Raw genomic sequence first — 72089 nt, 5'->3', positions numbered from 1 at the left:
TCAACTATGATAACCCATACTATGATCTGTAGGCTACAAAAGAATAGTATGAGTACTTAACACATAGTACTAATACTCTAAATGTCAAGAGCTCACTCTAAGTCTCTAAACCATGGCTACTCATCCTGATACACACATCAACGATGAGAACCCATACTATGATCTGTAGGCTACAAAAGAATAGTATGAGTACCTAACACATAGTACTCAATAGAAAACTACCGACTATGCTCCAAAGATAAAGCAAATATATATAACATATAAATAGAATAGAAAACTGCACCTAAATTACTAGCCACCATATAAAATAGCCAATGAGATAATAAGGATAACCTATCCTATTCATGTCTAAGAGACTATCATATTAAGGCTAATAAAGTAGTAAGAATACACTATTTTATTGCATCAATACTTAGGAATATCAATATTATACCGTATATCACTGGACAATGTGCAAGTAAGAGCAGAAAGAAGATATATATGAGTATACAAGGTTGAGGAACAAGTAAATAATTAGAGTATATAAAGGAAAGAAGGGACATATGATAATACCATAGCTACATATAGCAAAGTATGCATATATATATAAAAGTACATAACCAAGGTTTACTCAAAGTACAACCTAAGCCATCAGACTATCTATTTAAGACCCTATAATCATCGTAGGAGCTAGTGCTAGAATACTCAAGGTTCTAATCCATATATCAAGTCATCAGACGGTCATGCATAATAATGTAATGATAAGATAAAAGAAGTTTGAATCATACCTCAAGTCTCGATACCAAATCAATGGCCAATCTATCATAAACTTGCCATAACAATTATCATAACAATGATAATAACAATGTTAATAACAATGCAAATAAGCAGCTAGTCCGGACAAGAAAATACCTAGCTGAGCCTATCAAGTATGCCCACTGCCCTAGGATCAGAAGGTTCAATCATCTTACAATACACCATAAGGCATAGTTCTCACCCATACTTATACACCCCCCAATAAAAGCTAATATATATAGGCACATACTGGTGATAGGCAATGCATATGCAAGGATGAATGCAATAGAATCTATAATACCATAACCAACGAGTATAGTTAATACCATGATACCATCATCATAACTATCACATTTATAACTATCATTATCATAACAATCACTATCATAATCATCCTCTTGCCTTGTTGAGTATATAAATATATAAATACCATACATAGGTTTAGACAGACTCAAACCAATAGATGTACACATAGGAACATTAATATAATTATCATCTAGCCTTTACGAGTACCAACACATTATCTAAACCATACTATAGCCTTGCCGAGTATCAGTGCATCATCATAATATCTTCCGGCCTTGTCGGGTATCATCATAACATTCTCTGGCCTTTCTAGGTCTCACCACATCATCATATTATCCAAATCAATGTCAATAATAAAGAGCAAGCCCAATAAGGACTAAAGTAAATAATCATGAAAAGGGAAACAAAGTAGAGTATATTTCCATAATTCATCGTTCATAATAAATGTCACATTACTAATAAGCATATATATACATATACATAACATGAATATTGTAACTCTTATCAGGTTTACCCAAAATTTATTTCATCAATATAAAATCTTTCTCCATTCCATATCGAAGAGATATGTATTTAGATATATAGTAGGTGCACAAACTTAAGTTGTGGCTTAAATGGTGTAAATCCGTAAGTTTGTTGCTCGGAGTGAACTTTGAGACTAAATCATTATAAATGGTAGAAAGGATCAGAATATCTCACGATTGGAGTAAATAGTAGTATCGAATCATAGACCAAAACTTATCTCGATCAAGTCTTTAAAACATCATTATTAACATCTTTTACATATAAGTTATTCATTAAAACAGGCATTCATTATTATTAAGAAATCCATTTAAGGTAGAAAGTGGGATTTAACCCTTAGTTAGTGAAAATAATAATATGATTATAATCTAATTAGAATTGTATCAATCATGAATGCAACGATCATGAATAAACCAAATATATGCATGCCATCACCAGTATTTATACAAAGGAACCATAAACATTAACAAATCAATAAACCACAATCACATCCTTTACAAGTATAAACACTTCCTATGTGGTCAACTCATATCCTAACACGACCTTGGACCCAATAATGTGTCCGAAATAATTATAACATCATAATCACAAGTTTTGTCCCATAAATATATTCGGAACCCATATTGATAGTCATATTTATATGTCATCTCGTATTCATAAGCCATAGCGCATTTATGAGGCATAACATCTCTATAAACCGTACGACATATCTATATTCATCTCAAATATAGGAGGCATCTCGTATCAAGGAGGCATACTATATCAATATGGCCTATTTCATAACCACGAGGCATATCATATCTATAAGGCATATCATATCTGTAGGTTATGTATGTCATAACTCTGAGGAGATATCATCTCTATATGCCAAATATCATGTCCAAGAGGAATATTGTCTCTAAAGTCCAAATATCATATCTAAGAGGAAATAACATCTCTAAAGGCCCAATATCATATCTATAAGGAATATCTTTCCCATAAGACATTAATCATAATTTGGGGAAATTCATCATAATTTACCAATACATGAAATAAACTTGTTCTAAAGGCTCAATAGTCTCAACTGTTCGTAACATCCACAACTAAATCCACAAGGGCTAACACCAGTCTAAACCTAACATGGGCGGACGAACCCACTCCTAATCCTCAATTTTCATATTTAGGAAATTGATACACCAAACTAGGATAAGGTATCTTGTTCAACTTCTAGATGTCAAGTAAGGCATAACCAATCCTAAGATAGGAACTTTGCCTAGAAACATGGGCATTTAAGTCAACTCCACCTAAATTATGGTTTCAAGATAATCACAATAGCCTAAATAAGGTTAAATATACTAACCATACTTCTAATAACTAAACCACATCCTAAACCTAGCATCATATCAAATCCATTATATGAATTAACTCATTTTACTTATGGGTCAAAACCCTTATCTAATCCCCAAACTTCAATATTCAACACTAAGTCATTCTACCCATAATCAAACTTAACATTCATATTCTCAAGTAATAAATAACAAGCATCATCTTACAAAGAAGAGTAGTATACCCCAAAGCTGAGCCGAAAATCCTTAAATCATTCACCAAATATGTATCTTAACTTCACAATCCCAAAATTCCATCAAACTATCAAATTCATAATCTATATCAATACGATAATAACGATAACCATATTGTAACATTATGCTTTGAGTCCAAAAACAAAACCAACAAACACCAAGTGGGTCTTTCCTATAAAAATCATGTTTTTGAGGTCAAATCAATGTTCGAACATGATCAAGGAATCATAACCCTCAAGATACGGATGAAAACCAAGCTAATTTAGGGATAAAATTAAGCCCTCAAGCTATTTGAGATTTTGAGTCAAGAACCAAGAAATTCATCAAGAAAGGGATGAAATTTTACCTTAATTCCAAATATATTTGTTATAATAGATGTTAGTCAAGCTCCCGAGTCACCCACAAGTCTCAATTTTGAGTTATCATACTAATTAGGGCTTTTTCTTTTAAGAGAGTGCATGGAAATTAGCAATTTCGTGATCTAGGAGCCCTATTTATAGTCCCTTCAGGTATCCAAGTGTTGCTGTCGCACAACTAAGGGTTGTAGTAGCACTACTTGAGTGTAGGAAAAGGTAGGGCGATCGTCATTCTCTTTTTTGTGATTGCAACATCCTCTTCGACACCAGATATTAGTTGAAAATTTAAAATTTTCTAATTTTTTGGTAAGGCCTTAAAATTCATTTAGAATCCAATTTATGCAAATGAATTATGTATCTGTATTATTTTAATTGGGCGTTCCATACGTGATGGTAAAGTTGGATTGTCCATTCAAGGTCTTTTTGATCAAATGAGTGTCCCATACCTATAATTTTAATTTTCCAACTTTCCAATCAATAGTTCAAAATGAGATTGGGTGCATTGAGACCCAAACCAAAGGTATGCCTAGCCTAAAATCAATATTCTACAGCTTTTAGTGCAGTCAAAATTTGTATCCTAGATTGTTTTACTAATGTTTTTTTCTCGGTGGACATACATGGAAATTGGCTCTAAAAACCAAATAAACTGCACGGTAATTGAACTGTCAGTCCCAGCCAATCATAAATGACTTTGGATGGCTATGGGAAAGCCCTAATAAAGAAAATAAGCAGAAATATGAAAAATAACCTAAAGGGTCATTACAATTTATCCCCAAATAAGAACTTAGGACACTGTTAGCATGATGTATCAAAGAATATTAAAGAACCTAATTAATGAAATCAAATAGATTTAAATATAGATTCATACCTCAAGAAACCTAATCTAGAGGTAGAAATAAGAAGGGATAACTATTTTTTGTGTCCTCCTCCAATTCCCAAGTAGCTTCCTCCATTCTTTAGTTCTTCCATAGCACCTTCACTGAAGCTATCTCCTTGGTCCTCAATATCCAAATGTATCTATCAAGAATTTTGATAGGAACTTCTTTATGATAGAGAATCCTTCACTCTAATACCTTCTGCAGGCACCACCAAGAAGGGTCACCCACATATTTCTTGACCATGGACACATTAAACACAGGATGAACTAATACTAAGCTCGCTGGTAAGTTAATTCGTAAGCAACAATCCCAAATATGTTTAGAATTTGATATGGACCAATATAGAAAGGACTAACCTTTCTTTTTTTTCCAAAATCCTCATAACTCCCTTTATAGGAAAGACTTTAAGGAACACCTAATCCCAAATCTCAAATTCTAGCTCTCTCCATCGCACAATCACATAAGATTAGTCCCAAACACACTTGTCTCACCTACCTCATACCATCTAATCAGAGACCTTCACCATCTACCAAAAAGGGCCTAAAAAGGGGTCATTTAAATGTTAGATATATCTATATTTTCTAAGTGTGAGTTTTGGTTGAATGTTGTGACTTTTTTGGGCATGTGGTATATTTTGAGGGGATCAAGAAATATCCACAAAAAGTTGAGGCGGTTATGATGTGGACTAGACCTATGACTCTAACCTACTTTCAGAGCTTCTTGGGCTTGGCTGGGTACTATAGGAGGTTTGTAAAGAGTTTCTCATTTATTTCTTATCTATTGGCAAAGTTGACTCAAAAAAAGGTTAAGTTCTTATGATTTAATTCTTGTGAGGGTAGTTTTGAGAAGTTAAAGGATATGTTGACTTCTACATCAGTTTTGACCCTACCCGAGAGTACTAATGTTTTATTGTGTTTTGTGATACATCCCGTGTAGGACTTGGTTGTGTTTTGATACAACATGGTAAGGTTGTGGCTTATGCTTCTAGGTAGCTTATGGTACATGAGAGAAATTATCTAACTTATAATCTAGAGTTGAGGATGGTGGGCTTCTCCTTGAAAATTTGGCACCATTATCTGTATAGGTGCATGTAGACATTTATTTCAATCATAAGAGTTTGTAGTACTTGTTCACTCAAAAGGAACTAAAATTTTGGTAGAGGCGGTAGCTCAAACTACTTAAGGATTACAAAAAGAGTCTTCACTACCAACCAGGTAAAGCTAATATTTTTGTTGATGCTCTTAGTAGGTTATCTATGAGGATCTTATCCCATGTTAATGAGGAAAAAATAGGGTTGGTGAAAGATATTCATAGACTGGCTAACTTAGGTGTTCATTTTTGTACTACGAGGATGGGGGAGGGATTATTCAAGAGGTAATCAAATAATCTCTTAGTGTTGAGGTAAAGGGGAAGAAGGCCTTGGATCCTATACTTGTGCAAATTAAGGAGGATACGGGTCAGCAAAAGGTTATGGCTTTTAAGATTGAGGGAGATGTCATCTTGAGGTATTCAGGTAAGTTTTGTGTTCCTAATGTTGATGGACTACGAGAAAAGATTTTGACCGAGGCTCACGAGTCTAGATATGCAATTCATATGGGTTCGAATAAGACATACCATGACTTGAAGGAGATCTATTGATAGAATAATATAAAAATAGATATGGTGAATTTTATGGCTAGTTGTATGGTCAGTCAACAAGTCAAGGTAAAACACATAAGGTTTGGTGATATGTCTCAAGATATAGAGTTTCCCATATGGAAGTGGGAGATGACCAATATGGATTTCATTATGGGTTTTTCGCAGTATTACAATTAGTATGGTCCTGTTTGGGTCATTGGGAATAAAATGACTATCTACTCCTTTCTTGCCTGTAAGGACTAACTACATGGGAGAGGATTATGCCAAGTTTTTTATTTAGGAGATTGTTAAGTTTCATAGAGCACATATGTCCATTTCAGACCAAGGTAAGCAGCTTAATTCTCACTTTTGGCATTTGTACTAGAAAGGTTTAGGGATAAAGGTGGACCTTAGCACCACTTTTCACCCCTAAATGAATGGACAAGCGAAGAAAACTATTCAAACTTTGAAGGATATACTAAGAGGCCATGTGATTAATTTCAGGAAAGTTAGGTTGACCACTTGTATCTCATTGAATTTGTGTACAATAATAGTTATCATTCAAGTATTTAGATAGCCCCTTTTGAGGCACTATATTGTAGGAGGTGTAGGTCTCTTATTGGGTAGTTTTAGGTTTATGAGACTAGGTTGTTTGGTCCCGACTTGGTTTACCAATCCATGGAGAAGATGAAGGTGATTATGCAAAGGTTTAAGACTTCTCAAAGTCACCAAAAGTCTTATGAGAATGTGAGAAAAAGGGAGTTAGGGTTTGAGGTTTATGATTTGATGTTTTTGAAGGTCTCTCATATGAAGGGAGTGATGAGGTTTGGAAAGAAGGGGAAGCTAAATCCCTATTATGTTGGTCTGTATCAAATTGTGAGGATAATTGGGAATGTTTCTTATTAATTGGTGTTACCCACGAGTATGACATTTATTCATCATGTGTTCCATGTATCGATGTTGAAGAAGTGTGTGGGTGATCCTTCTTTGATTATTCCTGTGAAGGATGTTGGTATTTCAGATTCATTTTATATGAAAAAGTCCTGATTAAAATATTTGACAAGTAAATCTGTTAATTAATAACTAAGGATATGGCTTTAGTAAAGGAGCTTTGGAGAAATCAAAAGGTGGAAGAAGCTACATAGGAAGCTAAAGATGATATCAAGGCTAAATATTTGTTCTTGTTCCCCTAGTTGGATTAATATGTTTAAGGTATGCGCTCTTTGATCCTAACCGCATTTTGAATTTGTTCTTAGTTTTGATTGTATTATATCTTGTATTCACGCTAGGGTGCCCCAAAATTATCATTTAGGGATGAATGATCCTAAGGGGGGATAATGTAATACCCCCAGTTTTGGACTCTAAAATTTTTAAAGTAATTCTAACACTACCTAGGCAATAACTCAAGTGATCATGAGTCATTATAACTCATCATGAGTCATTAAGTGACACTCGTTGTCTCATCAGTGAACTTTTCCAAAGTGATTTTTTGGATCATGACTATACCTCTTGAGTTATTAGGTAAGGTCACGAGTCACGGTGAGGTATTGTAACGCCCCGAAAATCGAGTCCCGAGATGCCACACGGTGCTTAGGGTCACAAGTGATCCCAAGCTAACCCTTTCATAGGTATAACTCAAAAGCAGCTGATTTAAAACATAATTCTGAGAGAATGAAGCTGAAAATATCTCAATACAGAATCTGTTCAATACAATATTAGAATTACAAGATGATAATTCTACTAACACATGTACATATACAAGAAGGAGACTGAACACATCAACCACTACTACTGTCTATGGAGCCTCTACTAGTATTGCCTGTACATAAACGGGTCATGACTCCCAACCATCCCACTCAATATGGCTGACAGAAGAAGATACAGTGTCTCTGAACTGAAACAACCAACACAAGATCTTGAACTATAAGGACTTCTTTACCTGCTGACCAGATGCTGCAACTGAATAGAATAGTAGATAGGGGTCAGCACAAAGAGAATGTACTGAGTATATGGGGGTGCATGCAACACTTTAAATAACATCATCAATTTTATGAAAACATGCATACAAACAATGATGACTCACTTGTCTTGAGTTATATCAAATCATACTCTTCATACTTTCATAATAAATAGTTCAAATGGTAAAATCTCATAATCCATGTAAATCATCAAAAATCATAAATTATGATAAATCATCATAAATTATCATCTCATCAAAATTCATCATAGGTAATCATAATTCATCATAATACCTCAACTCTTTGACTCAAATCTTGGAGTGACTCGGTAATTCAAGAAACATGACTTTTATGGACAGGGGAGTTTCCTATAACCGACAATCCCACGTGAGCTACGTGGAATACCAACGTTTGAAACCCCCGTTGGTGGGAGCATCATACTCTTTGCCAGGGAGTACGACCTTAAAACTGCAATAATCACAATCGGGATCTCTAGCCAATAATATCATCATCAAACAACCCTACGGTGGCACATAGGTTTGGGGAAAGACAAAATTTCCCTCTCGGTGCTAAGTACTACTCCCCGACAAGCTCAGAACGCATTAGGAAATCCACCATCATCATTACAAGGGTCTATCATAAAGACCAAAACAAATATCTCAATTTATAATTCACTAGCAATTTGTGGATTCCTAACCCCAACTTCGACTTAAAATATTTCAATCTTTTTCAATATTAACAAGGTATCAATGAATTGAACCATAACCGACTCGACATTTGAATAAGGATATGAAGACTCAATACGTAATATTTTCAATAATTCAACTCATCAAAATCATCCAGAAAAAAAATACCAAAATTCATCTCAACATCTATATCAAAATCAATCTTTCTCATAGTCAAAATTATCTCGACTCTGCGAGTTCAAGGTCAATGTACTCAAATGATTATTCTTTCAATTCACAATTAAATCATGACAACGGCTTTTGAAAAGTACTTGAGACCTTCAATTCATAGTAAGAATACATATCCCGTAGTACAACTCAAATCACGACTTTTATCTCAAAAACCTTTAGAAATATCAATTCATTGTAGTATTTTGCAATTCATAGCATAAATTCTCAATTTAAGAAGTAGAGTAATGAAGTAATTATGTATATCCATATTGGAAAAAAATTCAAAGTCTTATAAATCCTTCATAAAGTAATTTGAGTGTATACCCATTTTCGAATATCATGAAATTTCAATAATAGAACTCAAGCTTTTTAAATGTCAAAATGTAACAATTTATCAAGTCATGACAACATCATTATTTTTGAGAAAATATCAAGACTCATGGTAACATCTTAAACGTTATATCTCAATATGCTCAATGATTCAATTTTGTCATAAAGAAGCTTTAAGCTTATCATAAATCTCAAAATCATTCCAAAATACCATTTCAACATATATCTCGAAATCATTCAAAATAAAAATATGAAATTTATAATTATAGATATCAAGACATCTCATGTATCAAATATATATTCAATAATTCAATCGTCATTAGGAAGCATAAAGCTTGACACATATCTCAAAATATTATTCCAAAATACCATCTCAACATACGTCCCAAAATCATTCAAAATACCACCTCATGGTAAAAGTGTGTAATTCGTAATGATAATTATTAAATCATATCATGAAAACATTGAGATAATCATATAAATCAAAGTTTATTCATTCAACCATCATAATCTCATAATCAAATTATTTAGACATAATCTCACTTGCAAAATCATGTAAAACCATAATAAAATTAAAGCTTTGGGCACAAGAACGGAAGATTGCTCTTGTTCAAAACCCCACATACCTTGAAATTGACTTCTTGATTATGGAATCCTGTTCGGACAAATAATGGGTGCTCCTCGAAGGTCTTGAAATGAGGAGTTCATTTATCGGATTAATTTTGCATTTCTACGGTGAAATTGAAAGATATTTGAAGGTGAAATTTGGCTAGGGTTTCATTATCCCAAATGTTTCATGGAGAAAATGAATTTTGAAGGTTCAACTATGGATTAAATGGACTTTTCGTCCAAAAGGGGGTGTGAAATAACCAAATTGCCCTTAAAAAAACAAATAATGTCAAATCTGTCCTTTGGTGGACTGTTTTGATAGTTTGAAGTAGATCAACCATAACATTTTACTCCGATATCTAAATTGGATAAAACCAATTTCATTAGAAAGAGGGCGTTCATATCTTTCTGTTGATATATAGTATCTCACCCAAATCATTGTCTACGAGGAGTTATGATCATTTGAAGTTGACCCAAAAATTCACTTTTGATAGGCTGAAATAGATCGACCATAACTTTTTGCTTCGATAGAAAAATTGGATGAAACCAATTTCATCGGAAAGAGGACTCGTAGAGCCTTCCGTTGATATATAGTAGATTACCCAGATTATTATTTACAATGATTTATGATCATTTAAAGTTGGAGCAAAATTATGCCAGGCCTCAGTACTTTTTCCTGCACGTTTTACTATTCACAGTTCGATCGGAATGGTCGTGACTCATCGCTCAAGTGTCTGTTTTAGATGATCTACATATCGTTGGAAAGCTTATTCAATAATCTATGAAATGGTAGGTCAACATCTTAGAAATACTACACAAAAAATTTATGGATCGCTCTAAAGCGTAGAACTCAATATGTTTCTCACGAAATCTTTACGAAGAAAATTTTCTGGGGTATTACAGTTATTCATGACCAAAATAGTAAAATGGTCCAAAGTCTCTACTCAGGATATGATTCTAGGAAATAACTCATGACCAGTCACCACGAATCATTATCTGACCCATAATGGCTATGTGCAATTTTCCTACACATTTTCATTAAGGATATTTTGTTCTTTTGTTTTATTTACACTTTATCCTCAACCTTAAAATGTATAAGGGTTTCTTTTAACATCAATTGTCAAATCATAAACATCATTCTCTCCTCTTAAACTTCCAAGCAAGAGAAATTAGAGTTTTCAAGGGAATAATCATCCAAGCTCCAAACTCTAGGTGTTTCGTCAAATTTCTTTAGTGTTCAGGCATGTCACTCCTCCCTAACTTTATTGTTATATAAATGCATATGTTTAATCATTGTTTATGTGAATTTAATTGAGGGTTTGTATTTGGGTTGAGGATTTTTGATTGTTTACTATTGGAACTGCCTTCCCCATGTTTTGAATATGATATTCATGCTTTAAATTATGGTTTTTAAATTGAATGGGTGTATGGTTATGGGAAATTGAAATGAGGAACATGGGTTTCACCAAATGTTGGATTTTGTCTTGAGAATAGTGATATCCTCAACCCACCTTCATGAAATTTGGTTTTAAATGTGTCAATTACATGGTTTAATCAATTTTTGGAACTATTTCATTATATAAATAAACAAATAAATTAAAATAGATTTGAAAGGCCTTGGTGGCCATGGTTTGATTTTAAAATTGAACTTGGGAGTCAATTGGTTTTATTTTATCGGAATGGAATAATTGGACTTAGATTACAAGCATAATGGGTATGAAGATACCAACGCTAAATGCCTTAATAAATGACTCTTGGGTAATGGATGATTTTATGTGTAAATATTTTCATTTGGACTTAAAATATGTTGTGTAGCTTTCCATGAAGGTGGAGGTCCTGAAGGGGCCAATACTGGAAACAATATTTGCCAGTATGGGGGTCTTTATGACTGTGTGCATATTTCACACATTATATATTTTTGGGATGGTTGGAGCCTTGGTGTCTCTATCCATCCCTCAGATTTCCTCGGGTCGTGCGGCTAACATGCGCTAGGTCCCTTTCAGTGGGAGATGAATCTATATTTCCTATGGGTACCCTTAGGATGGATAGAGCTGCATAGTCTAGGCTAATGGTTTTAAAATCTCATGTTCATGACCCTTTACCCTACCCCAACATCTTATATATGTATACATGACAATATGCATGTGGTTTTAACTTATTTTAGACATGTCATTACTTTATCCCTCTCCTTAAGTTATATGCCAGTGCTTATCTCACTAACTATCCCTGGACGGTGCATCATTTTATGATGTAGGGTTTTAGGGTTCTTTGTTTACTTATGTACAGTCTTAGATTGAGTGGATATAGGCTGAGTTGATGTGAAGTGGTAAGACTTTATCATTCAGAATGCTTTACAATTTCATTAGGTTTCTTTTCATATTTTAGGAATTAAAGAGTTTCATTATCATGATCAGTGGCATGTCCTGACCTAATTTGGTATTCTGGTTAAGTGGCTTTTATGGACTAGGTGTGGCTTGGTTATTTATTTTGGATTCTTAGAACCTACTGTTGGTTTATATATTATTCTTATTGTTTGGTTCTTAAGCTATTATTTTATCATGCTCAAGTGGTTAGGCTAGGGGGTGTTCTCCAACCTACGGTAGGCTTGAGATACCTATCACGGCTAGGCCTTGGTTTGGGTTATGATATGTTGTGCCCAAGAGCACACGCAAGTGTACATGGTCTCACAAAGTAATATAGTGTCCATATAAAAAGCCGAGTATCGATCAGATGGGGACTTGTGTTAACAACTATCTAAATTTAGTTCACTATAAAGATTAACAAGTGCTTAAGTAACCAAAGAGTTTGCAAATTTAAAACTAAATGTAACCATAAAAAATCCAAAAAATGTGAAGGTTCTTGGACAATCAATGGGGAAATCCTAGGGTTAAGGCTCTATGAACAATCATATTATGCTATAGAACTTCATTGGTTAGGTTAATTATCTTTGTTGTTGATTCACAGGGTTGATTTTATGATCATGGTATTTCGATCCTCTAATCACCTATCTAACTATAATCATGGTCTTTCGATCCTCTAATTACTTATCTAACTTAACCCCACAACTACATCGTTGAGCGGGGATGCGAGTTCGAAAACTAAGTTCAATGCATTCATATATCATCCCTTAAGTGAACCAAATATGGAACTTAGTTATATTTATTCCCTAAATGCAAATTATAACTTCATTCAATTAGAATATTACAATCATATTCTATCTATCCCACGTTCTATCCTCTTGTACCTCCTCTCGGATTCATAAGATGATTATGTATATATTCTATGGGTCGCCAATCCTTAAAATAATTATAACAAGGATAAACAAACAACTAAACTGAATCAATTCATAACAATAATACTCATTTTTTTGTCTAACCTTGATGTGTAAGCTAATGCTAACACATTTGAGGCTTTTAACTAAGAATAATTGCAAAGTCTTAAGCAACTTTTGTCATTTTTGATTATTTTATGTTTTATTTTACAGTAGAAGCTAATATTTTAGAGAACCAACAAGAATGGAAGCAAAGAAGTTGAAAGCTGAAGAAATTCGAAGAGAAGTATGGCTGACGACATTTCTGATAGGTCGTCAGCCTCAGACAGAGAATGGACCTGAGTTAAGAATTGAGACAACATTTTGTGATAAGCCGTCAAGGAGCTGATGGGTCATCAGATTTGTCATCAGCCTATGGCAAAACATGAGGGCTGAGGTAGAGACTTGACGATATTTGTGATAAGTCGTCAAGAAGTTGATAGGACGTCACCGTTTGTCATCAGCCTAAGGCAGCAAGTATCAAAATCAAAGAGGAAGTTGACGACATTTGTGATAAGTCATCAGCCTCCTGATAGGTTATCAAGAATGGCGTCATCTAATCCGAGAAACTTTTGATGTTTGGCTTCCTAATTCACTCGAACTTAGGAAACCTTCCTATTCATACTGATTTTATTATATGTTGATCAATCTTGTTACAGCATTAATCATTAGACAGGAGCTTAACCTTCCCAAATCCTTGTTGATAAGTCGCGACCTTTAATTTATTTCTCTATTCGAGCAAACCAACATAAGGCGGGATCTATTGCTTGCAATTCAATAGAAATCAATCATTACAAAGGAATTATCAAGATGTTCCCACAATCACTCAAACCCTAACCAACTACTAAATCAATGAAAGAATAATCTAGATCCCACAACCCTAGTTGCGGGTTTTAATTGCTCATAAGATACAGAGAGATAAAAATGATTGAATTCATAATTTAAAGCAATTAAACTTACAAAAAATGAAATACAAAGTTGATTCTCCTCCAAGTACAATAAGAATTTCCCATGACTAAATCAAAGAGTTGAAAATTGAATTACAAGCTTAGAGACTAAAAGGAAGTAAAATAACCTTTGAAATGAGTTCCTGATAATTTCAAATGATGAATGAACCCTAAAAGCTACTATTTATAGCTGTAACTTAAGAAAAAGTCAAAATTAAAAATTTAGATTTTCGCCCCTTAGGTGACGACATTTGTGACAGCTTATCACAAATCTGACGACATTTGTGATGACATTTGTGACGACATTTATAATGACTTCTCATAAATCTAATAACTTATCATAAAATATCTTCAGACCTTCTGCCCATGTGTGATGATATTTCTGATGACTTATCACAAATCTGACGACTTATTACAAAATATCATCAGAAATGCTTCACCTTTCTTTTTCTCTACCTATATGTGACGACATATTCTGGTAGCTTATCACAGATCTGATAGTTTATCAGACCAAGTCATCAGATGAAATCTTCAGAACTTAATTTCTTGCATCTTTCACCAAAAATCATCCTTCTTCACGTAGCTTTCATGAGTTTTCATCCATCTTGACTTTCCTACAAAATCGTATGAAATATAATCAAAAACAATAGTAGTCACTTATGAACTTATAATATTTCGAGTTAAAAGTCCTAAATATGCTAACAGAATGCTAGCACATCAATCTGATTGCCCTAGTAGAGTTTCGTTGGTCTCTAGGGATTTTTCTCCTACTGGTAACACTCCTACTTGGTCAACTTCAGAAGATATTACTAATATTGAGTTCTGTTATTTCATTCATCTGTTGACCAAGTTGATGACATCTCAGTCATGTCATTCAGGTCTTGTTGGTGCTGTTGTGAGTTTTTTTGAGTCTACCAGAGTTAGCTTGTTTATGGAGCTGAATCCTACAACCTTTATTGGTTCTAAGATTGAGAAGGATCCTCAAGGATTCATAGATGAGATGGAGAAGATTCTTCGTGTGATACATGCTTCTAACTCTAAGAGTATGGAGTTCGTTGCATACTAGATTAAGGATGTGGTGTATCAGTTATTTGAGGAGTAGGAGCAATGTAGGGGTGAGGATATAGAGTTGGCATTATGGGAGGATTTCTTTGGTGCTTTTCTTGATTGCTTCTTTCCTTAGGAGTTGAGGGAGGCGAAGGCTGAGGAGTTCATAAATTTAAAGCAAGACAATATATCTGTGAACGAGTGTTACTTAAAGTTTCATTAGCTATCCTGTTATGCTTGAGACTTATTATTGGAGTGTAAGGCCGCCTTTTTGAATTATGTTATGGATATCTCTAGTCTTATGGTATGTATGCAGTGAGTGGAAAATGAAAAGAAGAAACAAGACAAAATAAGGTAGAGTCAAAGTAAAAGAGTCAATCTTCTAAGCAGGGTGGTGGCCAGCAAAGTAGTGGCAAGGATGGCAGGAAATGGTCTAAGAAAAGGTGGGAGAATTCTGGTTCTTATTCTATGGCTAGTGCTCTTTATCCTAAGTTGTCTAGTTATCATCTTTTTAAGAGCAACAGTGTATTTAAGGCATAGGGTGCCCAGTCCCAGGACAGTAAGGCCCAGTCAGCTTCATCCCATCCTCCTTGTAGGTTCTGTGGATAGTTGTATTATGGCTTTTGTGATGAGGGAAGGGAATAAGTATTTCAGATGTGGCCATCTTGGCTACTTTTAGAGGAACTGTCCTTCAGGTGATGTTGCTACGGGGGCAAATAAGGTCTTTTTTTTCTTCTTCAGCTCTTGCACCAAAGGGTGATACTTCTGGCTTCGACACTGGTTAGAGCCATCTATATGCTCTTACCACCCACAAACATTTAGAGGAATCTCTTGATGTTGTTAATGGTACGCTAAAATTCTTTTCTTGTGATTTATATTGTCTACTTAGTACTCGATCTACCCTCTCTTATGTGACCCCTTATGTGGATATTTATTTTGGTTTTGGTCCATAGAGTATTTCGGACCCCTTTTCTATGTCCACCCCAATTGGTGACTCTATTATGGCTAGAAAAGTCTATAGGGGTTGTGTGGTATATCTTTATGGTATAGAGACGTTAGTGGATCTAATAGAGTTGGACATGTTAGATTTTGATATGATTTTGGGGATGGATTGGTTGCACTCGTTCCATGCATCTCTTGATTGTCAAACCGAAGGGTTAATTTCCAATTTCCGAATGTACCCATGATTGAGTAGGAAGATAGTTCCCTAGTGCCCAAGGGAAGGTTTATATCTTATCTTAGAGCCCAAAAATTAATTTCCAAGGGGTGACTCTGCTCTTTAGTACATGTTAAGGATTCTAGATATGAAGGTCCTTCATTGCAATTGGTCCCTGTGGTCTGTGAGTTTCCTAAGGTGTTTCCTGATGATCTTCCTAGTTTTTCTCCTGATAGGGAAATTAATTTGGGGATTGATCTTCTTTTGGACACTCCTCCTATCTCCATCCCTCTTTTACAGTATGGCCTCAGTCAAGTTGAAAGAACCTAAAGAGAAGATGAAAGCTCTTCTAGATAAGGGTTTTATCCCCCCCAGTATTTCTCCCTAGGGTGCTCTGATTCTCTTTGTCTGTAAGAAGGATGGGTCCCTTCGGATGTTTATAGATTACCGCTAATTAAATAGTGTGATTGTGAAGAATAAATATCCGCTTTCAAGGATTGATGACCTCTTTGACTAGCTTTAGGGTGCTAAGTACTTTTCTAAGATTGATCATCGATCGGGTTACCATCAGGTAAAGATTAGAGAGGTAGATATCCCTAATACTGCCTTCCGAACCCGATATGGTCATTTTGAGTTTTTGGTGATGTCCTTTGGTTTGACTATGGCCCCAGTGACATTTATAGATTTTATAAACCGAGTATTCCGTCAATTTTTAGATTTGTTCATAATTGTGTTTATTGATGATATTTTGGTGTATTCCAAGAATGAGGTGGATCATGCCGATCACCTTCTCATAGTATTGTAGACCCTTAAAGATCAGTAATTGTATACCAAGTTCTCGAAGTGTGACCTGTCTGAGTGATATTATTTCTAGTGAAGGGATAATGGTGGATCCACAAAAAGTTGCGGTGGTTAAGAAGTCGCCTAGACCCACACTCCAACTGATATTCGGAGATTTTTGGGTTTATCTAGTTATTATAGAAGGTTTGTGGAAAGTTTTTCTTTTATTGCTTCCTGTTACACCCAAGCGAACACGCAAGTGTACGTGATCTCACCAAGTAGTAAAGTCTCCCTTTAGGATCCAAGTATCGATCCCATAGGGACTTGTTTTAACAACTATCAAATTCAAGTTCAACTATTGATATTAAAGTGGTGCAAACGTTATCCAAGGAGTTTTAGAGTTATAAACTGAAATTAAAGTAAACAATGCAATAAATTAAAAGTCTTGGACAATCAATAGAGAGAAATCCAGGGTTAAGGCTCTGCGAACAATCCTACTACGCTATTAAACTTCATTGGTTAGATTACTTATCTTGGTTGTTGATATACGGGGTTAATATTATGATCATGGTCTCTCGAGTCTCTAATCTTCTAACTTAGACCCACAACTACATCGTTGAGATTTGATGTGAGAACTAAGCTAAACGTATTTATATTTCATCCCATAATGAACCAAATAGGTCACTTAGGTCTATCTCTATCCTAAATATCAATTATAACTTCATTTAGTAGAAGATTATGATCTTATTCTATTTACCCCCACATTCTATCCTCTTATTCCTCCTCTCGGGATCACAAGACGAAAATAGATGTATTATAAGGTTAGATACTTCTTAAAATAGTTATAAAAAGGATAAATAAACAACCAACTATGACAATCAATCAAAACCAAATCATTTCAAATCAATAGTAATCATGTTCTTGGCCTTGACCTCAGAAAGGGGGCTTTTAGCCGCTCATGGACATAACCGTAATCACAAAGGTAGAAATCATGTTAAAAGCCATAAAAACTAAAGTAAAGAAATTAAAACCCTAATTGAAGTGTTTTCCATCCTTCCTCTAAGTTTCAAAGTCCTCCAAGGTGTTTTGCATTATGTTTAAGTGTACTATTTATAGGAGGACAAAACTGTTTAAATTGACCTAGGGTCCACGTCGTAGAGCTCAGAGCGGGAAATAGGGTGTACAAAGCTCCCTAATAATAGAGAAACACTGTTTTGGGTCCCTGAGGAATCTCCCTATGTGTGGAACGTTCCCTATAGCATTATCTAAGCCCCGCAACGTGCCATGGACTTTCAAGAGGTCTGTTTTTCGACAAATCTTGTCCCATGCTTTTGTCCATCCATTCCAATCCTTGTAGAGTTGTTTCCACTTGATTTCAAGATTATCTATCATCCATATATCATAATAATCAACTAATAAAGCATCCTATAGCATCAAAAACCATGGATTAGACCTCAAAACAACACACAATCCAAGACGATGAATGAGAAACTTAAGCTAAGAATGCTAGTTTTGTCCTTTTGATCTTTCACTTAGTTTGGACTCTTGGATTATTTAAATTGAACGTCAAAACACTATAAAAAAATTATTCATATAATTACATAATAATACCATTAGGAACTCATCACACACACACACTAAAAATTATCGAAATCAACTAGAACAACACCTAGCTCAAGCTAGTAACATTAGTTTTCTCGTTTTCACTCTAAGTGTCTAATTTAAGTACAAACCTATTTTTAAAACACCTTAGACATTGTAATCAATTAATTAAACACATATATTCTCAATTATATCATTATTGACTCATTAAGCACTCAAATTATTCTCAAAATAAGACTAAATAAGTCTGGATAACAATAATGAGGTGCATAAATAAACCTTAGATCATTGCCCCATTGACTAAGCTGACTCAGAAGAACTTAAAGTTCTTGTGGTCGGATGCTTGTGAGGTTAGTTTCGAGATGATTAAAGAAAAGTTAACGTTGGCTTTGATTTAGACTCTACTCGAGGGTACCAATGGTGTTTTTGTTTACTGTAATGTATTTCGTGTGGGACTGGGTTATGTTTTGATGCAGTACGGTTAGTTAATTGCATATGCTTCTAGGCAGTTGAAGGTGCATGAGAAGAATTATCTAACTCATGATTAGGAATTATTGGTTGTGGTCTCTGCTTTGAAGATTTGGCATCACTATTTGTATAGAGTTCATGTTGATATCTTCTCATACCATAAGAGTTTGCAGTATGTATTCACCCAAAAGGATTTAACTCTTAGACAGAATAGACGGCTTGAGTTGCTCTAGGACTATGATATGAGTCTTCATTATCATCTAGGTAAGGCTAACATGGTTGCAGATGCTCTTAGCAGGTTATCCATGGGGAGTCTGTCTTATGTTGACAAGGAGAAGTGAGTTTTGGTAAAGGATATTCACCATTTGGCTAATATTGCAGTCCATCTCTTGGACTCTGAGTATGGTGGTATTTTTATGCAAGAGGTGGTGAAATCATCTTTTAGTGCTGAGATGAAAGAGAAACAGGTCTTGGACCCTATTTTGATGTAGATTAAGGATGATGTAGGTCACTAGAAGGTGATACCTTTTGAGATTAGTAGTGATGGTATCTTGAGGTACCATAGTAGATTATGTGTTCCCAATATTAATGAGCTATGAGAGAGGATCTTGGTTAAGCTCATGAGTTAAGATACACTATCCACCTAGTTCGATGAAGAAGTACCATGATTTTAAGGAGTTCTATTGATGGAATAACATGAAGAGGGTTATGGATAATTTTGTGGCTAAGTGCATGGTGTGTCAACAAGTAAAGGTTGAGAACTTGAGGGTTGGTGGTTTATATCATGAGATTAAACTTCCCATATGGAAATGGTAAGTGATTAATATAAATTTTGCTACTACCCTTCAACGGTGTCTCCATTGGTTTGATTCAATTTAGGTCATTGTGGATAAGATGACAATGTCCACGCATTTCCTACCTGTGAAGACTAACTATTCGGCAAAGAATTACGCTAAGTTCTTCATTCAGGAGATTATGAGGTTTCATGGTGCTCCAGTTTTCATAATATTTGATCGAGGTACTCAGTTCTCATCTCACTTTTGGCATTCCTTACAGAGAGGTTTGGGGACTAAAGTGAACCTTAGCACCACCTTTCACCCTTAAATGGATGGACAAGCGGAGAGGATAATATAGACTTTGGAGGATGTGTTAAGGTCTTATGTGATCAATTTTGGTGGTATTTGGGTTGACCATTTGCCTCTCATAGAGTTTGCTTATAAAATAGCTATCACTCTAGTATTGGGATGGCTTCATTTGAGGCTTTGTATAATAGGAGGTATAGGTATTCTATTGGGTGGTTTGAGGTTGGTGAGAATAATTTGTACAATTCTAACTCAGCTAACCAAGCTATGGAGAAGGTGAAGGTGATACGGGATAGGCTTAGGGCTGCCTAAAGTCACCAAAAGCGCTATGCAGACGTAAGGAGAAGGGACTTGGAGTTTGATATGAATAATTTGCTGTTCCTGAAGTTGTCTCCAATGAAGGGAGTGATGCAATTTAGAAAGAAAGGAAAACTCAATCCTCATTATGTGGGCCCATATCGTGAGTGGGTAATGTGACTTATGATTTGGAATTGCCTTCGAGTTTAGGCTCCATTCATCCGGTCTTTCATGTTTTGATGTGGAAGGAATGTGTGGGCAATCCTTCCATGGTTGTTCTTATGGAGAGTATTGGTGTCTCAAATTCCTTATCATATGAGGTGGTCTCGATTTAGATTTTGGACCAGCAAGTCCGTAAGTTGTGAGCAAAGGACGTGGCTTCAGTAAAGGTTCTATGGAGGAACCAAAAGCATGAAAAAGCTACTTGGGAATCCGAAAAGGAGGTGAAGTCCAAATACCCATTCTTGTTTCCCGCATCAGATAATCGTACTTGAGGTATGCATATTCCTTAACATCTTTGTTTTCTTTCTTTGTTAAAGGTAAGTGTGGTTGCGTTCGGAGCCAAATCGTGCTAATAAATTCCTTATCTCTTCATTCGGGGATGAATGATCCAATAAGGGAAGAATATAACACCTCAAATTTTGGTCCTCGGAATATTTAACTTTTATCCCCACTACTCAGATTACGACTCTTCATACGATTCATAGGGAGTCTTGACGGGTCTTATGGACCCAATCATCGCCTGGCTAGCATGTTGGCTTGAAGTTTCTTCTATGACTACGACTAGGGGTTATGAGTCGTAATGACTCAAAATGAGTTGTATGGTGGTTTCTATAGCCAAACCATTATGATCCCCAATTGTTTCTACTTTGACAATGACTAGACCATACGAGTCATATGGTACAACTCAAAGCCAAGTAAGTATTGGTGATCATGGACACTGTCCAAACTATGAGTGCGACCTTACAAGTCATAAGGTGACCCTACGAGTCATAAGGTCACTCGCGGCGACTTTCCAGTCAATTTTCTATCTTTTTATTAAGGGCATTTTGGTCAATTTCTCCTTTTCCCTTACCTAGTCCCCACGTTCGTAAAGCATTCAAGGGGTTTTTTTCTCATTCATAACACAATAAAAAATACTCTCAAACTATCTAAACTCCCCAAGGTCTAGATACTTAGGATTTTCAAAAAGTTGGTTATCTAAGGGCTCAAGGGTTGATTTCTCTCTGTAAATCTTTGTATTTCAAGCATGTTGATCTTCCCCAATTCTTTATTAACAAAAAGTATGTGTTCTAAGTAGTTTAAATTGTATGGATTTGAATGTGAGTGTTGTTATGACTGAGGGTTTTGACATGGTTGATTCTTTAATTGTTTTCCCATGATTTATTATGCATTGTTTATACTTTATTAATGGTTTTGAACTTGTAGGGTGCATGGGTATGGTGAATAAACTAAGTAGCCATGGTTTCCCCCAAATTGGTGTTTGAAATTTGGAATTGGTTTTGAAAAATTGTGTTCCCTTAACCCACTTGTGTGAATGACTTTGTAATTGTGAAATTGTCACTTGGTTTGACTTACTCACCTGTGTCATTGCATTGCATAAATGGTTAAACAATAAACATGAATTTTGAAATCCTTGTTAGCTATGATTTGATTTAATGAAGAAAGGGGTTTGAGGTATTCCCCCAAGATAATGTGATTGTTATGACATAGATATAAGCTTTCAAGTGTTAGGGTATGACGATACCCATGGTGTGCCTTAATGGTTGATTCCTTGGTTAATAAATGGGTGTGTGAAACTTGCTTTAAATTGTGCTTAATGGGGGTTATGTAGCGAAGCCGTGAAGGTGTGGGTCTTGGATGACTTGTACTGGAAACTCATGTTTGCCGACATGAGGTTTGTTCTTGATGACCGTATGCATGGGTCACACTTGATATATATATTTGGGATGGCTAGTTGCCTTAATGGCTTTAGATTTATCTTGGTTTTTCTCCAGTTCATGCAGCTAACATGTGTCGGGGTCCTTTCAGGAGGGGGAGATGAACTTATATAGCCCGTGGGTGACCTTTATAATGGTTAAGCTACATAGTCGAGGATAATATTTTAATTGATGCTAAACGTTGTTCCCTATCCCGGCATATTAATTATGTATGAATATGATGGTATTCACATGGTTTTAAATTAGATTTGACTTGACATTATTTTATCCTCTATCCCTGAATTACATGCTAGTGCTCAACCCAGTAACTGCCTCTGAACGTTGTATCCCCACACAATACAGGCGTCGGATATACTTCTACTTTTTCCTGCACAGTGTTAGATGGATCGACTCACTTCATCGATCATTGGTAGTGAAATGGTAAGCTTCCATTCTCCAAAAAACTTGGTCATTTCATCGGTTTCCTTTCATAAACTAGAATTGAAGAGTTCACATTAACATAATCATTGTCATTATTATTGCCATTGTCATTGTCATTATTAGGGTCCAGGACATATCCCGACTTGGATTGGTTTTCTGTTTTGTTAGAGGATTTTTGGATATTGTTGTGGTTGGGTATTATTGGGGGACATTTCATATACTTTGAGTTTTTATTTACTCTATCTTGTTATATGTTCGAAATTCAGCCGTTGTAGTTGTGTTATGTTTCTGTTTCCGTAGGCTAAAGGGGTGACCTCTGATCCTCGGTGGACTTGAGATACCCGTCACTACCAGGCCCTAGTTCTGATCATAAGACTTAGACACAAGATTCAATTACTCATAACAACAAAATAAAAATCTAAACCTATAAAAAAAAATAATAATCTAAAGGTATAAAAGAGATTACATGCTATCAACAATGTAGAAACAAAACCATTTAATCTTTGTGGACTTAACTCCTAAAACAACAATTCAACAAATCATGATAACCAATCCTAAGTACAATAACAAGAATAATAGAAAATTTAAACACCATTCCCACAATAATAAAATAGAACCGATGAAAATAGAAAGCAAGGAAAAAAAGATGGGGAATTACCTTTTTCGGAGAAACTAATCGGGACGACGAATCGATGACAACTTTACCACTCTCCTCGACTTAAAAACAATTAGAAAAATAAACTCGAGCTAGAATTTTCACAACTCTAAGGCTGGGACTGAAGTCCAAAATGCTACCAACTAAAGAGAATTTTTAGCCCCTTTTGGTTCAGAAAAAACAAAAACTTTCAATAGTGATAGAGAGGTTTGTATAGAAACCTAAAAATCTCAATTCTTGATAAATTGGCGATGTGAGATAAAGAATTTCAAGGTTATTTTAGGACTTCACCTGAGGAATAAAATTTTGAGAGACGAAAATCGTACTACTCTATACGAATTTGAATTTCAAATTGAAAAGAGGATGAGGTGTTGATATTGTTGAGTTGTTGTTTATGCGTGGGAGTAAGTTCAAAGCTATTCAGGTCATAGTCGGGTTTGGCTACAGTTGTTTGATAATGTTCTTGTTTTTCGTGGTTGTTGATACAGTATTGCTGGTGTTGAAGTCATTGCTTGGGTTGAAGTTGTACGTTATTGGATGTTGTTGTTGATGTTGACAATGTTTTGTTGTTGTTTGAAACTGTTGTGGTTATTGAAGGATTAGGATGATATTTCTTTGATCGGGTAAAGTGAGAAATTATTAGGTGGGCCGGGTCGAGTTAGTTCGTTGTTGGGCTAGGGCAGTTGGACAGGTGTAATGGGTTGGGGTTTAATTGGTGAATTGGGTTGATTAAACTGATAGGGTAGGGGTTTAATATTAGGTTGTTTAATAAATAGCCCTAAGTTATAATTTCAGCCAATTTTATCTAAATTTAAACCATATTGAAAATCAATTGGCCAATTACATTGCAATTGTGGTCAAATTGATTTCAATTATGATCAAATTCAATAAGTTGGCTGAAATTAAAATAAAATCGATACGAATTATCAACCAGTTTAATTCGGAGCTTCTTGGTTTAACAAAAACAAATAAATATTTTTTCAAATAAATTATTTTTTAGAAAAAATTATATTTAAATCATTGTTTTATTCATTTGAATTAATTTTAAAGACAACCCTTGATTAAAATCAAATTTTCAATAAAAATAGTTATTTAAGTAACAATACTATACGATCTCGTATATACAAATACGAGAATATATAATTGTTACTTAAAATGACAAAATTACCTATATAAAAATTTGAAATATTTTTATTCGGATAAAATAAATATTTTGATTTCATTTAAAATCAAAGAAACTCATAATTAAACTTATTTTGTGGAGGACAAAAATTAGGTGTCAACAAGAACGTTACAACAATGTAATAGAATGTAAAACATACAAAAAATTGAATAAGAGTATTTATAGATAAAACAAAACCTATTCTAAATAAAATAGAAAATCTTGGTTGGTCACATCGGACGAGTGAAAGATATGATCGTGATAACTTACCATGATCGTCCGTTGGTGCTCGTGGTTTCATCAAGGACTTTGTCATCTTCAGGTCTTCAATAGTACGTCCATCAATACCGCTCCGTGACTTCTACCCACAACCATACAATATGGTCTTTAGATCATACTCCACTTCAACTCTTGCAGACTTCATTTCTAGCCTTCAATCCCACAACCTTAAGGCACGGCTGTCACATCTATGTATGGTGATAAGATCAATCGTATGATCCTCTTTTCCCTTAGATTTTATATGCATATTTTCAAGATATCTTTTCTACGATCATATGATCAATGTACGATCCTGGGATCTCTTTTCTAAGTAGCACCTGAGAGTCACTTCTCTGCTTCTTAAGTAACACCTGAGAGTCACTTCTCTGCTTCTTTCTATGATACTCAATTACGACTCTGTTCAGATCTCACAGATGTGGCAATTACCGTTTGATGCTCTTTATTATCCAAAATCCAGCACTCCACTCTTTGGGACATGCTTGGCCTGAGAACACCCAAAAACCTATTATATCCACATAGAAATACCCTTGTACGTGCAATATTAACCATTTTAAGCATCTCAAGTGTCGTATTTCAAAGCATATCACATACTCAAATGCAAGGAGCCAAACCTATTAGCACACCTATGGTCATGGGTAAGAATCTTCATCTAGGTGACGGTGCTCTTCTTTTTTATCCCAAGGAATACATAGATTAGTAGGCGCTCTAGAATACCTTGCATTAACTAGACCAGACCTTGCATATGCCAAAAGTATTCTATCTTAATTCTCTCATCCGCCAATGTTGAATCATTGGAAATCTCTATAAAGGTTATACATTACTTGATCGGCACTTCAGATAAAGGTATATTAATTAGATGAGATTATCCTCTAGTACTTCATGATTTCTCGAATGAGACCCTTGGAAATAATACAAAAGACAAAGCCTCAACCAGTGGTTAATTAATCTATTTTGGCAGAGATCTCGTTCTTGGAGTTCTAAGAAGAAAAAGTTTGTTTCTCTCTCATCGATAGTAGTAAAATACAGATCCATTCCATCAGCCACTCAAGAACTTCGTTGGGTGCAGAATTTACTTATGAACCGCACATTTCTTTACCAGTTGCTCTTCTGTTGTATAGTGATAATCTTAAAGCAACTTATGTCTCTACCAACCCTATTTTTCACTCTAAAATAAAGCATTTGGAACTAAGGGTGTGAAGTGGGTTGGGCAGGGTAAACCCGGAACCGGCCCGTGAATGTTAGCCGGGTTGTGGGCTGGTTCGGATCTGGTTAAATAGGCTGGGCCGATTCCGAGCCCAACAGTAATTTAAAAAAAAAAAATCCTGAACCGACCCACTTAACCCAACCCGGTCCAACCCACCTAAACCCGGTCAAAACCGGTCAAAAACCAAAAAAAAAATTCTCCAATATACACTATATATACTCACCTATATACATTTTAAATACGTTAAACAATATATATACACTATATATATATACTACATTAGAATTTAAAAAAATATATACACATATACACAATTACTCATGTAATCGTATATACGACTATACGTTAGTTAAATATATATATATTACTCTAAATAAAACATATTCTACAAGATATATACTACAATATAATGATATATATAATAATTTATAAAACATATACACATGTATACGTTAAATATATACGTCTATAGAAGATATATACACATATATACGTACCATTCAATATATATGTACTACTTTAAATAAAATATACTACTATATATATATATATATACTACAATACATACACACACTATATATATAGTTATACACTAATTTATAAAATATATACACATGTATACATACCATTCAATATATACGTACACATGTAAAATATATCTACTTCATTAAATATAACATATGCTACTTAATATAATAAATTAATAATACTTTATAGTAAATTTTTAATATATTAAAACTAAGTATTTAATTTAAACTAAAAATTCAATTTAAATCATTAAATGAAAAAATTACAAAGTAAGGACTAAGGAGTGAATGAATATTGAATTTTATTGATTACAAAATGATCCAAAATTTATAATTTACATGGATGAAAAATCAACAAATTTTGCATCATTTTTTCTAACTCATTTATGTTAATATTAACGGGAACTTGCATAGGATAGTCAAAGTCAGCGGGGGCAAAACCATACATTGGACTTGATTCTGCTGAGTTCTCCTGTGAAGTCATAATTTATTCAAGTCTCTGCTCGTCGTTCGGTTCCACTTCCATTCCTTGATTTCTTCATTCTGCTCTTATCCAATCTCTAAGGCAAAATAGAACATTCGTTGCATTGCTTCCCAATGAATGTCGGTTGTCTCCAAGTTGCTGTCGTCCCTGACTAAAAGAGTTCTCCAATGCAACAGTTGACATTGGAACATTCAGGATATCTCTAGCTAATCTTGAAAGCACAGGATATTGTGCTTCATTATTCCTCCACCAATCCAACGTATTGATCTGTCATTTGCGATCCTCTAGCGATGATCGAAGATAATACTTTAGCTCTTCCCGATAAGATGAAGTGTAAGCTCCCTCCTCAACACTGTTCCAACAAGGTAAATCATAAAAGTGATTAGGAAAATCATTATGTGCCGGCCTTTTAGAAGATAATGGCTTCTCGGGAGAACGAGGAGCGACAGTTGGAGTGATATTTGTCGGCACAACTAAATTAACTAAATCAGCATAGTGGTTATATAATTTATCTATGTAAGCGTTCGCATCGGCCATAGCCGTCCACAAATCATGTTTTTCTTGTTCTTCATCATCAGAATCATTGTTAGCATTTATTTCTAAGTTAGCATAAATAAGAGTACTAAAGTAGCACATAGTATTATATTTCATGCACGGATTTAGCATAGCACCGACCAAGTAAATAGGGGAAATCAAAAAAAAATATTTTTTAAAATTAGCAAACATGGCATCAACAGCTTCGTTGTAACCTTCTTTATTTTTATATTCTTTAAGAAAACTAGAAATATCGGCTATATATGCCAAATATTACAAACAGTAGGATAATAAATACCGAAAAATTCAACCGTAGCTATATAAAATTTTTCCAAAAACTTAGCAAGATCATTAATTACAGTTCATTCAGAATCATGTAGCATGCAGTGGGCAGAATCAGCAAACGAACCACAATGTTGGTTAAAAGATAGTGTAATAGGACTCTATATTTATAACAAGTTTTTAAAAAATCATACATAGCATTCCATCTAGTATCACATTCTTCAGGCATCAATATCGATGCAAGTCCATTTTGTTCACATTTAAGTTTAAAATCTTTAATTCTTCTTCTACAATTATTTTCTTGAATAAAACCAACGGTAAGCCGAATTTTTTTAATATAAAGTTCAAAAACTTAAGACTATCTCTTACAATTAAATTATATATATGACAAGCACATTTAACATGAAAAATTTCAGGTAAGGGTAGAGATAGATTAGATTTTAACTTTGTTATAGCAGTCTTGTTGTTAGAAGCATTATCAAAAGCAATGCTTAAGATTTTATTTTCAATACCATAAAATTCTGCAACTTTAGCAATCGAATCAGCAATAAAATCTCCAGTATGTTTACGATCTTCATCATATAAAAAAGCAAGAATACGTTTTTGCATAACAAAATTACTATCTATCCAGTGACAAGTAAAGGTTAAATAATCATTTTTATTTACAGCACGATCAAGATCAGAAGTTAGGGACATTCTACATTGAATATTTTTTAACAATGTTGATAAATAAAAATAATATTGTGAATGAAGTCTAAAAATATCGGCCCTACAAGTATTTCTAGGAATACCATTAAACATAGACTTATAAATTGCTTGAATATAATGAATAAAGGCATTAGAAGAAGGAAAACTAAAAGACAAACAACTCATAGCTACCATTTTAGTTATTTCTTCCTGGTCCCTCAATTTATTATACTTCTTCATTACCTGGCCGGTTGCTGGGTCAATTCTAGTTTGCGTTGGCCCACCAACATCCACACCACCTCGTGCAATATTTAACTCTCTTTCGTGATTATCACTTATATGTCTCTTTAACGTACCCCTTGCTTGCCTCCTCTTTTATGTTTATATATTTGTTGACAAATATTGCATTGCACCTCAATATCTAACATATGTTCAAAAAATTATCATGCAATACTAGTTGATTTACGAACTTTTATGGAACTGGGAGGACGGGGAGGATGGGGAGGGGGATTAACTGATTCGGATCTAACGTTAGCATTTCCTACTACGGGTGTCTCACCAATATTTTCATCATCTTCGTCTAAATTAACCACATTTACTTTATTTTCTTCTTCTATACCATAATTTTTCTGAGCTTCTACATAATCCATATCGTGGGCATCTACACCTAAAGGTACACCTACTTTTTCCTCAAAAGGTTGACTAAGTGGTGCTGGAGGGACACGGGTATATCTACTACTTGAACTACCTCTACCGCTAGTAATTCATTTTTTACTACCACTACCACTTTCGGAACAAAAATTTTTAACACCTTTAGTAGCAAGGTTTCTTAATTTATCCATAATCTAAATTAAACTAAAAAAATTCAAAATTAACAAATATAATAAAATTAAATATTCAATAATTAATACAGTAAATAAAAATTAAACGTAAGAGATGGAAAGACAATATCAAATTTTGGAAGTATCCGAAAGTTGCGACTTTAGAAACTTTCACTCGTACTTTGTAATCACAAAATTAAAAATTTAAAGTGAGCACTTTAGGAAATTAAATATATAGAATATTTGAGAATTGAGAGAGAATTGAGATTTGAGAGAATGAAAAATTGTGTTGATCGGTTTTGATTTGGGCCGAGTTAACTGAGCCCAAAAAAAAAATTAACCCAGCCCGAGACCCGGTACCCTACAGCCCGTGGGTTGACCGGGCTGGGTTGGTGTGGTGGGCCGGGCTGGTTCGGGCCGGGTCAAACGGCCCTATTGACAGGTATATTTGGAACTGGACTATCACTTCGTCTGATCTCTTGTTCAAAAGATACAATTACAAGTCGTTTGATCAACGATCAGATCTTCTAACCAAGGCATTATCAAAGGGAGCATTTGAAAAGATGGTGTTCAAGATTGATGTTCACTCACTACTTCCATCTTGGGGGCATATTAAGGAAATAAGAATATTTTCATTTGTAATATGATTTTTCTTCCCTTTTTAAACTTCTAGTCTCTCCTTACTTGAGAACCAAGTCTCCTAGCTTGGAGACCAAGTAGTTACTCTTGTATAAATGTATTTTATTGTTTTAATGATAGACATAAGATTTATTCTCTATTCTATATCTCCATATTACTTACATTTCCATTAATCCAATTTTTCACTCCCTCACCAAACATTAAGAGAGATTTTCACTTTGTGCGAGACAAAGTAGACAGTCATGATCTCCTCATCAATTTATCTCGTCTAAGGATCAAGTGATTGACATACTTACAAAGACATTTTTGACTGTGCTCTTTTAGTTTTTACGATAAAAACTCAAAGTGATAGACCCACTTTTAGTTTGCAAGGAGGGTATTGGACCACCTTGGCTGTCCAGGAATACACCAGCAACTTTCGGTAGTTAGAAGATCGCTTGGACTCTGTGTATCTACTAGCTGGTAGTTGAGTTTATGTTGAAAATTACTCACTTTATGCATTATATATTTGATGTAACAGCGTATGTAAATAATTAAATAAAAGAAGCCTTTCTATTCTTTAGAAGCCTTTCTATTCTTTAAAACTTAACACTTACAACGTCAAAATCCTCAACTCTTCTGTTTCCCCTTTAAAAATTAAAGACCACCCTGAATATTATTTAATAAAGTTCAAATATGTAACATATATACAACTCATGAACCAATTAAATTATTTCTTCCCCGATTTTCTTTCTCAAATATAGTAATTGACAACAAAAAGTATCAAGTTGTAACTAAGATAAATTGTTTGTTACAACATAGTTCTCCGAAATACTCACTACAAGAAATTTGATTATTAGTGACGAATTATTTTATCACTTAAATATCATATTTCGTCATAAAAAAATATTTAATGAAAAAAAAATCCGTCAATCTTTCGTCTTTAAATGTGGGTCGCTAAAAATATACAAAGACAATTTAGTATTTCGTCGCTAAAAATATTATATTAGCTACAAAAAGAAAATTCGTCTCCAAATCAATAGTATTTGTGACGAGCTTGCTTGTCTTAAAAACATAAATATTTTGTAGCTAATATGTCGTTCGTCTAGTGACAGATCTAATTTGTCACTGACACAAATTTAATTAGTGATGATGTTGATTATCTTTAAAGATTTGCATAATTTGTAGTTAAAAGAATGTGATTATGTCACTAAAAGATAATTTTTTCATGGTTGAAAATTATTTTTGATATAAAATATGCGATATTAGTCACGAATCAATTTGTAGATAAAAATATTATTATACTATAATTTTTAAATTAATTTTAATTTTACTTTTAATATTATGCCATCAATATATGAAAGTCATTTCGAGATAGATTATTTTTTCCACTAAATTTAATCAATTTAAGTAAAATAAAAACAGGGCACTATGATTTACGTTTTACCGATAAAGAAGATATATTTGTGACCAAAATATGATTTCTTATCAAATAATTGTAAGTATTTAATGTTTTGTAATTAATACTACTATTTAAATATGTACTTAAATTGTTCCACATTATTACAATTATAGGTGCGCTTATTTCAATTGTAAATAAACTGTTTTCTAGTTGCATGTACATTACAATTTTTATAAGTATGTAGCTTATGTAAATAAAAACATTTTACAAAAATAAAAGAGAAACATAATACGACGGTACTTACAAAATCGTATACTTATTACCCTTATAATTATTCGGAGATAATATTTGAGTTCAAACTCATTGAGTAAATAAAGTAAAATTACTCAAACATAAAAAAGTTTAAGGCACAAGAACAATGGTAAACTTAAAAAGATAAAAATAAGTTGTCTCCTCATACTTCTGTGTTCCTTTATTTAAAATCTTCAATTACTTAATCAATTTTTGGTCCTTCATATACCCATTTGAAAAAATAATATAAAATTTTGATATATATTTGATATCATGCTTTGAACCTAAATGTGTTCGGACTTTAATTCTAAAACTAACACTAGTTAGTAAAACAAACAATAGAATGAGAAATGAATAGTTTCTTTTATACAAAATCATTTATTATTTGAATATCACATCAATAAAAGCATATCTCCTTATTAAAATGATGTCAAGAATTCCTCTATTTAGATGAGACTTTGTGAAGAAATCGAATAAGAACTCTGCAAAATAAGAGCTCCTTATGCTAACCGAAACAAGTATCAATCTCTTATAGTTATAGAGCATCAGTAAATAATGGATGAACATCAATTGATAAAATAGATGAAAAAAAAAAAAAAAGAGCCTATATACTCACCAAAAAATTCCTTTATTTTGAAATGCATGTAATTGCATCTAAATTGAATACTTAATAGTGAAAGGGTAGATTTTGATTAAAAAGGAAGAAAAAAATATGAGTAGGTAGTTTTTGTTCGTGGTTACTAGGATGGAAAATGGGGAATGAGTGAGACTTGAGAGGGAACTTTATACATAAAAAGAACGGAAGTGGGGGGAAGGTAAAATAACTGAAAGTTAAAGTTTAGTTATTTTACCTCCCCTTTAATATTTTCGTGATAAATATGTTCACGTAATTAATTTTTTTCACATAATGACTTCCTATTAAATATTATAATGAATTAAATAATATATAATTTAAAAATTATAACACAATATTTTAATAAAGCTATTAATAGCATAATTACTAGTTACTATAATTTGTCAAATTACAATTAGTTACAAATTAAAGATTTATCGGTGTAAGAAATAAATAATACAAATAATAGTAACTAGCTATTTTTTTTAATAATCTCTTCATCCCAACTTATGTGATACCTTTTGAATTTTGAGATTCAAACGAAGTCTTTACATGACTTGTAAAATTTTTGTATGTGTTTCAAATATTTCAAATTTTCACTTTTTATGACTTATAGTACTTTAGTTTCCAAATATGTGAAATTTTATTTCAAACGAGTTTTTGTCCAATGTTGCATTTTTTATAAACAAAAAAAAACACAAAGATAAAAAATATTATCTACTAGATTCACAAGACTTAAACCAACTAAATAAATTAAAAAACATGTTAAAGTGCACTACCTTGTTTGTTAAAATCAAAATTAATGATATATACATACATATATATATATATACATACATACATACATATATATATATATATATATATATATATATATATCTTATAATTTTTGATTTTGCATGAAAACAAAACATATACTCCATTTTAATTTATTTATCATGTTTTGACTTGAAACGAAATTTAACAATGTAAAATTTATTTATTTTTTTTACTTAAAGGACTTAAGCATACCCAATGATACCATATCAACAACAACAACATGCCCAGTGTATTCCCAATGATACCATATCAATATATAAATATATTGTAAGGGTATGAATCTGAATCTGAATGCATATCTGAATGATTAAGATGTTGTCTCTAGATCTAAAAACTAAATGATTAAAACTATTTGATTTTTAACGTCCGAATGTGAAAATTTCTTTTATTTGCATATACAATAAAAATATAATTTAAATAAAAAATTAATTATTTATTAGATAAATATGTAATTTAATATGATAAAATTATTATTTGATTAAAACAAATATTTATGTTTGTTAGTGATAGTGGAAATGGTTTGTAATGGTGAATGCGGTGGCAATGATTGATGTTAGTGATTAGTAATGTTGGTGGTGATAGTTGTGATGGTTGGTATTGTAGTGACTGTTATGATGGTAGCGACTAATAGTGGTGGTGGTGAGTGTGATATGAAGTTAGTTGATATTAGTAGTTTGAGGTGTTGATTGTGATGGCCGAAAAATGAATGCATGGTGATTGACGATGTGTTGGTACTAGTTGGAAACATTGTTAGTTATAATGGTGGAGATGGTTGTTAGTAGAGATAAATTATAGCGATGATAGTGGTTGAAGTGGTGGTAGAGGTTGCGATACTAGTGACAATAGTGGTGGTGGATGAAGAATGTGTGGAGGTTGATGATGTACTAGTGGTAGTTAGCATTGGTGCTAGTTGTGATAGATGAGTTGGTCGGTAGTAGGGATTGGTCGGTTGGCTGATGATGGTAGTGTCATTGGCGGTGGTGGTGACAATGGATATAATTAGAATAATGAAGGTGGTAGCGGTGGTAGCGGTAGTAGCGGTGGTAGCGGTTGACAATAATGGTTATAGCGATGTTTGTTGTCAATGATGGTTGTGATGGCGGAGGTGGTTAGTGATTGATAGTGGTGAGTGGTGATTTACAATGGGGGTGGTAGTAGATGGTTAGTGTTGGTAACTAATGATTATGGATAGAGTGGCGGTGAATATTATCCAACACAAAAATACCTCTTATAATATTAAGACTTGGTTCTTGATCTGAATGATTAAGATCTATTCAAACCTATTAAGAGCTAAAATCTTAATAAAAAAACAAATGCACTTAATGGTCTGAAGTCTAAACCATTCAAATTCAGATCTCCATTAAATGCAAACTAATGAAGCAAATCTATAGGAATTAGTCTTGATGTGTCTATTTCGATATTTTCAAGACTCACTTGATCATCTTTGATTATATCTGTAAGGATCAACCTTGATGTGTCTATTTTTCATATTTTCAAGACTCACCTGATTATTTATCTTCGATGGATCTACTTCTTTATTGATCCAATTAGTCAACAATATAATCTAGTATTTTATAGAAAATTGTGCTTACTAGTGTATGTTTATTATATAATAAAACTCCAATTTTTATTCTATTTCGATTATGATGTGTCTATTATTGATGATTTTTTTCATCTATAACTATAATTTTTTTGTAGCCAATAATTGCACTATTTAACTACGAAGTTTAAATTCTAGCCATTTAAAAATTATTTTTTGTGACAAATTCTTTGAGACTAAATTGCAGTTAAATAGAGAAAATAATATAATTGTCACTAATTGTTCGATTTATTAGTGATAAAAATTAGTGACAAAAGATACGGTCACAATAAATATAAATTTTGTGGTTAAAGTTACAATAATTAACTACAATTTGTAATTCGTCGCTATTGTATCAATAAATTTTTTGTGACAAAACTTTTCATGCCCAAATATTAATAAATTTTAGGACAAAAAATAATTTATCACAAATTGGATACATTAATTAGTGACAAAAAATTGTGTCAGTTATATATTTAAATTCGTAGCTAATAGTACTCCATAAATGAAGCCAAATCAATTTTTGACGGGAAATTTTAGTGGACAAAATTTTGTTACAAAATTTTATATTTGTCACTAAATGTATGTGCCTCTTAAATTTAAACATGAAATAAAATTTTCGTCACAAAAAGTGAATAATTAGTGACGAATTTTGTTTCGTAGCTATATATCATAGTTGTTGTAGTGATACTTGAATAAAGATGCAATTGTATAAAAGTAAAGTTGTTTTCATATGTTGACGGATTCAACAAACAACAAATTAATCATATTTTTAGTTTTGGATTTGAAATTTGTGTATCCGTCATAACCATCTTTATAAAACGTATCTGCCAGTCGTGCATAACTTAAAGCTCGTTTGAGGATAAAATATGGTACTTTAGGGTAGAGAAATTTCTTGTTTATGTCTTTCCACGCATTCATGACTTTCTTCTGGATCTCAATATATGCATCCTCGTTTGAAGCTGTATACTCTTTTATGTAGAATTCCACAAATGAAGCAACGTGCCCTCTTTGTTGATTAACCAACAAGAAATGCATTTAAATCTATTCGATACAATTATACAAGTAATTATATTTTAATTGCAATGAGGTTCTAATTCACTTTTAAGTCAAGTTGAAACAAATTCACTAGATATCATTTGTGTGTTGTGTATTCATTTTCAAACTATGAATCGCAGTGAAGAGATCAATTCACATGTATATAAGTTATCTTATGCTTATGTTGCCTATTGAATAAGGAAAAGGAAGATTAGTTATTAAATCTTGAAAGAATTGCAAATTGAAAATTGTTGTTGTACTGTACTTACTTCATGATCATCAGCAATGTCATTCATTAATCTGCAAATTGTTGATGCAGCATGAGTAATCAAAGTCCCATTTGTCTTCCACTCAATAGTCTCTTTTGTCGTAAGTTCCTCCATATCAACCAAGGAGTTAGTTACAAAAAACATACAACCACAAGTTACATGTGCAATTGTCATATACTCTTCACATTTTGAAATGTATCCAGCATTCGCCCAATCACTTTCCTTCATATAGGCTATCACAATTCTTTTTCATCTAACAAGATAATAGATAAAAAGTTAATTGATAATAGGTATATGTAAAATCATATATATCTTTCTTTTGATTCAAAATGTGTGATCCACCAACATTGATATTTTTTTTTTCAACTTATTACTGTTTGATTTACCTTCTTTAGCTAATGCTTGTTAACTTCATTGAAAAGGTTGAGAAGTTCTTGATAAATGATTCTCATATATGGTAGTAATAAATTCATGGGTTTCATTTCCCATCTGCACTCGCTGGTTAGTATATTTAAGTTACTTGTTATTTATCTCGTACATATCATTTCATGATTATAACAAGAATACTTCTCTGATTAATACACTAATATTCAGTTTGATAATGGCTGCATATATTCAACTTCAGGTATCCTCATGTTAAGGTTAAAAAGTGACTCATTTAAAATCATTACAAGAAGCTAGGAGTGATAAATATTACTCACACATCATAAATAATGAGTTAATAGCCCGAATGGTGATATAAATTCAACCCGTAGTAATTGATCATCAAAATCACTTATTTTTATTTTGTCTTCCACAAGCCATCTAACTCTGCTCAGATAGTAATGGTCACTTTAGTCGAAAATACAACTTCGAATACCTATTTATTAACGTGACAGTTATAAGTTTTTTTTTAAAAAAATAATCTAAGAAAATTAAAATCTATACTTAAATTTGTTTACACTCTACACCCGACTTAATCCACTTAATGAGTAGACTATATGAAAGAGGCCCTTAAATAACTTTTTACTAAAGATATAAGATGTCTTCTTCAGTAATTTTTAAATTTTATGAGTCATTTAGGGCTCTATCCATTGTCCAAATTAACTCCCTATCCAAAGAACTCTTTTGAAGATAAAGTTTGTGTTACTCGATTGCAGGAATTACAAGGTTTCGAGGATCGAATGACTGTGCAGGAGGAATCTCAAGGAGACAATCAGTGAAAACAAGAATAAAGAGAATAAAATTTAGGAGAAGAAGAAGGTTATGTGTATTTCATATGATGAATGTAACTGTTGTTTGCAATGACTATATATCCCATAGAATACAAGGCTTGACATACTAATTCTTTTCTAACCGAATCAATTACAGCTCAACAAACTTCACACTATAGATATTTAACAAAACTAACTAACTTCTTGAAAACTTCACACTGTAGGTGTGCATTGATTGGTTCGGATCGGTTTATGTAATATCTGTTTGGTTTATGGATTTTTAATGTTTAAATATGCTAAAATAATGACCAACTAATAAGATACTTTTCATCCATTTTTGATCCCTAACAGTTCGATTTTCAATTAACCAATAAGAAAAATGCTCATAAATAAATATCAATTTGACGCAATGATTTTCAATGCAATGTAGCAGTAGAAACTAAAATGACATCACTAAGAATGCTCAAAGAATAAAAACAATAGTAGCAAACATAACGTATGTCTTGCAATACTAAATTCCACAAAATAAGAAGTCCACCATCCTGTCCACAAACTATGCAGCTGTCACCGTAGCAAGCCTCACCGTTGGTTTACCAGACCGAAAACTGAAAATTTTTGACTTTATTGGGTTATAGATTTTAAGGAAATTGAATAGGTTTGTAAAAATTAAAGATATATATAGTAGGGTAAAGTAGTAATATAGTATATTCTTATTGAGTTATCGGTTTACCCACTAACCCAATAAGAGCAAATAAAAACCAAATCAATAACCCGATAAATTTTTTTATAAAGCCATTAAACCAATAACAATAAATCAATAACATTTTTATCAATTTAATTTATTGATCGGATCAATTTTTACACACCTCTACTTCTAGAAATATGACCATCAACTCCTTAATTTTGTATCAGTCTGAAGGTGTTCATCGAGTAGGATAATCAATAATTAATTTCTTCATTGTTAGCTCTCTAAAAATACTCTCTAATAGTTATTTTCCCCTATTCTCTTCACTGATTGCTCCGATATGGAGCCGCTGGAAGGAGACATTCTGGCTAAATCTCAATTTCCTCTGATCACCTACAAATAAAGAATGCTAAAGGAACTTAGGGGAAATGGAGCTATGCTGTTGTTGACCTTATCAGATATGATTCCAAAACACCATATCTGATTCAAAAAGATTGGAAAAAATATTCTGCTTTAACTATGCAGAATCATATGGACTTATATTGTATAGATATGGGCTGATATTATGCAAGATATAGAGCAAGAATCATGGTTGTAATTAATGTTCTTCATATATAAACAGTCTCTAGTTTATCAAATATAAATCAACAAAAATACAGAATAGTTTTGTAAGTGTTTCATTTTTGAGTTATCTATTGATATCATGGTATCATGAGGCTAATTTTTTCCTCTGGAATTGCTCAATTTACTCTTTGTTGCTATTCTATCTTTCTAATAGAGCCACATTCTCATGATATTTTCTCTACCAAATTTGATGGTAAAAACTATCCAATCCGAAAATTTTATTTTCGTATCTTTGTTCAAGGAAAAAGCTCGTTTTGAATCTTGAATGGGTCAACTACTAATCAAAATGAAGGCAAGGAAAAACAAGTTTGGCATGCTAACAATGCCTGTGTCATTTTGTGGATCCTCAATTCTGTACACGTAAATATTACACTTTGTCTACTATATCTGCTTCTACTTAACTTGGCATCAGAGATGTGCAAGCACCTCAAAAAGGTATATTTCCAATGTAACCGTGCTCATGATTTTAAATTATAACATACTCTTTTAGAATACAAGTAGGGATATAAAGACATTGAGAGTTATCATTTGGGTCTTATGGCAATTTGGACAGAACGGGATTAAAGTTTTGGAGGAAAGATTTCTTCCACAGGTTTCAAAGAAGTTATGCTGGAGAGGAAGAAGACTCAAGTTGTCCAATTTCTCATGAAATTGAGGCCTGAATTTGAGCCTATTAGAGATAACATTCTTAACAAAGAAACTCTACCAAACATCAATGTAGCTTTTGGAAAGTCATTCATAAGGAGATGTGTATCAACACTCAAGCATCCATGGATCTGCCCTTCACAATTGACACAACTATGTATACTTCAAAAGGTGACCTTAAATCCTTCACTTGGAGTTCATCTCAAAAGTCTAGACCACAATGCTTTGATTGTAAATAGTATGGGAGTCAAGAATAGATCAAACCACTATCTGCCTTGAATCCAAAAGCACTTCAGGAGTGATACAAGAATCAGCGTGACTGCTCTCCCTGGGGTTATTTCCAATGCTTTCACTATTGCCTATCCTAGTAAGAATTCAAAAGTTTAGCATATAGATTTGGGTACTTCTAACTATACGACATGAGATATTCATAATTTAAACACATCATCAACTACACCAGAAAATCATCTTATTGTCACAAAAAATGGTGATATATTATCTACCTTTTACATTGGATATGCATATTGCTTCACTAATGTCCTTTTTGTCCCTAAACTCACTGCTAATCTTATTTCGATTGGACAATTGATTGAACAAAATTGTCTTGTTTTTTTCTCACATCTTGGTTTTGTTATTCAGAATCAGAAAATAGGAAAGGTGATCTCCAAGGGTCAAAAAGTTGGGAGAATGTTCCGTCGTACATGTCTCAAACACCTCACCATGCATGTTTCTTGTCTAACTCTACAGAAGGCATCACAAACCTGGATAATTATGGTACTTATGGCATCATCTTCTTGGGCATCCAAATGTTCAAAAATACTCCTTTATGTTACAATATTGTCTTTATTTGAATAAGAAATCATGGATTTTTTTCATCAAAATTACCTTGTGAAAACTATGCTCAATTACAAAGTCATAAATTGCTTTTTTCTTGTAGCACTGCGTCATAAAACTCTACTTTTGATTTGATTCGCAATGATGCATGATTTCTTGCACCTATTTCATCTAGACTGTGCTATCAATATTTTATTTTGTTTATTGATTACGTCTCACGGTATAATTGGGTGTTCTTTTTTTAGAAACAAAACTGAAGTTCCTAAACTCACAAAACAATTTGTCACCTACATTGAGACTCAGTATAAAGTGAATAAAAATTTTTAAATATGATTTGGGTAAGGAAACCTGAAGTTTAAACTCAGAGACTTTTTCAAAGAGTAAGGCATTATTTTGCAGTGCTCTTGTACATACACACCTAAGCAAAATGGTGTTGTAGAAATATTTTTTTTGGAAACTATGTTAACTTTTCTCGATACATCAAATGTTCCAAAAATATTTAGGATTGAAGCTATCCAAACTTTTCAAATAACATACCACCACCATTAACATAGATTATGGTTCATATTCCATTTTTTTGGTGAACTCCCCAATTATTTTCATTTGAAAGTTTTTCTCTGTGTATGTTTGTCCATTTACCTAGAGATGAAAGTTGTGAGGTGTGTTCTCATGAGTTATAATGATGTCTAAAAGGGTTATATTTGTTATGATTTTTCTAGGCAACAATTAAGGGTTTCTAGACATGTAATTTTATTTGAGCATCTGTTTGCCTATCCTACAGCCTCTTCCACAACATCTGACTTTGTATTTTTTTTGTAAAAGTTTGAGAATCCATGAATACAAAATACTAATGATCCATGAATACAAAATCCATGAATTACTAATGATCTTGGTCAATAGTAAACATTCACTACAGATGATATAGGTAATAATACTTCCTCACCGAATTTAGTGTATACCTCTTCAACTCACTCATCTGAGCACAATGATGATTCTAATGGTGAACATATACCAAATAATCAAATTAATCTTCCAATTTCCATTCCTTGTTAATCTGGAAATAAAACATCTATCCCAGATTGATATGGGTACTCTCCAGGTAGATACGGTCAGTATTATGCCTTAAGTTTTAATTTGAATTCTATTTTTGTCCCAACTACTTGCCAACAGGCGTTGAGTCATGATTGTCAGAAAAAGTCAGTAAAGAGGAACTTTTGGCTTTAGAAGAAAATCATACATATATGGGATTTGATATAAGCTAGCGGAAGCTTCTGTTATTGGAAGTAAACGGTTTACTCTGTAAAGATGAAGTCTGATGGCACACTGGATAGGAATAAAGCTTGGCTAATAGCTCAAGGATATGAACAAGAATATGGATTGGATTATAAGAAAACTTTTGCCCCTGTTGCAAAAATGATGACAGTCTGTGTGTTGCTCACTATTGCTTATGTGAAACTATGGCAACTTCATCAAATGAATGTGAAAAATGCATTTTTTTCATGGAGAACTACGTCAGGTTATTTGCATGAAGCCTCATCCAGCATACAATCCAATTCAACCTGACATGGAGTGTCTCGTCTGTGAAGAGTCTTTACGGTCACAAGCAAACACCACGTGCATGGTTTGAGAAGTTTTGATCTACCATCATTAATGCTAGATTTTCTCAGTTAGTTTCTAATTATTCATTATTCATTCGGCACTCTAAGAGTGGTATGTCAATTTTAGTACTTTATGTGGACAATATAATTATAACTAGCAATGATGAAAATTGAATTATACAGCTAATGGATCTTTTTAATGCAACCTTCAAAATGAAGGATTTTAGAAAATTAACATATTTTTTGGGGTTAGAGGTTGAATTTTCATGAGGATATAATGTTAATCCAAAGAAAGTATGCAGAAGATCTTGTTACACAAGCATGCTTAAGTGATAAGAAGGTTGTGCATACACCCGTGAAGATCAATGTAAAGTATAAAAATAATGATAGAGACCCTCTTACGGTGGCTCATTGGTTGTCTAATTTATTTGAAAATCACAAGACCAGATATATCTTAGTCAGTTCAAGTCGTAAGTCAATTGGTTATGAATCCATGACATTATCACTTTTCTGCCCTCTTCAGGATCATTTCCTATGTTCAGGGTAGAATTAATCGAGGTCTATTCTTTCATTCAGAATCATTTCTAAATGTAGAAGTTTATAAAGATGCAGATTGGGCAGGATATCCAAACTCTTAAAAGTCTACGACAAGACAGTGCATATTAATCAGATCATCACTTGGCTCATAGAAGTGCAAGAAGCAGCCTAGAATTTCAAAATAATCAACAGAGGTAGAATATAGATCATCTTAGCTGATTGCTCTAAAATTGTATGGATAAGTTGGTTGCTGGCAGAACATCATATATCTTTTAATGGTGCCACTATGTTACATTTTGAAAATGCATGTGCCATATAAATAGTAATAAATTTGATCCACCATGAGAACATAAATCACATCAAATTGGATGTCATTACATTCATGAACTTGTTGTTGATCAAGTTATCAGTCTTTGACATGTCACATCTCACAATAAATGAAAAACTTGTTTACAAAAGCAATTACTAGAAGCCGGCACTAATTCCTCTAATCCAAATTAATACTTAAAAAGGAGCATCAATTCAAGAGGGATGTTGACAATATTAGACATGATTCTAAAAGATTATATCTAATCCCAGAACATTGGGAATAATATATTGCTTTAACTATACAGAATGATATGAACTTATATTGTGTAGATATGGGTTGACATTGTGCAAGATATAGTGTAAGAATCGTTTTTGTAATTAATGTTCTTTTTATATAAATAGTCTCTAGTTTATCAATTGTAAATCAATAAAAATACAGAATATTTTTCTACCTTTTTCATTCTTGAGTTATTTATAGTTATCAACTGCTACTATATTTAATCTGGTAGACCCTACCATAGATGCTCCATCAAGGTGCGGAATCAATTGTAGCAAGGAAAACCAGGCATAATGATATGGTTGTGATTATCTTTAAAACTAAATATTAATAAAGGTATTATGGTCATAAAAGAACTTGTAAAATTGGAGTCTATGATAACTTCAATGTATTCATAGATTTCACTCTTGATTAGGATTTCATTACTATTTGGAGAAAAAGAATGCCAGAAATTGAAGGAATACATATATGGTTTCAAAAATGACCACCAAATTTAAGTTAGATGAGGATTTGTCGATTGCCCCTGTTGGGTTCTTTTTCCCAAATTGCCATTATATATGTATTCATGGCCTTATATTATATATATCGTTGTTGCTGATTTAGGTACACCACTAGAGATGGACAAAACTACTAAAGGAAGAACAAGACATGTGTTTGGCAAAGTAAGAGTGGAAACCGATCTTCTCAAACATGTTATTCATAGTGTATGGGTTGGGTCAGAGGATGATACACCTCTTTTGAAAAGGTTTGAAAAAAAACTGAGATATGAAGATAGCCAAAAGTATTACAGGCATTGTAAATAATTAGACCATTCAATGGTGGAATGTAAAACTCTGGAAAGACAAAAATAGTTAGCACAAAAAAAGCAGGCTAGACACTAGGCTATGATGGAGGAAAATTAAAATGATCTTTGCAAAATAAGTGAAAAGGATCAAATTCCCAGTGAATGTGGTTAGAAAGGTAAAAAGAGGCTAATGACTTTCCTGATTACGATAAGATCAATGGAAAAACATTATATGCTGATGGAAATATGATTGTTGCTCATGAGGTGAAAGAAGCAAGCGAGGACATTAAAATAATTTATAATATACTGAAGATGGCTACTAAAAGGAGGAAGAAGAGAAATGAAAATGCCAAAAACATTGCTAAAAGGAATCCAAAGGTCACACTTAAATGGGTAAAACTTGGTTGTTCAAAATGCCAAGTTCAAGGATACAAATACTTTTTAGGATGCATATAGAGAAACACAACATGAGAATCAAAGTAGTGATCAAAACAATTCCCTAGACTAATATAAAAGGGACATAGAAAAGAAAAAGGATCAATAAAAGTTAAGAATAAAAACAGAATAGCAGTTATAATAATGACATTGGGAACTCCAGCATCCAAAAGGTAGAGGTATCTGTTATGGGCTCTTCTTGTATAGATTCTATTACTAAAAATCATCTAGGGATATAATTGGTAGTTGATTTGGGGAAACATCTAATAGATACTAACATAATAGAACAAGTCACTAGAGAAGACAGAATAGATTGTAATCAAGACTCGATTGATAAACTTACCAACAGTCTGGTGGAAGATTTTTTACCAAAGAGAAGTATGGAAAAGGAAAAAGATGATATCGGTGGATTAAAGGTGTCTTTCTATAATAGGAAGAGGAAAAAGAAAAATAAGAAATTAGGAAAGAAGAGCAATAACAAGATATACCCTAAATCAAGTGGGAAATCACATAACTAATTTCTCTATTTCTTTAATGATTAATTTCATTTTTTGGAATATAAGGGGTATGAGATCTCAGAAAGCTAACTGGTACAAGATCGAACACACAACACGGATTCAAGAAATCTACAAGATCAACATTAATAAAGAATCAAAGGCCCCACTCGGATTCTCTATGTTTTCAAGACAACAACAACAATATTCAATAAAGTACATAGAGAATACAAGATTACAAGGACTATAGTGAATTGAAAAGGCCCCACACGGCTTCACTATGTCAACACATAAACAATAAGATTACAACAACAAGAAAGTTATGGGTACATTAACAACAACAAAGAACCAACGGATTCAACAAGATACAAGATAAATAGTTAGACCAAATGAAGGTGCAATCTTGAGAACCCAAGAATTGTTACACTCTTGGACCCTTAACACTATACACGACACAAACCTAACTCTACGTTGATACAAGAGGGCCTTTACCTCCTCTGAACATCAACATTTCAAGCCAATATGCAAACACAAGTAAATCTTCACTTGCCTAGCCATAGTTTTGATTGGGAGCTTCAAAGAGAAGACTAAAGTTTTGCAATGCTACAAGTCTCAAAAATATTAAAATAAGGAGCAAAAAACTTAAAATGTTCTATTTATATTACATCTCAAATAAAAGGTGAAAAGACAAAAATGCCCTTTAAAGACCAAGTGAACATTAGGCACTTATGTAGTACCCATTATGGATAGTTTTGGAGCCTCCATCACACTTAACGTATGCACCTTCTCGGTTGAGTTCAACAAGCTAAAAAATATTATAGAAGCCGCGAAGGATTAGATTGGTATGATATAGAATAATGACACTTAGAAAATGGTTGATAAACCCAAATACAAAAATGTAATAGGGGTGAAATGGGTTTATAGAACAAAACTTAATCCAGATGGTTCAGTTAATAAATATAACGAAAGGCTTATTGTAAAAGGTTACGCGCATGTTACAGCTCTGGATTATGGAGTCACATTCACACCTATTACTAGACATGATATGATACAACTTCTATTTGCATTGGTAGCTTAATTAAATTAGAAATTGTATCATCTGGATGTGAAGTTGACATTCTTAAATGAACCATTGTAGGAACAAATTTATGTCAACCAACCGTAAGGCTTTCAAATTGCAAAAATGGAGGATAAAGTTTACAGATTACATAAGAAATTGTATGGATAAAATAGGCTCCTTGAGCCTGGTACAGTAAGATTGATGATCATCTTATTTGTTGTGGCTTCAACAAAAGTGAAAATGAAGCCACTTTATATGTGAAGAAGGCTAAAGGTAGAGATGTGCTTGTGGTATCACTCTATGTTGATGATCTTCTAGTAATTGAAAGAAATGAAGCTATGGTGAATTAGTTCAAACAAGAAATGGAGACCAAGTTTGTGCTGTCAGATTTTGGTGAAATGAATTACTTTTTGGGAATGGAGATTCATCAAGCTACTGTTGGAATCTTTATTTCTAGAGAAAATATGCATGGGATATTCTTAAAAAGTTCAATATGGAGAGGTGTAAGCCTATATCAACTCTACTAGTTTACAATGAAAAGATCTCAAAGTTTGAAGGAGGTGATAGGGTTGATCTAATAGTTTACAGAAGTCTAATTGGTAGTTTGTTAAATTTGATAGCAACAAGATCCGATCTCAGGTTTGCGAAAAGTTTTTTGTCGAGGTTTATGCATTCTCCAAGTCAAGTTCATCTTCGTATCGCTAAACAAACATTGAGGTATATCAAGAGAACTGTTGATTATGGTATTTGGTTTAAAAGGGAAGAGCAAGGGAAATTGATGGATTATTTAAATAGTGATTTGGCAGGAAGTGTTGATGATATGAAAAGAACTTTGGTATATGCTTTACACTTGATTCAGGCATGTTCTTATGGAATTCAAAGAAGCAAGAGGTGGTAGCTCAATCATTTTCACAAACAGAATACATCATTGTTGCTAGTGCAACTAATCAGGCTCTATGGTTAAGAAAAATTCTACATGATCTAGAGGAAAATTAAATTGAAGCTACTGTCATTAAAGTTGACAACAAGTCAACAATTTCTATGGCCAAAAATCTAGTACAACATGGTCGTAGCAAGCATATAAATGTAAAGTTTCATGCTATTAGGCAAGGAGAGAAGGATGGCAAAGTTAATCTTGTTCATTGCAGCTCATATTAGCAGATTGCAGATATTTTGACCAAGGCTCTTCCTAAAGGGAAATCTGAAGTTCTAAGGGATAAGTCGGGAGTATCCAAGAAAATCTCAAGGAGTGTTAGAATATGAGATTTTCTAGATAGTATTTTGTTTAATAGTTTCTTTAAATATTATGTTTAGTTTTTTAAATGAATGGTAGTCTTTATTTTGTAAGTGTGTCTTGTAAGATAGTCCTCTACCAACTTTCTACCAACTTTGTAAGACTTATGTAGCTATATGTGTAGTCTTTTGTAATATGTTGATATGTATGAAAAAATTACTGCTGAACCTTGCTTTTTCCTTCTCTTTACTTGAAAATTCTAACATGATCATACCTCTTTTGATTAAGTCTACCACAGATTCCTCAATCCAATAAAATGTCATCAAATATTTTTAAGTTTTTTGGATACCAACCTAGTTTTTATGAATTGGTTAAAGATATTTGAAACATGAATGTTTTCGAGAACCCAATATTGGTCCTTGAACAAAAACTTAAAGCTTTGGAAAAAAAGTCTTAGTGTTCGGTCCAAGATGATATTGGAAATTTTTTTTCATAAAGTGGAAGAATGGGAAGCAGAAGTTCAAAGAATGAAAGATCTTGACTTGGCTATGAAACTAATCAATCTAGAGAAGACTTAAACAAGGACCATGCTGAATATGTTAAATGGATAAATATGCATAAGCCTGTTCTAAAACAAAAATCCGAGGTCAAATAGTTCCATAAGGGTGATTGTAACAGTAGTTACTATCACAATACTATCAAAGACGAAAGGAGAAGACTTCACTGTGAAAAATATTAAAGTTAATTTTTTGATAGCATAGATTTTATTATAAAGTTACTAGAATATCTAGTGTAATTTCTAGGATAATCATATTGAAGAAATATCTGAATATTCTAGAAAATTCTAGGTAGAAGAATCTAGAAAAGAATAGTGTAGTCACTTGGATAAGCACTTTGTGAAAATATCTAGAGTAGAAGAGAAAGTCACTAGAATTTTCTTGTGGATGTATCTAGAAGAATATCTAAAATCATCCATAGGCAAGTATAAATAGGATTCACATTGTACATTTGCAATCAACACAAAAAAAATTCAATATAAAGCATGTTCAAGTAGTCTTTTTCCAAATCCAAGTTCTCTCTTTTATTATTTTCCTTCACCTTTCTAGCTTTCTCTTCTTAGTTGAATATTTTGATCGTAGTTAACGATCTTGGGATAGTAGAAGGTTTCCTAAATTTACCTTTCTTCTTCTATTCTCTACATGGTATCAGCGCCAAAGTCATAGATTGACTTGTGTTTATTTCAAGATTGGGTTTGTGGTTGATTCAACTGGTTTGCATGAATAAATTTAAGTAGTCACGTTGATGGACTAGAAATGGAGTTGTTGAATCAATCCAATTACAAGGTATGGAAGACATGTATGAAATCATACCTTATGGGTGAGGATTTGTGGGATGTTGTTAATGGGAGTAATACAAGTACTCCGGATGTCAGGCCAGAGAATAGTAGTGCATACAAAAAGTGGAAGCAGACTAATGCTAAGGCGGAGTTCATTCTGAACAGGTCTATCTCCTCTATTTTATTAGACCATATTATAAGGTGTAAATTAACTCACAGAATTTGGAGGACCCTCGACCAGTTATTCAATAAAAAGAATGAAGCTTGTCTACAGATATTGGAGAATGAATTGGCGAACACCAATCAAGGTAGTCTTTCTATTGTCGAATATTTCTTAAGGATTAAGAACTTATGTGTTGAGATCTCTTGATTAAATTCGGATGAGGCTATTTCTGAAGCACGAATAAGAAGGAATATTATTCGTGTTTTGAAGCCAGAATATATTTCCTTTGTGACGTCGATTCAAGGACGGGCTCAACAACTATCCCTGGAGGAATTTAAGAATTTGTTACCATCACAGGAGTTACTAGCCAAACAATTAGCTGGTGAATTTGTTAAAGAAAGGGAAGGAAATGCTCTTGTAGATGACAAAAGACGCATTAAAGTAAAAGTAAGATATATGTCTCACAATCGAGTCTCTAGTGGTATAAGCTCGACTAGAAGGAAGGAAGAGACTCTTAACAATTATACTAAGAAGTCTCTTAGATGTTATCATTGAGGTAAAGCAAGACATATAAGAAGATATTGTTGAGCTACGGAGCGCAACATAGATCATACTTAAAAATTTATTGAAGAAGAAGAAGGTTGGAAAAGATGCTTAGAAGTTGAGATTCGAGCAATAAATGCATTGACTTCCATAAATTTGGAAAGAGATTGGATCAAATATAATGCAATGTATCATGTGGAGCAGGAAGGCACCGATAAGAAGAAAGATGATACTAAAGACGTTAGAGTGAAGATGTGGTAGTTTCTATCAAGGAAATCAAAGAAGCAGATTCTAAAAATAGCAATAAAATTCTAGACGTGGAGGATATTCAGGTAGATTCTGAAAAGACAGCGTCTGAAACTCAATATCCTAGTAAAAACTTTATCGATGAAACTATTAAGGGTGATGTACTAAAAATTGAAGTCTCTAATCAATCATCGATCGTATCATGTTCAATCATTGGCTCATAGCAAATATTAGAAGTTGATGAAGAAGTTAAAGACCTCATAAACGATGAAGCCCTAATTTCAGATGGAGAGATATGCAATATGTTAAGAGATAGAAATAAAATCTAGTGGTGGATCCTGTTATGATACTAAGGCTTCACAGAAAATTAAGGATCAGATCATCATCAAATCATACGAGGAGGATGATACAGATAAAGTATCCTTATGTTGTGGTGTTGCTTCAAAAAGAGTAAGTTCTAAAATCTTGAATTCCAGAGCTTTAAACTTTTCCATCATATGTATGTATCCAGATAGTGAAGTTATGGAGGAGTTCAGAGAAAGGGAGAGCTCGAGAACTCAACATCATAAAACTTAACAAGGACCAATCGATGATGGAACATCTTCATCATTGGAAGAAGAAAGAGGAGTTGGGATAAAACTGCCAAGAGTTTCACCAAGACATGGTTCAAAGCTCCATTTGAGTTCTTCTGCAACAAGTTTGGAATAGCTTCCAAAAAATTACTTTAAGGGGGAGTGTGAAAAATATTTAAGTTGATTTTTTGATAGCATAGATTTTCTTGTAAAGTTTCTAGAATATCTAGTGTAATTTCTAGGATAATCATGTTGAAGAAATATCTAGATATTCTAGGTAAAAGAATCTAGAAAAGAATAGTGTAGTCACTTGGATAAGCACTTTGTGAAAATATCTAGAGTAGAAGAGAAAGTCACTAGAATTTTTCTGTGGATATATCTAGAAGAATATCTAAAATCATCCATAAGCAAGTATAAATAGGAGTCACATTGTATATTTGTAATCAACAAAAAAAAAAATCCAACACAAAGCATATTCAAGTAGTCTTCTTCCAAAACCAAGTTCTCTCTTTTAATATTTTCCTTCACCTTTATGGCTTCCTCTTCTTATTTGAATCTTTCGATTGTAGTTAACGATCCTGAGCTAGCAGAAGGTTTTCTAAATTTACCTATCTTCTACTATTCTTTACATTCATATCCATAGGATCAAAATAGAAAAGGGAAATGGATCCAAGGGGAAGATAAAATTGCCAAGAGTGCTATCAGATATATTCAGAAACTCTTTAACCAAAAAATCTGCTAAGGAGGAAATTAATGTGTTCAATTATATTCCTGGGCTGATAATTAATGATGATAAAGATTTGTTATCTGGGTTTCATATCAAAGATGAGATAAAAGAAGTTGTCGTTGACATGAGTTTTAAAAGCTCTCTTAGTCCAAATGGTTTTAATGGACTTTTTATAAGAAATGCTGGAGTATTATTAATTATGGTATTGTTAATTTTGTTAAGAGTTTTTGGTGAGGCAATAAACTCTGTAAATACTATTTTCACACTTTTCTAGTTCTTATTCCTGAAGTGGAGCCCCCTTCCTCATTTACTGAATCTAAGCCCATTAGCTTGAGAAATTTCAAGGCTAACGTTGTTTCTAAAGTTCTGGCTAAGAGGCTGAACAATAATCTCCCTCATCTCATCTTTGAATCTCAAAATGGATTTGATAAAGGAAAATCCATTACAGATAATGTTCTTATGGCACAGGAAATCATTCGGGCATTTCTTAGACTATCACCGGTGGTAATATGGTTATCAAACTTGATATGGCTAAGGCCTATGATAGAATGTACTAGAAGTTTATTACCAATATGATTAAAAGATTTGGTTTTTGTGATTGGTGGGTGAATATTTTTAATAGACTTATCTCATAGTACTGCTATTCTAGTTTGATAAATGGGGCTGGAAAAGGATTTTTCACCTTTGGACAAGGATTTAAATAAGGAGACCCCCTTCCCCCCATTTATCCTTGGTTCACAAATTTTGTTCAGGCTTCTAAATAGTCTATTTGATTATCCTGAATTTGTTCCTTTCTCCATGAGCATCAAAGATCCTAAGTTAATCACCTCGCATATGTGGATGACATTGTCATTTTTTTGTGGTGCAAAAAGTAAATCTCTTAAACTTGTCATAAAAAAGTCAATTTATGAGAATATTTCTGGCCAGAAAGTGAGTGAGAATTAAAACTTCTTTAGTACAAATCCTAGAACTTATATTTCTAGAATCAACAGGATGATTGACAGTTGTGGCCATAACCACAAAAAGTTTCCCTTCACCTATCTATAGTGCCCTTTAAATGTTAGGAAGAAGAAACATGTTTACTTTGATGATCTTGTTACCAAGATTATTAAACAAATTGGTGGCTGGCAACATACATTTCTTTCATATTGTGGAAAATGCACTTAGATTCAACATGTTCTCTAGGCTATTCCTAATTATACTTTGGCTGATATGAACCTTTCTAAAAGAACCATAAAGGTAATCAATAAACTTTTAGCGAGGTTCTTTTGGGGGCATCAATGATAAACATAAGAATCATTTGAGCTCTTGGCTCAATTTGTTCTATCCAAGAGAGGAAGGTGGTAAAGGTTAGAACATTTTAAATGGAATCAGTGATTCACTTGCCTATAAAAAGTGGTGGAATCTTAGAATCCAAAAAACTCTCTGGACTTCTTTCATGATGAATAAATATCTAGAGTTCATCCTACTGTTAAAGTCAAAGGACCAAAACAGTCTTATTGTTGGAGCAATTTGATAAAAACTAGATACAAGGCTGAGAAAAACTGAGTCTAGAAAATTAATTGTGGTGATATTAGCATGTGGTGAGATAACTGGATGGGAAGTGGGGCTCTCTGTTTTCCTCCTTTCCAATACAATAATAACAAAGTGAGCAAGTATATTTCGGATGGAGATTGCGATATTGATAGTCTCTGTGAATTCCTCCCAAACAATATTATCAATAATACTGTGAATGTCCTACTAGTTGATCCTAATGAGCAAGAGTATTCCATTTGGATTACTAGTAAAGATGGAAATTTCTCTACTAAAGATGCTTATAAGAGTTGAGTCACTCATAAACAAAGAGATGATGTTAAAAACAATTTATGACGTGGGAAAGTTCCTTTCAAAATGTCTTTCCTTATCAGGAGATTGATTTAAAACAAATTAGATTTTTTGGATGTGGTTGGAGGATACGTTAATAGTGTGGTATCTACTTGTGTTTGTAACAGGACCAGTATGGATGAAACCATAAAACATGTCCTTATTGAAGGTGAAATTGCTTCCAAAACATGGAAGACTTTTGGTAATCCTTTGGAGTTAAGATGAACAACCTTTCATCACCGACCAGTCTACTAAGGAGCTGGTGAAACGTTAAGCCAATGAATTGCATGAACAAACTGATTATTCAAACTTTTCCAATTCTGACTTTTTGGGACATCTGGAAACATAGAAATCTGGTGGACCTGCAAGTATTACTGAAAGTTGTCTTCCCAAAATGTGCAAATCACACTTCTTGGAGAAATCTTAGTAATATGGTGGAGCGACTCAGGTGGTATCCAATATAGAAGATTTCTCCTAACAGATTTAATGTTTTTCGATATTAGATTTTCAATATGTAGGTTTCTTGACTAAAATATATTAATAATATTATGTTTTTTGTTTAGTTTTTATTGTCGTTTGATTTATCGTCTCATGGTTTGCAAACTAAAAGCTTCCGCATGACGCCCTCTCGATTTCGATCCCAACAAGTGGTATCAGAGCCTATGGTTCAAAGATCCGGTGGTTTGGTAAAACGAGGTTGAAAACAAGTTTAAAGAGGTTCAAATCAATTTGCAATCAATTTGATGATAATAAAGATATATGTCCAAAAAAGCTAAATGTGGAGAAAAAGTTTCAAACAAATTTTCAACGATCCCGCTGTTAATCCATCTTTAAAATCAAAATCAATTTTCAACCCATGTTTAAGGGCTCCGATTTTCAACCCATACTTGCTTTAATGCTTGGGCTCCTTTCAACTCATTCATTTACTTTTAATGCATGTGTTCCACTTTTAACCTGTGCTCACTTTCAATGCACAAGACTCCACTTTCAATGCACAAGACTCCACTTTCAACCCTGTTACTTATAACACGGACTCTAATAATTTTAACTCATGCTTTTATTTTCAATGCATAGGGCTCCAATTTTCAATAAATATCAACTTTTAATCATAATAAGCAACAGTGATATATGAAAATCGTGTGAAGAAGGAGGATCAAGAATATGTCGTCAAGAAAATCAAGTTAAAAAGGAGAGATTTGTTAGGATTTTTGCCTTAATTTTCTTACCAAATTTAAGTTTTAATTTTCTTGTAAGGAAAATAAAAATAATACCATAATTACTTTTACTTTTCCTGAAAGAAAAATATAATTTTTTTTCATATTTGGCTAACCTCTTTCTTGGAGGAAAGGTTTTGATCATAGAAGATCCCTCTTCTCATATCTCAACATAATAGCATGCATAATATAGTCTTTAAAAAGTCTTTTTAGGGGAGATTTCTCCCAATAGATTTAGTGTTTTTCGATATTAGATTTTCAATATGTAGGTCTCTTGACCAAAACATATTAATACTATTATGTTTTTTGTTTAGTTTTTATTAATTTATCGCCTTATGATTTGCAAATTAAAAGCTTCTGCACGATACCCTGTGGATTTCGAACCCAACAATATTTACCATTTTGACGTTTTCTCTTTCTTAGATTATTGTTGAAGTAATTCATTTACACTTCAAACATATTATGAACTTTCTTCATGTAATTCTCTAAACACATTATGTACTTTGAAATTTGAGAAATTTTTTCTTGTTGTAACTATAAGTCCCCATTAATTAATTAAATCTTTGGGTTTGGCTACACGCATTTAAGGATTGAAATATAACGTTAAAAATTGAAGTTTTATCAATATTGTAACAATAAAAAGTTTTGAATAAATATGTTACTTTTCAATTGTGAAACCATTTAGAACAATTTAGAGAAAGGTTTGAATGAGAAATACAACCTTACGGTAGTAGAAGAAGCAAAGAAACAGAAATCCGATCAACTCACTATGAAGACAACAAATTTGAAGGAAAGGAAATTAGATAAATAAAAAAATCAGTGCCTAAAATTTAGAAAAAAAATAATAATTAGAAGACAGTTGATAACCTACTATAGCAGGTTAATCTTACCTGGTGGTGTAAAAGAAATACTCCACAGATGGTGCTTCAAACATAAGCTCTATTAATAAATAAAAAATTACAAAATTAAGAGGAGCATAAACTCGACCCTCTGTTCAACTTTGTTGGTAATGACTGCTCGAAAAGTAAAAAAGCCCAGCAAAAATTGTGTAATATTTTACAAAAATATACAAATCCAGTGTATGAACGAAAAATAGTTTTAACATAAAACATGTGCTTCAAGAGAAGAACATACTGACAAATAGTTCAGGCAATATCAGCATAATAAAACCCCAACATTTTCTTATAGAATTATGTATCACCCACTCCTTTTCAATTTTTTGGTCTTCCTTTCCTTTTTACTAATTTTCTTCAATTTGTTTGTCTGGTTTTAATTTAGTGATTAATTTAAGGAAACAAAGAAAGACTTTTAAATTTCGTAGTCTAAAACTAAAGATACATAAAATGTAACTAAACTATTTTTTTAATTTTATGATCTTAAACATGTCACATGAAAAGTTGAAATTAAATTTTAAAAAAAAGACATACTTATTGAAACATACTAAAAAAAAAAATATGACAAATAAATTAAAACAAAAGGACTTGTTCTTTTCAAAAAGAATGTCTCTTTCTTTTGTTGGCAACTCTTTGGTTTCAACACTTCACCTAAGATATATTTAATTTGATACATTCTTCATATATTTAATTTATTTGAAAGTCTTTTTTACTTTTTTAATTAAATTAAGTATCAAGTTAAAACCAAACAAATAAATTAGAATTGAGAAAGTATGTTTTTCCTCTAGATTTGTTATGAAGCAATATGTACCAGCATCAACATCTTTTGAAGCAAAACAAGAAACGAAAATACAAGAAGTAATACTCATTGTGTCACAATTAAAGTCTCTCAGCTTGATTGCGTTTGGAATTAGAAAAATAATTTGAAAGGATTTTTTGAATTTTATGATCTTAAATTATATATACTTCTTTAAATTTTGTAGCCTTAAACCTGCTATGCAGGATGTTGAAATTGAAAAACTTACTATTCCGTTTTAAAAAAATAACTTACTTTGACTTTGCAGCACAAAGTTTATAATAATAAATAACACTATGAATCTTGTGTTCATAAATTAAAGTAGTGCCAAATGTACTAAAATGCCCTTTAATCTTGTGATCTTAAACATGTCACGTGAAAAGTTGAAAATAAAGTATTGCTCATTCTTTTTTAAACGGAAGAAGTAAATACTATAAAAGAAACACTCTTTGCAAAACAAACAAAATTAGCATAGAGAGATCAAAGTACTATTATTACACATAGTAAAAAGTCTTTCATATACTCATAGCAAAGATAGATGAAGTGAATAATTTACCTCTCGATCACATTAGTGAAAAGCACAATAAAGAAACAGATTGCTGAAAGTTTTCTGTAGGTTTATTGAACCTCCTGTACATGTATTTATACAACCAATAACAAAAGGAACGTGTATTCCCAACTACTTATCCACTACTCTAACTTCTCAATTACTTGGCCACTACTCTAACTTACTACTTATCCACTACTCTAACTTCTCAATTATTTGGCCACTACTCTAACTTACTAGAGAATAAAAAGGATATATATTTGCTAATACTATAACTGACTATGAGAAATTAAAGGGATATACAGAGAATAAAAGAAATCTGTTAACAGAAAAAATAAAAATAAAATAAAAGATTCAAGCCAGGTGCCCTTTATTTGGTCCAACACTTGAAGCTGATAATTCTTCAGCTTCTTTTTCATCATGAGAAGCAAAATCAAATCCAATACCCCTGCTCAAGTTGGAGGGGCACGAAGTGAGACCTAACTTACTGACGAGAGATCGATGAGATGGCCCGGAAAGAGGCTTTGTAAAAAGTTCCACAATTTGAGATTGGGAAGGTAAATAGGAGAGGGAGATGATTCTAGTGAGGAATTGTTGTCGGACAAAGTGACAATCAAGCTCCACATATTTGGTTCTTTCGTGAAAGACCGGGTTTTTAGCAATATGTATCTCTGGCTGTCAGAGTGCAAATCAATTGGTAAAGTCGGAGTCACAAAAAGTTCTTCAAACAATCGTACCAACCAAGTGACCTCTGCGGCCACTCTCCTCATAGATCTATATTCTGCCTCAGCAGAAGAAAGAGAAATTAGAGATTGTTTCTTTGATTTCCATGAAATCAGGGAACCACTAAAACTCACATAATAACCACTAATAAAACGACGAGAGTCTGGAAAAGAAGCCCAGTCAAAGTCACAAAATGCAACCAGCTGAAGAGAAGATCCTGAATTCATCAAAAGGCCCAGATTTGGTTTACTCAAAAACTAACGCAAGCAATGAAATACAGCATCAAGATGGGGTTGACGAGGCACCTGGATATATTGGCTAAGATGTTGAACTGAAAAGGAAAGATATGGCCGGATGTAAGTCCGGAAATTTAATTTTCCTAAGAGTCTCCTATAATAAGTCGGATCATTCAAAAGGTCTCCTTCATCTGCTTTGAGTTTGCAAGAAGGGTCAAGAGGTGATGAAGCTGGCTTCATTCTAAAACAATTATATTCAGTTAACAACTCTGAGATAAATATCCTCTGTGTCAATATTAAACCATCAGCTTCACCCAAAATTTCCATTTCGAGAAAGTGATTGGCCAGTCCCAGATCTTTGATGCGAAACTCAGAATGTGGAAATATCCCTTAAAACTCAAAGTTGTTGTGAGTCTTGCATATCATTGCCTTGAGGCTTGTCGGAGTCCATAGAGAGATTTTCGTAAATGATAGACATGATTGGGTGAGTGGATGTTCATACCTGGAGGACATTTCATATAAACCTCTTCCTGTAATTCTCCTTGTAGGAAGGCATTATTAACATCTAGTTGAAAAATGTCCTAGTTTCATTTGATTGCCACAGCAAAAATACACCTAATAGTTGTCATCTTAACAACTGGTGAATAGGTCTCGGTAAAATCAATGCCCTCTTTTTGAGTGTCTCCCCTGATAACTAAATAAGCTTTATACCTTTCTAATGATCCATCTGATTTGTATTTCACTTTATAAACCCATTTGTAAGGCAAAACTCTCTTTCTATCTAGTAAAGAAATGACCTCCCAGGTATTATTGAGTTCTAGAGCCTCAAATTCCTTAGTCATTGCTTCTTGCCAACAAGGATGAAGTCTTGCTTGAGAATAAGAGCTAGGTTCTAGAATATTGGCAATAGAATTGAGCATGGATAAATTGGAGGAGGAAAGAGTAGAAAATGACACTACAATAGGCTTGATAGGAGCAGACAAACAAGAATTTGTTAAATCTGTGAAAAAGACAGAGTTGCAGACAAAGTCCTTTAAATACTCTGGTCTTTTATGCTCTTTAGTAGATGTTCTGACCGTAGGTGGAGTAGTAGGTGGAAGGACAGTTTCAAAAGGAGTGTCTATTATGTTAGGATGATGAGGAATATAATAGGAAGATTCATCATAGTCTACAATAGAAGGAGTAACATGATGAGTGAAAGATGAAGCAAGATACAAAGTTTCTGTAACAGAAAATGGAAAATGGTTTGAATTTGTTTCATCAGAGATAGATGCATGATTATTTGGAGAAACAGAGGGAAAAATAGGTTGATTGTGCGAGGTAGATTAGAAGGGAAAAAAAGTTTCATGAAATTTGACATCTCTAGAAATAAAAACCTTCTTCGTATCTAAATTCAACAATTTGTATCCTTTCTTCTAACTTGGATACCCCAGAAAAACACAAGGTATAGATCTAGGTTCCATCTTGATTCTATGTGGAGAATGAGTACAAGCATAGACTAGACAACTAAAAACCTTGAGATTCTCATAAATAGAAGAGGTACCATACAGAACTTAATAGGGATTTTTGAAATTGAGTACCCTCGAAGGAAATCTATTTGTGAGATGAGTAGCCATGAGTAAAAAATCTCCCCAAAAGTGCGTAGGAAGCTTAGATTGATAGGGCAAAGCTCTACAAGTCTCCAGAAGATACTTGTGCTTTCTATCAACTACCCCATTTTGTTGAGGAGAGTAAGCACAAGTTGTTTGATGGATAATACCCTTAGAATAAAGGTAATTAGAAGTTTCAAAGCTAATCCCTAGTTCAAAGGCATTGTCTGACCTAATGATCTTGATCTTCTTCTCAAATTGCCTTTCTATCATAGTGAGAAACTATTTAAGAATTGTGAAAGCATTAGATTTTGTGCTAAGGTGTTAAGTCCAAGTTTCTCTACTAAAGTCATCAAAAATTGTTTAAAAATACTTATATCCATCATGAGTAGGTAGTTTATAAGGCCCCCAAGTATCGATATGAACCAGTTCAAAAATTTCTCTAGTTGAAATGGAACTAGAATAGAAAGGTAATCTGACTTGTCGGGCCTTAGCACAAGTTTCACAGTTATCAAGTAATGAAGAAGAATAAGGAATGTTGAAAAATATTTCTCACATTAGAAGCAGGAAAATGACCTAATCGTTTGTGCCATATTAGTACATCATTTGAATTGACTGTTGAACATGAAATAGAAAGTAGAGATTGATCACTAGGTGTATTACATTTGAAAGAGTTCTTGTTTCTGCTTAAATTACTAGTACTAGACTTGAGTGAATGTAGAAGATAGATCCCTTCCTTTTGTCTACCAAGAATTAGGGGCCTCTTCATTGAAGGGGCCTACAAAATTGCACCAAAAGCAGAAAAAATGAACATAAAATCAGCTTTTTGACAAAATCTATGTACTGATAATAGATTGTATTTGAAACAAGGAAGATACAAGACATTAGAAGTAGTGAAATTAGGAAAAATTAACACACATCCTGCCCAAGTGACTTTGACTCGTTGAGAATTAGGAAGATTTACATAAACAGGCTTGACTAGAGTATGAACATTGAACAGAAGATTAAAATCACAGGTCATATGTTCTGATGCACCTGTGTCTAATATCCATATAACAAAATTAGATTTTGAAACACGAGAATATTTAGGAATGCCATCATAGTTGAAAGTTATGGTGACCTCAGAATTTATTTCCTCTTGTGACTCAGATTTGACTTGTTGAAGTAGTTGGCAAAATGATTGTATTGTTCCTGAGTGGTGCATTTCTCCGAAGTAGGACCAGATTGATTTCCTTTATTGTTTTTCATGATTACTGCATTCCCACAAGCATTACCAGTTTTCTTTCCTTTTCCTTTTGTGAACTTAAAGTATGTCGAGAAACCTATTCTCCTGTAACACATGTCAAAAGAATGACCAAGTTTCTTGCAATGAGAACAAATGAGTTGGTTTCTCTTTACATTCAAATCTCCTCTCCTTTCTTCTTTGAATGGTTTCTGACTTTCATCTTATTGCCTCGTGGCTATGAAGGTAGATTCAATGGAGTAATGCCCAACATGTACCTTCCTTTGTTTCTCAACTTGAATCAAAAGGGAATAAGCATAGTTGACGCTAGGCAGCGGAGAAAGCATAAGGATGTTACTCTTCACACTTGAATATGCCTCGTTTAGTCCCATAAGAAACTGAATGAGTCTACGATCTTGTTGAGATTTGACTGTCTTGGCTTTACCTACACAAGAGCAGTCGCAAGAGCAGTGATTACAGGAATCTAGGCTATCCAATTTATCCCAGATTCTCTTCACTTTTGTGTAGTATCCTGCTATGTTAGAATTTCCTTGAACTGAATCACTTAGCTCTTTGTGTAGTTGATACAACAAAGCTCCATTGCTTTGACCAAATCTGTCCTCCAATTTGTTCCAAATGTTTCTTATAGTTTTGGAATACCGGACACTCTCTGCGATATCTTTCGACAGGGAGTTGAGAAGCTAAGATATCACCATGTCATTACACCTATTTCATAGTTTTTGCGATGGATCTGAAATAGCTTAGGAATTGAACCATCTATGAAACCCAATTTATTCTTTGTGGAAAGAGCTATGAAAACTGCTCTTCGCCATCCACCATAACTTTTGCCATCAAAAATAGAGTTGACAAGAATCATGCTGGGTGAGTCAGATGGATGAAAAAAGAAAGAATTAGCAGATTCATTGTTGAATATGGTTTGAACAGATTGACTGCCTGAAGAGACATCATCAGTTCTTACACTGGTTGGATTAGAGATAACCATAGCAAGAGAGTTTCAGAAAATAATATTGATAATTAGGAGAAAAATTAGAGATCTGAAGAATCTTTTTCTTTGATACCATAAAGAAACAGATTGCTGAAAGCTTTTTGTATGTTTATTGAACCTCCTGTACATGTATTTATACAGCCAGTAACAAAAGGAACGTGTATTCCCAACTACTTATCCACTACTCTAACTTCCCAATTACTTGGTCACTACTCTAACTTACTACTTATCCACTACTCTAACTTCCCAATTACTTGGCCACTACTACTAAAGAATAAAAAAGATATACATCTGCTAATACTATAACTAACTATGAGAAATAAAAGGGATATACAGAGAATATAAGAAATCTGTTAACAGAAAAAATAAAAATAAAATAAAAGATTCAAGCCAGGTACCCTTTATTTGGTCCAACACTTGAAGCTAATAATTTTCCAGCTTCTTTTTCATCATGAGAAGCAAAATCAAATCCAATACACAAGATCATCAAAGATTCCGTAAGCATCAAAGTGTCATTAATAATAGTCGTCAAGCTCAGCAGTTTTGTTAGCATTTTTCTGACTTGGCTATATTGGGGCCCAAAACACATTCTGATAATCCACAAGTAACCCTCCACTAATCTATCTTTTGCATATGGCAATTTGTTTGCAATCTCAAAATCCTTCCACCAGCTAAATAGCAAGAGCATTGCGTAGTTAGTTTATCTTTATTAACCATCCCTTCATATTCATAATTATTTTGGAAGAAGATATATATATATATATATATATACACACACACACACACCTTGTTAGTTCGTGAAGCTCTTGTTGATGCTACTTTTACAACACGTTAAAATCCATTTTCGCAAGTTTCAAGAGTAAATCGTTATGTGCTTCACTATTTTCGTAAATATATATGTATTTTCTTACTGCCACCCTTGGTAAACCTTTGCAAATAGGCTGGCTTAAGCCATCAGCAACTTGAACCTTAAGTGAGTTGTGTAATTTTGGGAGCATGGACTCGAGAAGAGTGGTGGTAAAGGTAAGGGCTTCTTCAAGAATTTCTTCCCCACAAACTCTCAGATGTGCTGCTTCATACAAACTTAATAATCCTCGGACATCATTAATTTCCTTGAATTTTACGTCGTCGTCCGTGAATTGCTTGAACACACCTGGTTAACATCATATTTATAATTTGACAGAAAAATGTGCAATTAAAATCTCCAACTTATATTTAGGGCCAAATTGAAGATGGACTAGATGAGCTTGCCAACAATCAGAATCAAAGAAAATAGTTTTACTTTTGATAGATAGTCTAGACAGTGTAGATAATTTTGTTGGGGTCAATAGGACCACTTCTTGTCCTGGAAAGGCTCTATCTAGCTATTTCTTCAAGTAGATTTTACTACATTAATTAGCATTTGTAATGGGATGAATAGGTTCATTCCACTTCCGTTTCAGAAGCAAGACTCAATATCCTCCTTTTTCTCTCCAAATAATATTTAGAAATTTGAAATTAAGTAAAATTACCTGAAGACATGTAATGGCTTTGTTGCCTCACAAGTTGGAAACGAAGAGCAACAACGTAAAGATTTTCATCAACATTATTCTCACTCTATTGTTGGGACGTATTAAAGATATTTTGAATTCGTTATAGAAATGATATAATGCTCCCAATCGCTGAATTGTATCTATCAAAAGAAGTTTTTGTGCACTGTTATCTGGAGTTTCCATCAACATCTTCCTGACTCTCTCTTTTAACTCTTCAAGTTCAAGTTTCTCATGGTTACTAATTTCCTGCATTTGAAGTTCAACATATTAGTTTTAACCAGCTTCAAATGAAATACCACCTTCTCTGAAAGGCTGTTACTTCTAGTGGTTGTTTTACTTCTATTAGGAAACGGAAGTGAAAGAAGAAATACTTTGTCATTTCAAGATTTAACAAAATGATGATATACTGCTAATTGACTTACTCTCTCCATTTCATAATAAATAAATTGTTGAATTTTGACACAGAGATTAAGAAAAAAACATTAAAGACATAAATTTAACATAACTTTCCATTTTTACCCCAAAAAAAAAAGTTGAGCTTGTAATACCTTTTCAAAAGTTAATTGGTTGTCAAATCATAAGGGTAAATTTGAAAAAAAAAAAATCAATGATTCACTTATTTTGAAACACCAATAAATACCCAACAATTCACTTATTTTAAAACGGAGGGAGTATTTAGCTAACCGACCACTTTTTAAGAGAATTTTTTTTTGTTGAGTTTGAATTAAGGCTACTCTGATTGATCGAATAGTCATACTATTTCATGAAAATACATGTCAGGGGAGGAACAAGACAGGAATATAACATACTGTAAGTTGAGAAGTATAGGAGAGGAAATGATATCCCCAGACACTTGATTCAAAATTTGCTACGTGGCAAGATTTTGCAGAAGCATTCGTTACTAATTCACGAGTCATCCTTTTCTGCTTGTAATCCCTGACTCTGTGTCTCTCTTTTTCCCTCGTCCATCTTAAGAGGAAAAATGATGAGTGCAGTAAATGTTGAACTAATGGTTTGGAGAGGAAACTGAAACTACGTCTCCTAATGTGTATTGAAAATTTGTTAAGTTGGGAGAATCAATCATTCGTTGATTCATCCTTCTTTCTACTCTCCCTAATGTTCCTTTTCGCCAAAAAGAACAAGGTTTTACAACTAAATTTGTGCCTAATATACTGATATATTTATACTGAAGTTTTCTTTTTGTTTTCCTCAATATTGCATTTGACATCATCCGAGTGCAGTTTGGAGAGCGGCTCTGCTCTAGCATATTTTACTCCAGTAACGATCAATGCCACATTAGATAGCTAACAAGTCTCCATGGGAATTGGGCAAATATGACAAATTGATAAAAAGTAGAAAAAGAATGCAATACTATATAAATTTAGGGGTCGTTTGATTGGGATTGTTCTATCCTGGGATGATTAATTTTGGAATAAGTTATTTTGAAATTAATTATATCATTATGTATGTAGGGTAACTATTTGTTCATTATGGTGTAAATGACGAAATAAATACTCCCGATACTAACTGATACCTCACAATAAAGATGGAATAAAATAGTTCTTTATTTTATTCTAAAACTATATATCCCTTATATATCTCACATCAGACGATCCCTTATAGTTATTATATACTCCTTTGACATTGGTACCTTAATCACCGTCCATCGTAATAGATGAATCATTTCCAATAAACTGCAAAATCTTTAAACAGTGGAGTACAAATCAACAGTACTTGCACTCAGGTTTGATGTCAGGGTTTAATAATCTTTTAAGTACTCTCACTCAGGTTTGATGTCAGAGTTTAATAATTTTTTAAGAAAATTTATGGGTCAAAATAAATTATAGATATTTTCATGAGTATAAATGATTTAATGATGAGTTAAATGATAAAATTAAATTATTATCAAATATACAAATGTGACGTATTTTTTTAAAACTAATTCAAAGAATGCGTCATATAAATTAGAGAAAAGCTATTAAAACACCATCAAACTTGTCTCAAATTTTCAAAAATACTCCTAAATTTTGCGGGGGGTCTATTACCCCCTCAAACAACTTTACAGTATTATTTATACCTCATTTTTTCAGTCAACACCAGTTATATCAAAAATGTGCAAATGATGTGTAAGACCCCACAAAATTCTTAACTTAATTTAGTCCTTTAAGCTTGTTGAAGGGGGTCCCAGACTTAGAAAATTCTAGCTAAGTAATCAGTCTTAGTGTTATTTTAGCCTTCAAAAGTTGGAAATCTTATTTCATGACCCTTACGTCCATTAAATGTTGATATTTGAGTTAATTCATGATCAGGAATGTCAATAAATGTTTTCGGATAAGTTTCGAATTTTTCGAACTTCATTTAAACTATGTTTGAGTGACCAAAATAGTGAGACAACGTGATCTCGATGCATCATGTCGTCCATCGCGTCGACAGATAACTTTTCTCTCAGTTCAATGCAATATTTAGTGAACCGACGTGGACTCGACGCGGCGCGTTGGCCATCGCGTCTATACCAATGACGCAGCGCGTCGGTCTGCGTGTTGATGGTTCAGTTTATAGTCATTAAAAATTCATGTCCTCATGGTTAATTAAGTCTTTTTCCCACATCCTTCAGCCCCCATAACACGAAATCTAGCCTTCTTTTAGCAAAATATATTCGTTTTTTCACAAATTGCTCAAGAACAAAAATCCTAGGAGTTTAAATTTCAAATTCAAGGCTCAAGATTTCACCATTAATTTTTAAGAATTCACCAACTAAGGTATATAAAGTATTAATCCAAGGGTTCCCTCCACCCTTGGAGTCCAAGAAACTCTTTTAAAGATTTAGAGTGATTTCATAATTTCCATGATTTGAATTAAAGTGTCTTCATGATTATTACTTAGTTGGGTTTCTATTTCATGATTTATTACAAGATTCATGTAGATTTAATTGATATGTGTGCTTTATTATGTGAATTCATGTTGAAACCCTTGAAATTATGAAATTGGAATTGTATCACGATGCCTTCATATGGTTTTAGTATTATGTGCATATATTATACCCCACAAGTGTTTGATAAATTATCCATGTGAGTTGAATAATGAAATTATATCATGTTAGTAGGTATACAAGTTCATGTCATGCTAAGTAGTTAGTTATCATGTCTCAAGATTATGCCATGTCTTTTAAATTTATGCAATCGAGTCCTGGGGGGATTTAATACCAGATAATTTAGTTGTTTGTCTAGAGCCATGGTCAGTCACAGAGTAGTATCAGTCATGTCAAGATCAATAGAATTCAGCCAGTTACAGAACTTAGGAAAAACTCAGTGAACTCAGAATCAGTCCAGTTCGGTTCAGTTCAGATATACAGTACGATCAGTAATAGTTCAATTCAGCCTAGTATAGTTTAGAATTCAGTCCAGTGTCTATTCAGTTAGGAGTAGGATTCAGCACCTAGTGAACCCAAGGATGGGGACTCACCTTTCAGTAGAGTGTGTAATCCTTAGAAGCAGTCCTTGCATTCCAAAACTACGTAGCCAGTGTAGGTTGAGATATCAACCTGCCAGTTTAGGGTTATCTACCTGTCAGTTGAGGATGCCATCGTTCTCATTCAGAGCACCTGCCAGATGAGGGTGACTCCGAACTTGTACTTACCCATGGTACAGTATTGACACCCTTTCAACTGGGGTTACAGGTTAAATCTCAAATCAGTTAGAGAAGGGGCATGCCGGTTATATGGTTACTTCTCACAGTCTTAGTCTCAGATTTAGTCTCAGATTTAGTCTCAGTATAGAACTCAGTTTAATTTTACAGATTTAGGACTGTCAGATACAGTCATTCAGTTATCAGTAATTTAGTATCAGTATACTCAGATATCAGTTAATCAATATTCAAATTCAGTATCTGGTGTTATTATGATTTCAGTTATAGTATACGTATTCATACATGTACTCTCATTCATTCATATTCATGATATTCAGTTAGTATTTTTCATGCATATGAACCTATGCATTCCAGCCTACCTCACTGAGCATACTAGTACATTCAAAGTACTGACCCATGTCTTTCTTTTGCGCTATGATGTCTTATATCATAGGTTCAGATGCACGAGCTCCCGAGCACCCTTAGCAGTTCAGATTCTCAACAGACAGAGTTAGTGGTAAGTCCTCATAGTTTGAGGACATGATTATTTATTTCAGCATTTTAGTTCATTTTCAGTAGTTGAGGTTAGTTGGGGACTTGTCCCATCAACTCCACAATTTAGACAGTTTAGAGGCTTTTAAGACTAGAGAATTTTCATATAGATATTTTAGTTTTGGTATTGTTATACTGTATTAGGTTTTATTTATAGTGTTGAACCTTATGGCCTATTTTTACCTACTTTTCACATATTTATAGTACTATTATTCAGTTATTACAGCAGATAGCAGTCATGGGTTAGCTTATGGTCCTCCGAGATTATGAGCACCGTATAACATTCGGGGTACAGACTAGGGGCGTTACAAACTTGGTATCAGAGCCTAAGGTTCAATAGAGTCCTAGAAAGTATGAAAGGCGCATCTAGTAGATTCTTGTGCATGGGTGTGTAGCGCGCCATACTTATGGACAGAAGGCTATGAGATGTTTTAGGAAAAGTTTCCCTTCTTTCAGCATTTATGTCATGCGAGTGAGAATGAGCTCCAGTTAAACTTCCTATCTAATCCAAATTTCTACTCCATTTACAGAATATGCCTCCAAAGAGGACTAAGGGAAAAAGAATGGGAGATCAGCCAGAACCCTAGCCCGTCCATCCAGATCCTCTGGACGAAGACATTTTCCACGCTGAATTCAAAGCAGCTTTCACCACCCTAGCTCATTTTGTGGCAGTCCAGAATAAATGTCCAGCTCCTGTTCTAGCCAACCTAGTGGCCAATACTGATACTGCCAGGATTTGGGATTTCACCTGAATGAACCCTTCATCTTTTACTGGGTCTAAGTCATATGACGACCCTCAGGAGTTTTTTGATCAGGTGCAGAAAATTACTGATATTATGGGGTGACTGCTGTTGAGAGTGCTGAATTGACCACATATCAGTTGTAGGATGTGGCCCACTCATGGTTAAAATAGTAAAAAGCAAAAAGGTCTGTAGATGCAGGGCCCATAGAATGGGAAAAGTTTGCCACTGTTTTTCTGGATAGGTTCTTCCCATTAGAGTTGAGGGAGGCAAAGGTTTTTGAGTTTATAAATCTGAAAAAGGGCAATACGAGAGTACAAGAGTATTGTCTCAAGTTTACTTTTTTAGCCAGATATGCCCCGCATGTAGCAGCAGATAGAAGAGCGAAAATGAGTAAGTTTGTATCAGGGGTGTCTAGCAACATGGTCAAAGAGTATAGGATCGTAATACTGAATAACAAGATGGACATATCTAGGATCATGGTCCATGCTCAGCAAATAAAAGAGGCCAAGAATAAAGAAAAGAAGAGGGAGAATAAGAGATCAAGAATAGGTAGTTTCAGCTTCGCTCAGTCTAAGTCAGAGGGTGGGAATCATTCTCAGTTCTGCCCAAAATCCTTAGTTCCAGCTCCATCCTCAGCCAACGCTCCTGTGCTGAAATTTAGAGACGGTGATAAGGATAGGGCACTAGGCCCTAAACCCCAAGGCAGTGTTAGTATTGCTCAAACCAATCCCTTTTGTCAGAAGTATGGTAGAAACCACTAGGGTATCTGTAGAGCGGGCATTGATGTGTGTTTTTGGTATGGAAAACCAGTTGATAGAGTCAGATATTATCCCCAATCAGGTTCTCAGGGTCAGTATAACTGTCTCCTAACTTATTCTAGTCGTCTAAATTAGCAAGATGCCGTTTTTAGTGCGACTAGTGGGCAGCGCGCAAATAGACTCTATGCTCTTCAGTCCCGACAGAATTAGGAAAGTTCTCCTGATATGGTCACTGGTATGTTACAAGTTTTCCATTTACATGTTTATGCTTTGCTAGATCCAGGAGCTTCGTTGTCCTTTGTTACTCCATATATAACCGTTGATTTTAGAGTCAGTCCAAAAATTTTAGTAGAGCCTCTCTCATTCTCTACCCTAGTAGGTAAATCTATCATAGCCCGATGGGTATTATGATATCTCACAAAGTCACTTCAGCAGACTTAGTCAAATTAGAGATGACTGATTTTGATGTTATTCTCAGCATGGATTGGCTTCATTCCTGCTATGCCTCAGTCGACTGCAAAAATAGAATTGTCTAGTTTCAGTTTCCAAATGAGCTCGTCCTAGAGTGGAGGGGTAGTATTTCAGCACTTAGGGGTCAGCTTATTTCTTACCATCGGGCAAGAAAAATTATATCTAAGGGGTGTGTCTACCATCTGATTCGAGTCTAGAACTCTAGTTCAGAAACCCCTACTCTTGAATCAGTGTCAGTAGCATGTGAATTCCCAGGTGTGCTTCTCGAAGATCTTCCTGGAGTTCCTCCCAAAAAGGAAATCAACTTCAAAATAGACCTTCTTCCAGATACTCAACCCATATCTATTCTGCCATACAGAATGGCACCTGCAAAACTCAGAGAATTAAAAGAATAGTTGAAGGATCTCCTAAATAAAGGAATTATCAGACCCAGTGTGTCCCTGTGGGCGCACCAGTTTTATTCGTGCATAAGAAATATGGTTCTCTCAAAATATGTATTGACTACTGTCTGCTAAATAAAGTCACAGTCAAGAACAAGTATCCCCTTCTTAGAATCGACGACTTGTTTGACCAACTTCAAGGTGCCAGTTACTTCTCCAAGATAGACCTCAGATCATGCTATCATCAATTTAAAGACAGGGAGTGTGACATCTCTAAAATAGCTTTCAGAACTTGGTATGGTCACTTCGAATTCTTAGTCATGTCCTTTGGTCTTACCAATTGCCCAGCAGCCTTTATGAACTCGATGAATCATGTGTTCAAGAAGTACTTCGACATATTCATCATAGTCTTAATAGATCACATTCTTGTCTACTCCCCCAGTGAACATAATTATCTAGACCATCTCAGAATAGTATTACAGACCCTCAAAAACCATCAGCTATTTGCAAAATTCAGAAAGTGCAAATTTTGCCTATGGTTAGTGGATTTTCTTGGCCATATCATTTTCGATGATAGCATTAGAGTTGATCCCTAAAAGACTGAAGTAGGGAGAAACTGGCCTAGACCCATCTCTCTATCAGATATTAGGAGTTTCTTAGGCTTGGCTAGCTATTATCGATGGTTTGTTGAGGGATTTTTATCTATTGCATCCCCTATGTCCAGATTGACTCAGAAGAAAGTCAAATTTCAGTGGTCAGATTCTTATGAGAAGATTTTTGGGGAGTTGAAGACTCGACTTACTAAAGCTCCAATTTTAACCCTACTAGATGGTTCAGATTGGGTTTGTGGTATATTGTGATGCCTTTAGAGTTGGTTTGGGGTGTGTTTTGATATAAAGAGGTAAGGTCATAGCCTATGCCTCTAAACAGCTTAATCCCCATGAAAAGAACTGTCCTACTCATGATCTTGAGTTAACAGCATTAGTTTTTGCCTTAAAGATTTAGAGGCACTATTTGTATGATGTGCATGTTGATGTGTTCACAGACCACAAGAGCCTACAGTATGTGTTCTCTCAGAAAGATTCAAACCTCCATCAGAGATGGTGGTTGGAGTTGTTGAAAAACTACGACATGAGTGTCCTGTATTATCCAGGTAAAGACAAAGTAGTGGATGATGCTCTCAGGAGGATGTATATGGGTAGTGTTGCTCACGTGAAGGATGGTAAGAAGAAGTTAGCTTAGAAAGTTTATCAGCTTGCCCGACTAGGTATTTGCTTAGTCGATTTAGCAGAAGGTAGTGTATGGGTGCAGAGTAGTTCAGAATTATCCCTAGTTTTCAAGGTGAAGAAAAAGCAGGATTGGGATCTTAGTCTAGTGAAGTTAAAGGAATCAGTCAGAGATCAGAAGGTAGAGGTTTTCTCCTAAGGGAGAGATGGTGTGTTGCACTGTCAGGATTAGCTATGTGTGCCAGGTGTAGATGACTTGAGGTAGCAAATTTTTGCAGAAGCGCATGGTGCGTGCTACTCTATTCATCCAGGGGCCATTAAGATATATCGTGATTTGCGAGAGATATATTGGTTAAGTGGGATGAAGAGAGACATTACAGAGTTTGTGGCTAAGTGCTCAATATGTCAGCTAGTTAAAATTGAGCCAGAAGCCTAGTAGGTCCATATAGGAGTTCAACATTCCCACCTGGAAATAGGAAAAATAGAACATGGACTATGTGATGGGTTTGCCTCATACTCGTCGCTAGCATAATTTAGTTTGGGTCATTATAGATAGGATGACCGAATCAGCTCATTTTCTACCAGTCCATACCTCTTATTCAGCCGAGGATTATGCTAAACCTTATATTAGGGAGTTGGTCAGATTGCACGGTGTTCTGTTGTCCATTATCTTAGATAGAGGTACCAAGTTCACCTCTTATTTCTGGAAGGCATTTCAAAAGGGTCTTGGTACTCGAGTTTACCTCAGTACAACCTTTCATCCTCAGATAGATGGTCAAGTTAAAAGGACCATTCAGACTTTAGAAGATATGCTGCAAGCGTGTGCAATAGACTTTAAAAGTAGTTGGGATGACCACTTGCCTTTGATTGAATTTGCATATAACAATAGCTATCATTCCAGCATTCAGATGGCTCTGTTTGAGGTGTTTTATGGGAGGAGGTATAAATCTTCTATTGGTTGTTTGAAGTGGGTGAGGCCATAGTGGTAAGGTCTGACTTGGTATTTGATACCTTATAGAAAGTTCAGTTGATCAAGGAAAGGCTTAAGATAACTCAGAGCCAACAAAAATCATATGTAGATGTACGTAGAAAGAATCTCGAGTTTGAGATTGGTGATTTTATATATTTAAAAATCTCTCCTATGAAAGGAGTGAAGAGGTTTGGCAAGAAGTGGAAACTCAGTCCCCGATATATCGGTCCTTATCAAATTCTCAGCCATTTCAGATAGGTATCTTACGAGCTTGAGTTGTCTTCAGATCTATTATTAGTCCATCTAGTGTTTCATGTCTCCTTGATAAAGAAATGCATAGGTGACCCATCATCCGTCGTCCCCATAGAGGGCATAGATGTTCAGAACAACCTCTCTTACGAAGAAATTTCAGTCGAAATCCTTGATTATCAGATTTGTAGCTTGAGGAACAAAGAAGTCCCTCTAGTCAAAGTTTTTTGGCAAAATCAGTCCATTGAGGAAGCTACTTAGGAAGCAGAAGAAGATATGTGGAACAAGTATCCTCACCTCTTCTCTGCAAACACAGATCCAGCTCAAGGTAATAGTTTTCCTTAATCTTATTTAGTTTCATGCTCAGATTTTCCATTATAAACTTGGTATTAGTTACCATTGCATATTTAGTCATATGTTCATGAGTCAGTTCAGTCATGTATTCATGCATCAGATATCCATGTTCAGTATGAGAAACTCAGCTTATCAGTAATCCCAGTCATGTATTCATGAATTAACTCAGTCATGTGCTCATGATTTAGATATGCATGTTCATCATGAAATTCAGAATGACAAAAATATAAGTCATATTATCATGTTTCGGATGTTCATGTTCAGTAAGTAAGTTTATTCTACCAATATTCTCAGCTTAGTCAGTCTCATTCGAGGACGAATGTTCCCAAGGGGAAGATATTGTAAGACCCCACAAAATTCTTAGCTTAATTTAGTCCTTTAAGCTTGTTGAAGGGGGTCCCAGACTTAGAAAATTCTAGCTAAGTATTCATACTTAGTGTTATTTTAGCATTCAAATGTTGACAATCTTATTTGGTGGCCCTTACATTCATTAAATATTGATATTTGAGTTAATTCATGATCAGGAATGTCAATAAGTGTTCTCCAACAAGTTTTAAATTTTTTGGACTTCGTTTAGACCATGTTCGAGTAACCAAAATAGTGAGTCAATGCGATCTTGACGAGTTGCGTCATCCATCGCGTCGACAGGTAACTTTTCCCTCAGCTTAGTGCAATTTCCAGTAAACCAACGCAGACTTAATGCGATGTGTTAGCCATCGCGTCTATG

General features: G+C 33.8%; 1 pseudogene; it reads right to left on the bottom strand.

The window, feature by feature from the left end:
• Nucleotides 1–35540: 35540 nt before the first annotated feature.
• On the bottom strand, nucleotides 35541–62952 carry LOC107874099 (annotated as a pseudogene).
• Nucleotides 62953–72089: the final 9137 nt, after the last annotated feature.

Source organism: Capsicum annuum, chromosome 6, assembly GCF_002878395.1.
Source record: "Capsicum annuum cultivar UCD-10X-F1 chromosome 6, UCD10Xv1.1, whole genome shotgun sequence".
Lineage (NCBI taxonomy): Eukaryota > Viridiplantae > Streptophyta > Magnoliopsida > Solanales > Solanaceae > Capsicum > Capsicum annuum.
The sequence above is the reverse complement of the archived record's forward strand: the minus strand, read 5'-3'. Positions and strand labels throughout refer to the sequence as shown.